At 35.7% G+C, this 60,948-nt stretch overlaps 2 protein-coding genes, 2 long non-coding RNA genes and 1 pseudogene across 4 annotated transcripts; 1 reads left to right on the top strand and 4 right to left on the bottom strand.

Moving 5' to 3' along the window:
- Positions 1-5,372: 5,372 nt before the first annotated feature.
- LOC132915059 (uncharacterized) lies at positions 5,373-8,796 on the bottom strand. The gene is made up of 3 exons (XR_009659770.1): positions 8,642-8,796; positions 7,505-7,784; positions 5,373-5,722 (listed from the first exon to the last, which is right to left on the bottom strand). It is a non-coding gene; the product is annotated as an uncharacterized LOC132915059 (long non-coding RNA).
- Positions 8,797-9,487: 691 nt separating this feature from the next.
- LOC132915189 (uncharacterized) lies at positions 9,488-10,291 on the bottom strand. Its single transcript, XM_060974918.1, has 2 exons — positions 10,096-10,291; positions 9,488-9,681 (listed from the first exon to the last, which is right to left on the bottom strand). The coding sequence occupies exons 1-2, from the start codon at positions 10,250-10,252 to the stop codon at positions 9,491-9,493; spliced, it is 348 nt and encodes a 115-aa protein (XP_060830901.1). The 5' UTR covers positions 10,253-10,291; the 3' UTR covers positions 9,488-9,490.
- A 21,925-nt stretch (positions 10,292-32,216) lies between these two features.
- Positions 32,217-35,520, top strand: LOC132915128 (uncharacterized). Its single transcript, XR_009659785.1, has 3 exons — positions 32,217-32,360; positions 33,218-33,497; positions 35,281-35,520. It is a non-coding gene; the product is annotated as an uncharacterized LOC132915128 (long non-coding RNA).
- A 10,172-nt stretch (positions 35,521-45,692) lies between these two features.
- On the bottom strand, positions 45,693-50,033 carry LOC132915366 (phospholipase B1, membrane-associated-like; annotated as a pseudogene).
- A 5,260-nt stretch (positions 50,034-55,293) lies between these two features.
- LOC132915181 (putative fatty acyl-CoA reductase CG5065) lies at positions 55,294-58,434 on the bottom strand. Its single transcript, XM_060974908.1, has 8 exons — positions 58,279-58,434; positions 57,480-57,761; positions 57,077-57,390; positions 56,730-56,977; positions 56,319-56,502; positions 55,859-56,044; positions 55,511-55,765; positions 55,294-55,439 (listed from the first exon to the last, which is right to left on the bottom strand). The coding sequence occupies exons 2-8, from the start codon at positions 57,720-57,722 to the stop codon at positions 55,361-55,363; spliced, it is 1,509 nt and encodes a 502-aa protein (XP_060830891.1). The 5' UTR covers positions 57,723-57,761; positions 58,279-58,434; the 3' UTR covers positions 55,294-55,360.
- Between the last annotated feature and the right edge of the window lie 2,514 nt (positions 58,435-60,948).

Genomic DNA, 60,948 nt, shown 5'->3' with positions numbered 1-60,948 from the left:
ATATCGACGAATATCCTGGAAATCGTTTATTAAATAAATGTAAAACTATTTTAATATAAATTCTAAGTGTAACCTTAGTGTTCCTTTACTTTTATTTCGGCAATTAAGATCCACAATTCTCAACAACACAGCAGCTGTAATATTTCGTTTCTCTTATTACCAAGATCGGCAAGATCGTTGCGTGAACGACACGTGAACACAGAGATTATTAAGATGCAATGATGCTCTCGACCGATCCCATGAAAATGTCATATCGAAATGGTGTAACTACCCCCGCTTTCATCCTTCATTTTCACTGTAGAGGAATCATCGACAGTGCCTTTTCAGTGTGAAACAGTATAAATTCGTCTCTGGCCATTACTAAATCAATATTTGTATCTATCCCGACTAGGAACGTGGCACCTACACCAAATATCTTGGAAAGACGTTACATCCTTCCATCAACATGTTGTGTAACGAAAATCGTTAATTTTGACAGTGAAACATTCCACATAATCTGCTACCGTGTAACAAAAATTATATTATGAAAAACTATGAATTTTTAGTTACTATGATAATCCAACTGATTACGAAGTATAATTGCGAAGGCAAAATGTGATATACTTATACTTAAAAACTGCAAAATCTTGCCAACGAATTTTACCTCTGTCTCAGCACGGTGCGAAACTTCGGCCCACGATCAGGTTATATCCCAGTGCGCGGTCTGTGTTGCGATTCTCAACTACTAGGTGGCAGTCAGTCAGGTTGCAACTGATCGGTTGATATTGCGGTCTGTAAACGCTATTGACGCTCAAGGTGGAAGTATTAAAGATGACGAGGAATGTTATGTGCACTTGATTTAATTGCTACTCACCAGATGTGTTTAAAATTACTTTGAACTTCCTTGCAAGGATAGTGTCACTTCGTCAACAAAATCAAAAACTTAAAAGAGCTATTCAACGGGATAAATATAATTTTTCATTCGTCATATATTACACATTAGTGCATAAAACGATACCTTAACTAATCCTTCGAGTATAAGTTTAAATAACTTTTTTGTTGCTTTTTTCGTGTTTCTTCATTTATTATTTCATGTATATGTATTTGAATATTATAATGTACAATGAACAGTAATTTGTATGGAAATCGTTTGTTATTTATATAAAACAACGTACAGCCACATTCAGTAGCAGCTCGAATATACTTAATACACGTGTAATTTTCCTCTGGACATTGCTATTTTCATTACGACTTTTTTATGAATAGTTCGCACACTCGCGGTACGTTTCCAACGGCAATTTTCCAACGTGTGTGAACTTTGTACAAACACTGTCTACATGTGCTTTTGTTTATTAATTATTTACCGAGACAAAGGATTAGAGGAAATACATATTATACGTTACAGATGAAAAACTTTACACGCGCCATTGAGAAATTAAAGATAATTCACCTAGGCTATCTCTTTGACGAGGAGTGTACATTTAACACCATCTCAATATGAATAGACATAACTGACGTAATCTCTTCAAGCAATTTCTTATTAATTGTAGTATATTTTCCCTATGTGTTAAAATTTTTATTAACAAACTTTTGTCTATTTTCAATTGTTTTCGTGATAGCCTTCTAGAGCTTGAACTTTAGAGGGTAGTTTTTCTTTATAAACTTCAGTTAGCGTAGATCAAAGACAGTATGTGTTTAACGTTTTGCGCAGTTCTTCAAACCTCCAAAGTTTTAACAAAATCGTAATCTGACTGCTACGTTTGATGATTCGCTACACAAACCAGGCCCAACACCGCGGGCAAGATGGCAGCCTGATGTCTACACAACCTTATTACATTACCCTCAATAGTCTTAAGGACCCACCATAAATCTTGGCATTTTCGTATTTAAGGTCCTTCAGACTAAATAAATAGCTTTTATTTCAAGTGTTCCTTAAATTTATTGTCCACTACGGGAAGATACGGGAAATTTGGTTTGTCTCGCGTTCGGTGCCTCCCGCTAGAAACTTTCTCTCGTGAGCGGCTAAAACCCTTCCTTGCCTACTAACTTTGTTCTTATCCAATCAGAAGCAATGACTATTGCCATCACTTTCCTAGTCAAAATTCCCATCAACAAATCCTATGGTCCCGTGCGCTAGACACACCCAACATCTGTGTACTAGTCGCCTAGTCGCTGAATCGCTGAACCCATCTCTCGCTTCAGATCTGATTTGCAATTTATACCTCTTGCAACACCGCAACTCACTACTTGCAAGTCACTCCTACTACGATTAACATCGTGGTCTTGCTAATAACTATTCGAGTCGAACAGTTCTAACCATTACGTAAACGACATTACAATTCGACCTCGTAAATTATATTTTTATTTATTTATATTCTCCGCGAGACAAGTTGTTGGAATAAAGTTTATATTATAACCTGTTAGCCCAGTGTTATACTAATTCAATCACCTCTATTATTCTAACCGAAATAGGAGATCGATCAGTTCGTGGCGTCGATTACATAATTGTAATGGGAATTTACGACTCCCGTTGACGCGCCTACTCCGCGATTACGTTTTCCGCGAACGGTCTAATACTGACTGTTCGCGGTATTTTCTTATTAGTGAAGTTTCCTTCTGATTCTATTAGGTTGTCCGAAAAGTTTCTTTCCTTTTACAAGGAAATAATAGGCGCACAATGTTTCTTGTTTTATATTAGTTAGTTGAATTGTGCACGAATATAATAATAGAAATAGAACTAAATGGACCACACCTAATTCAATAAAATAATATAAAACAGAAATTGTTGTTCATCTATTATCACCTTATGAAACGAAAGAAACTTTTCGGGCAATCTAATATTATTGCCTGAAACTCTCGTGGCGTTGAATGTAAAAAATTTATGATTATTCTACTTGATATATTTTTCCATTCTCCTAAAAAAGCCTTCTTTAAATAGTTTATTGGTGAAATATGGTGACTTGATATTTTTTGTTCCAAGTGGTCCTATATATTTTCAATGATGTTTATATTGCGGAGCTGTTTATGAGCGTTTCTAAACACGATATAAGATTATCGCACTTGGATTCCTATAGAGCGTTGTATATCGTGTATCATTAGGCTTTAGATAATTACCTTGCATCAGGATGAAATTGTCTTTAAACCCATTTCTTTTACGCTTTGATGCAGATTATTTTTTTAAATATTTATGTACATTTTATCCTATAAAGCGCTAACTCGACAAAAATATATTGCACATATATTTTTACCATTAGCCAGATATTTATTAATATCTTCATAACAGGTAGCGAATAATTTTTTTTAAATTATTTTGAGGGTTTACAGGAATATGTATATAATTTTCATTTGATAAAACTTTCATAATAAACGATGTTATACCATAGTTTTGTTAAGGTTATGTGCTATATGAAAACTTTTTACATTGGCTCTTAGCATTTTTCAACTTCACCACAATAAATCTTCCGTATTTGTCAGAAATGGAATTTGTAATGCAAATATTTCTCTCTTCATCTTGACGAATAAAAAGTTATACATCATGCAAATGTCATTAAAATGCAAGCGATGGAAGCAATCAGTCATAAAAAGTCAATTCCTGTCGACCTTCCACAATCAAAGACCACTCAAAGCTATTTCTTGTGTGGTTTTGGACATATATATATTAATAGAATCATTCATGCATAACATTATCCAGTTTCAATAGTAGGGTGAAGTTAGTAAAAGTAATAGTATGTTGAGGAGCGACATATCGAATATCCTTACAGTACAGTGAAAGAGACGTGTCGTTATCTACTATCGTGAAGTCGCATTTTTGTTCGACTTATAGTAAAGAATACGCAGTGGAAATAGCATCAGGTAACAAGCGATTCCTTGTTATTCTGTTTTCAATTATGTCTTCCATTAGCTGTTCATCATTACCAATGTCATATAGATCAAAAATATCATCAGGTTATTAATTACTACAATAGTTTAAATAAAGTTGTTGAATTATCAAATATTTATATTATATTTTATATTTTATGCAGTAAAACTGGTTCATAACTTTGATTTTGCAATAATTTACAACAAGTCAGTACAGGTAATCGGAACATTCGCCATCGTAATATACCTGCACGAGACCACTGTTATTTTTTAGCACCCGTTATTAAATAAACTGAAATATATGCAAATGAATTGAAGTATACATACGTAATATTGACTAAATATAAAAGAAATAATGAAATGATAGTGGAGTGATTATGCATTTACGCAATTATTTTATTAAATTTAAGTAAAATAATCTATATCGTGAAAAAATACATTTCCATTATTTTATTTACCACATTTTTTCGAAATATATTTGTTAATTATTTAGATGCTGCGTCAAAATATCTCTTTGAATAAGAAAATAAACATCGTTTCAATTCAAGAGTTAAAAAGTTCCTCCCTAATATCAGTCTCTGTTCTATTTGATAATAAATGTTTTTTCAAACCGTTATTCTCTACTTTGCTTTTTGTTATTTGTTGATCAAATACTTTTGTCTCGTTTATTGTCGATTGTTCTTCATTAATTTCAATCCTTAGATGTTTGTCTCTAGCAATTATCGAATGTTCCTGAACAAAATTGACGTTTACCTCATTTCTTATTAACTCCAATTTCCAATTAAAGTTATTCGCAGTCGCATTAGTACCGACAGAAATGATTTCTTTGCGTTTTACATTGTTGTTTTCATTTTCAGAAGCTTCACTCGTCAAATCCTTTTCATCGTGATATTTTCTATTATCTTTCACGTTATTTAAAGCAGTGCAGTTATTTGAAGCCCGCGCAAAACCGTTGTCCTCGTGTCACCCAACACAGAACAGCATTCCCCTTTCAACTTGATTAAACTCGACTCCGCTTCGCTGATGTCCGCGACTATTAGTTTTTCCCTGAACAAAGGGACTCGTCTTGCGAATCGTGCCCGATCGAAGCACCGGTCGAATCATTGGAATTACCACTATCGTTTGGAATTACCACTATTGTTACTTCTATCGACGTAATCTTCGAAAATAAAACGACTCGGTACGTCGAAATTCTCGACTAAACGATCGATAAACTTAGTGGTCCATGTGTCCAAATATTTCTCGAATGGAAGGTTCGTGGTGGTCACGCGGAAACACAAGTCACTCTCCTCGTCGTCTAACGATTTCGCGAAGAATTCGCGAAAGGAATTGCAAAGGGAGTTGCGAAAGGAATCGTGAAAGGAGCTGTCGAAATTCACAGAAGGCTCATCATTGAAATCGTCTTCACACAAAATTGTTGAAAATCGTGCAAAATGAAGAACAGCGGCGGGTACTTGTTGATTTCTTTCCTAGCGAAAATCTCGAATACAACGGACGGGCGACTTTGTCTCACTGCTTGAACCGCACCTGTCGTTTTCATCTTTACTGGCTTTCTCGATCCGTATCGAGTCAGCATCCTCGAGCTGCAAAGACCACGGCTGAGAAGTTTCCCCCGTCTCATTCGAACTTAGACTATTTAGCGTTTCTTCCGCATCGTCTACTGTATGCGAGTTCGACGTCCTTTCTTCTCCCTGATCTTTGGCGACGTGAGATTTGAACTTTCGGACTGCTCGCGGCGGAGGCAGTGGCGCCGAACGCTTTTTGTTTGGTTTTCTGAGACGAGTCGGTGACGTTCCTTTCGGAGATTTTGCAATCGCGGCGAGCTTCGCTTTGCGCTTCTTCCGTCTCGGTGGGACTGGCGGTGTACTGCTAATAGATTCTGTACCTGGAACAACGATTGATCGAACGTTGGTGTGCAAGACACTGGTAAATGTCAATGACGCTCGGCTCTATCGTTCATCACTGACGTGTATGTTCACTTCTGTCAGTCTGAAGCTTTGATTTCGTCGCAGAATTTGCCAAACTTATCAAAGTTAAGGTCAATTGTTCACTTGGTATATACTATAATACAGAGACGACGTGTCAGTTTGGGAACAAAAGACAGTTTATGGAAATGATTCGTGGGATTCGCATTTGCACGTGATAGAGATTGGTCGAAGCACAAACAAAATATAAAATATTTAGACAGAAATTTTGGAGTACGGAAACGCGTGACTAAATACGGCGTTAGACCGTCCGAGGGATACTAAAGGTGATTCCCTATAAATGACAGAGCATCCTCTACCCCTCCTCTCTCTCTACCGCGAAGTCAATAACAGTGATTCACTAATGCTGCCAAGTTTAAGTTTCCTATTGAATGAAAGAAGACCCTCACAAGACGACAGGCGAAATTCTAAAATCGATCTCAAACCCGGATGTGACAGAGCTAGCCAGATACTGCGTTCACTTTTAGGAAGAAAGCTTTTTCATCGTCGATATGTCAGTAGATTTATATATCTGTTAATTATTCTCATCCTTTTATAAAATACATTCTTCTTTTCGGCATTACATTTTAATTTTTGTTTGTACGTAGAAAACATCAAGTTTAAATGTATAGATCAGATGTAGATTCAAAATTAAATTTGTATGACATATATCTTCGTAAGATATTCTGCTTATCGAAACATTCTTTTTATTTAAAGCATTCAGAAATTTGAACGGATGAAATTGAACTTCATGTTGTAGATAATCTTCAAAAATTGAATTAAAATGTATTCGATGAGCCACGTGGAGTAAACTGAACAAAGTTGCAAATTATTACAATTTTATTGATAAAAGACTACTGCCTAATATGAACTTCGGGTTTCCTTTGATAACTAAAGGACAGAACTGACGTGATGGTTCGTATTAAAGGCGCAAATAGAAAAAAAGCAGCAAATAGTGCCGCCTCGAACTGTGGGCACGGCTTTCGTCCGTTAAATGGATAAAAACAATTCGATTAAGTTACGTGGTGGATGCAGCCACGTTCTACATAATGGACGTAATGGCCTTAATGGTGTTTGCTATACGATTTTGCAAGTATAAGCGCCCACTAGCTTGGTTTGAGAATCGAAATTTAAAGACCAAGCGAACGATTGAAGAAAATTACAAATTCCTTTTAAATTTTCAGTATGCAAGACTACGTAAAAGGAAATTAAATACTGTTTAGTATTTAATATTTCTTTTGGAAAATTTCAATCCCTCTATTTTAATTCGAATGGCATTTTTATGTTACATCGATGAAGTATTGATTACAGATATACATAATAAATAATGTTTTTTTCTTGTAGATAATAAATTATACATTTAAAATATATGTTTACGAATTTATGTAACAATATGTAAAAATAAATTGGTCTCGAAAGTATTTATTTATCCTCTATTTTACAATTCTTCATCTTTTATAATTTAGAAGGCAAGAGTTTCATAAGTTACATTTTACACTGTATTATGTAATATGTAATAATATATAATTTGTTATTTTAATAGTATTCTCAACTAAAACTATTGGCATAGCACGTATCTGAACAACGTACGAAAATCAATATGCATATAAATTGTTTCGTTGCGATTAAGTACCCATTAAGTGCACAGTAACAAAAGTAGCATACGTGTTAAATAAAAATGGGTTTATAGAGTAAGTACTAACTTGCTTTATCGACGATTAAATAAAAACTTTGCGAATCGTCCTGCTGACGTCGAAGTCCTCTATACTGAGCAGCATACCTGCGGGCTTAAGTGCACCATTATCGACAAGATCGGCCATGTATAGGCTGTTTGCATTGTGATTACCCATTGCACTCGATACGCCACTGCTGTACGCACTCGAGGTGTTTTGAACAGATGCAATGTCGGTGATCCTTTGAACGAGCCATTTGTTTGTCATGCTCGACGTATCTGCTTCCGAGGACACGTCGAATCTGATGTCACTGAAATCGATGAAAACGTACTTATAAAGTTTGCTTGGAAGATCAATAATCACACTTTTCAATCAGACACTGAAAGCCATTATATCGTATACATTGAGTTTCTCGCCATCTCCAACTTACTAATTTAATCAACTCTTATATCAATATATACCTATTAAAAGATAAATAATTGATTAATATTTGTCTTAATACATATTTTTCAAATATATACACATTTGCATCATTATTATGTATTTCATTATATGAATATAACGATAAATAAGTATACTTTGTAAAACTTTACCATTTTCAGTTTCTGTTTGTACAAAATAATACGTTTAATTTCTTTTTTAATTTTCCCGACTATCCTCGTTCATATTTTCCACAAAAGACAAAATGTTGTCGGTTGATAAATTCCAACGCGTACAGCATTACATTCTCTGTTATATCATATGCTGTAATAATTTTCCAGAGTTTGGAGCATGACATCTAGAGAATTTCAAATTTCAAGGATAACCTACATACCAAGTATAATCAACACTCCGTTTGTAATATCCCGTGTATGTTTAAAACTATTAAGTACAGACCCAAAATTTTGCTTCCATTCTCGTTAAAATTAAGTGCATAACGAAACAGAGTATTGGGATGTTTCACTTGATTACTTCACTTGATTCATTCACAATATACAGTTCTACATCACCCAGTCGCAATGAAAGAATCAACCTCTTTGACTGAAAGTTCTTCAGCGGAAACAAGAAAACTTATTTTCATTTCAGAAGCAATTGCTCGCTCACTTAGCTAATATTAAAGTTAAGTTTAATTAAAAAACAACTAGGAAAGATACTAGGATTCAAGGAAAGGAACATCTTTATACTCACTTCAAATAGTTATTTTCCGCAGGTTGTTCGAGATTCTTCCTGGAGGTCGCGTTTTTACGGGAAGTAGCTTGAGAGAGGACCAGCACTGCAGCATTTTCAAAGCATCTTCATACCGCAAATGCAATAAATTCTGCCCGTTTATCGCTACGATGCGATTGCCTGCGGCCAATAAATTTCTCCGAATTAATGCAGCCCCGGTAAAGAATGGCGCGTCAAGCTTACTTTTGTTCACGTTTCTGGCCATATCGGCCGATCCTCCTACCGACACCGCTTGGATATAGACGCCAGTGTTACGGATCGAGTTCTGGTTGCCACGTGTTATGCCAAACGCGATGGTCCTTGCGAGGTTCCTCACGGTCTGACCGCCAAGACCTACACATTGTTACACTGACCCGCAACAAACCTAAGGAAATACCATAAACCGAATCTGTTTAGTTTCATTTCCATTCACATAAGTATTTTCGGTTTACGGATGGTCCTTATGTTTTTTTGCACGCTCTTACCAATTACGGAGAAAGCGGATGCCTAGCGAAATAGCAGGCTTTTCGCATGAACAAGGATGTCCATGAGCCACATCTGGATTTCTTTGTTTTCATAGTTTCATTTATTAACCAATGGTCATCGCGGATCGTTACCCTCACTTTCCTATCGAAAAGTATGAACGACGAATTCGTGTTCTTAGTTTAAAAAGGCACACCCACACCGTGCTTTCCTCCTTGATGGTACGAGATGGGTCTGCGACAGTTCTTCTTGTGATCTTTTTGTAATAAAAACATAACTCTGACCAATAAAGGCAGTTTTCTACTGAATCTTTCGGTTATCACTTAAAATTACGCGACACCAGCATCGTTATCCTCTGTCACATGTAAACCCTATGCTGCCACCGTGTCCCCAATCCAACTTAATGACGATTAACTTGCTGACGAGCAGGATTCGTTCCTCGGCAAAAGATAACTCTTCAAGACGCGCTGCTAAGGAAGCGGACATCGACTCGTCCTCCGGCACACGGAACGTCTCGTCATCTGTACGGATGTCAGCGTCTGTTGGAAATAGAAATCATACAAAATTTAAATTTACAAATCATATGATCCTTGCATGATGATGATGAAATGCATCTTGTTCGAAGAGATATTTTTATATTGAAATTAATATGTTTGCAGAATTCCTTAATTTCTTGAGGTATAGGATTAAGAAGATAAAATATCTTATGTTGAATATGTTATCCGATTTAGTGAATTACATAGCGCGATTGATTTTAAGAAATGCAATTTCAAATGAGTTATATGGCATTTGTACTTTAAATATAAGAATAAAAACTAGTACGATGATGATACAACATGCATCGATAACATGGCGCTGTATTAAAAATTTGTTAATTGTATACGTTTAAATATATGTTCGAGTGATAATTGTTAGTATTTGCAAAATCTAGTGGAAGTAGAAATGTTACTAACTGAGCACGTATGCTTCCGGTAGAGGAGATTCCGTTGATCGTGCGGACAATGACTGAATCGAAGATTCCGTGTCTGATTTTAATGATAGCGACTCCATGTGGTCGGTAAGGGCGATGTCTTTCTGCACGAGGTTGCTGTAGATCGCTCGTGTTCCCATTTTTACCCCTAGACGACGTGGCAAACTCGGCCTCCGATAACATCCCGATTGTCTGGATGACTTGAAGTCTTCATCTAAAACAGACATAAAGACATTTCGATTCCAATTGATTGCTACATTGGTTAATTTTCATACAAAAAGCTAAGATATATTGCAAATACACGAAACAACATATATTGAACTTCTCTATCATTCTCGGAAGTAAATACCAGTTAAAATACGAACACTCCCATTAATGGTATTATATACACCAATATTAAAGCACCTACTACTGATTATATGAAACATAATAATTATCCCAGATTATAAGGTAAACAATTAATAGTCAAAATTTTATATTTATGGAAGAAGACGATCTAAACAAGTAGCGAAAATGATCAAAAACTATTTGTTAGAGTTAAAGAAAAAATTAATTGACTCTTGATAAATATTTGATTCAAAAAGGACGTTAAAAATTTTTTTGGTGAATTAAATAGTCCACAAATTTATCAAAAATGAATGTGATTCGTGAAATTATCTGAAATAGAATATGCATGGAATTAAATAGCAATAGATGGATAATCTAATAAAACAAATACCAAATTAACCAGAACAATGATTGAAAAACGTAGAGGAGAACGTAGACGAGAACAGTATTGAATTTTTTCGTACCGACTCGAAGATTTTTATTATAATGTCAAATTTGTTATTGTCGAAGCTTTAAAGTGAAACAATAAATTATAAAAATGTTATTAATTTGCTAATAATTTTCTAGATCTTCTTCATTTTCACAAGTTCGTTATTACTTATAAGAGAGTTTAATTGGGTATATTGCATATATTTTCAATATTTTATTATATATGTCGAGTTGAGGTTATGATTAAGGGTAGGGGCGTGTAATAAATCTTCAATGGATTTGGCCATCGTTGTTATACCATCGGGGTAATGTTGATTAGCACAAGTGTGAGTATTACAGAATCGACAACTAATCGCGGTGATTATACACTAATGACAGTGATCTTAGGTTCGATAACGAATCCGCGGTCAACGGGATAACAAATATACTTTCTTCCAAAGTCTAAGTCGGACTCGTGATTAAAAACGTGAAGTATCCACTGATCGTAAAAGGCGTTGTTTTTTCGCTAATGAGATCGCACGAGAGAATGCATTATCCGTCCCGTTGATGCTGCAGAGGAAACCTATGATGGGGTGTGTCTAAGGAGATCATCGGATTCGTCGAGGAAAGTCTCCATTCGGAAAGAGAGGGAAATGGACGTTGCTGTTAATTGGTTAATTTCTATTTTGGTGGTTAGAAAAGAATGCTAGCCGTCCTTGAGACAAAGTTACTAGCGGGAAGCGTCGTACGTGAGGAAAGCAGGTCTCCCGTATCTTCCCGTAGTAATCGACAGATTGACGGACTGTTAGGATAAAGACTGTTTGTCAATTTGAAGGACCTTAGTTAACTAAATCTTAAGATTTATAGCGGGTCCTCCGGCTAGCTGAACATACTGTGAATGATGCATCGACATCTGGCGATCATCTTATCCGAAGAATAGGGTCTGTGTGTGGCGAGCCACGGGGCAGAGACCGTCGGAATTTTTACCGTTAGGAGTCGGTACAACTATTTCATTTTAGAGACAGCTATGCAACTCTATACCTCTGTTAGGTAAAACGTTCATCCCGTGACCGCGGCTACGTTCGGCGACTGGTTATCGCCTCGAGACCAAGCTCATTATCGCAAATCTTGAACAATTATAATCGGGTTAACTTTTAAAGATTAAAGTATTGGGGATTTTCCAAAGAATTCTAGAGGGAAGGCCCGGTGTCTTTTCATCTCTGACATATACATATGTATATGTATATATAATTAAAATAACTCATGAAACTGTGCAGCAATACCAACAATTAAAAATTAATCATAGTGCTATGTCGTACTATTCCACACTGAATACTTAACCTTCTGATCACATTTCATATCACGCAAAATAGTTCGACCTCTAACAATAACAAAGAAACAACGACATAAACACCACGAACACAAACGCGACGTAATAAATCCAGGAAAACATTCAGAAAATATAAACAAAAGCTTTTTTCACTTACGAGTGATGACGACGCAAATTAAGTTTGTTCGACAACCTCGATGACCAGCTGATGCACTTAGTTGCACAGCAGCCGACTGTACTTGGCAGTTTCGCTGCGCTTGTGGCCCATTCCCTGAATTCTCCTGAATTCTGATCTCACACACGCACACGCAGCCACCGCCGGCTATCGCAATTTAACTTTGTCACAGTTCACTTCGGACAAAGAGATTCCTCGAGCCTCGAATAGCGAGAATCCGAAAAAGACAACGTGTCGAGAAAAACGATTAGATTTTCTTTTCTTCTCTCTCTTCATCATTCGTGAGAGACAAAACCGATTAGGAATTGTCCGAACGCGATTCAACTCGAAACACAATCGACTCTCGATTCGATTCGACTCGACTCGCGAGAGTACGGAAGTCACGCGCAAGTTAAGCCACTTATTAAGACCGAAAACGACGATGATGGATGCCACGCTCACCGGCATTAGTACGACAATCACCACCCAAATTTCAAACAGTCACGTGCTCTCGTGACAATTCCATTCTCGAATGGCCTTCATCGGCACGAGCAATCGAACTTCAATCGCTGCATCGATGATCCGCACACTGATCTCTGTCTCACAGAGAGAGAAAAAAGTGGAAAATCAATGAGTTAGTTGAATCGAAACGCGAGCGAGAGGGAGAGAGAGAGAAAGAGCGAGAGTTTCGACGATGCTCCACCATATATTATTTCGAATGTTACCGATCAAACGATTGCACCGATTCAAACCTTCCCTGATCGATGACACACTGCGACAACATTCGCATGAAAATCGTGTCTCATGATGCGTCACGCGGTAACACGCGACGTGTAGACGCAACTATCACTCATGTTGTAGAGTTTAGTACGACGGGCAATAAATTTTACTCGCGTTACGATGAGGTTAACGGTGGTCGAGGAAGACCACGACCAGTCGTGTCGCATCGTTGAGGCATGAAGTTGAACGAGACAGTTGCAAAGGGAGTGAAGTCAGGCGAAGCTGCGCGCGCATCTAATGAGTACAACACGGCTCGCGGATCGCGTGAAACTGCTAGCCGCGCGTTAACGCGATACACGACTGCCCCTTTCAAGCCACGGGTCTGACGTGGGTACCATCCCTTTCTTCCTCCCTCCGCACAGACACCCGGTGACTCTACACCCTCGCGACATTCGACCTTTTCTTACATTATCACGTCATCCCCTTTTCCAACTTATCCCGGATAATCCTCCCGGAGATCACGTACTAAATCTATGTATACGACGATGTCAATGTAAAATAAAAAAGGGGAATCATAGATGTAAATAATAGATAAAAATAAGAAATAAAAAAAGAGAATTTATTTCTTAACACATGTTTTTCGCTGGCTACAATTTACTTCTGAACTCTAAGCGTGACTTTTCAAAACTGAGGCTCTTACAACTTGACTTTCTGCTGAATCTGATTCTTTTTCTTTGTCATCCCTCAATATTCCCACTATCCACGCGTTTGTTAGGCGTTCTCGAACATTCGACGAAAGGACCGTAGGGATATTGAGGGTTCATTAGGCATTTCGCTTCGGCGACATACATTGTCGCCGAGTGCCGCCAGACCTTTATTTCCGTCATCACCCCATCGGTTGCGAAGCGCGGCCTGGTCTCTCATGTGGTTGGCGTCACATCAAAGCGCGAACGCATGAACGAAAGAAAAATCGACGATGTGTCTTGTATATTTCGAACTATTTCGAATTTCCTCAGTTGAAAATGTAACCTAACGAGCCGCCTTTCAAGAACGACAAAAAGCACGGTAGAACAACTATTCGCGAGACTGAGACCTTGTAATTCGCGTGTTTAATGAATGAATAGCATTAGAATGAACGCAATTATTGTAAACAAGGTACACGACGATATTAAACCACAAAGGTGGCTAATAATTAATCAAAATCGCGGCGTCTCGCTGGAAGATGGAAGGGACAAACGATCCAGCCAATTCCGCCTTATTATCGCAATTCATCTGTCGGCTATCTACACAAGATTTCCTCCTCTCTTTGCTCGTACCACGCGTTTATCCGCCTGTCTGCGAGTCCGATTTGCTCACAAAAGACCAGACCGTTTAACAATAAGGGCATCCTTCCACATTAAGATTTGTCTTCACGCCTGACGAATTTAAATTAGGCCTATCAGGCTCTGAGTCGTACAATCGAATTTCTTTGGAAATTGGAAATATCAACATATTTGATAATAGTCATTATTAGATTGTGGACTTCCATGCAAATTCATATGTTCTAAAATTAAAGCTAAAATTAGAAAAAATAGTTGTTTGTTTTGTCAGCAATCGCGAAAAGAAAACATCTGGCACAAGTTATTTTGACCAGTTTTCTATCACTTTAGAAGAAGGCTTAAGAACTAAATAACCGGAAGACACAGATTCTAAAGCGGTAAAGCAATTTTACGAAGATAAATACATAAATTTTGTTACTGTACATTGATTGATCAATTTTGTATCTAAATTACAGCCTATTAAAAGAAAAGATATTTAATCTATTGACGAAGCAATATTTACACTGAAGGAACTCTGATTGGTTTTGTGTTGATATTTGGTTTTTCAGTTGGCAGACCTTATTTCTAATCTGTTCTTGTACCAAAAATTTTTGAGAATTTAAAGCGTTAAAAAATTTGGTTCTGATAGAATATAGATATACCGGGATAAATATTGCTAGTGCGTATATAACGATATTTACAAAATAATGTTCATCTACTAAGTGATTAAGTGCAAAACTTTCCATCTCTATTTTCTTTTAAATGAAATTAATCTCACAACCATCTAAAACATGCAAACGTTGTATATAAAGGTATGTTATCACGTGACCATCAAACGTTCTACATAGCAGAAGTTTAGTTTTCACTGTGCATCAGTAAAATCTGTATTCCGAGAAGTAAAAAAAAAAAAAAAAAATTAGAGAACAAATCCATATATACTAAATCAATAATAATGCCATTTGCCAAAAGCAACGAAGATTGTGAGACATAGATGGAAAATAGTGAATTTCAAACTGTCAAAGAGGTCGCCACTTCTAAGAAAACTCTACATCTGGTCTTTAGTTTTCTCAAGCACTGAAGCCATTGACAGCGCATAGACAAAAGACTGCGTCGAAGGCAAACCACAAGCGTTACGCATGCAACGTTGGCTTCAGGGTTTTTCAGTTATAGGGTAACACTGTCAGCTTGCGGATCTGGGCCACCTCATATTCTATTCCAAACTCTGAACTTAATATTCAAAATAAATATATATTTTCTACCTTACCATTTATCCACGCGTTTGTTCGTATTCACATACATCCAATAACCTTAACACAAACGAATGACAATTGATCGAAAAGCGACAACGATGATTAAGAAGAACAAATTGGTTGACGCTTAAAGTACAAATCAGTTTTTCTGGTCAGGATAAAGACAAGAGTGCGGTATTCTACGCGGGTTAGCTTTTCCACCGGAAAACGGTTTTTCTAATGGAAAACGTGATCGACCCTTTGATAAATGGCTCGAGCCAGGTGTTACTAAACGGCGTTCTCCTATCGTGTTTCCCATAGAATATAAAAGGTTTCCGAACAGAGCCATTGGAAAATCCACTTCGTATTGGGTAATACATACACCACGCTTCGTCTAGCAGGGATTTACGAATATTTCGAGATGCATGGAAGCTTACAGGCTAGCGAGGAATGTTTCGCGAAAGTACATATTACTTTGAAGCAGAATCTGCGATATTCGATCAAAGAGCCTTCTGCGTTGGTGTTCATTTTCGCTCTAGAATCTATGTTCTATGTTCCTTGGAGTGAAAGAGTCTTGTATTGGTTCCTACGTTAATTACGTGTTTATGCACTTAGATTGCACAATTCTAAAACGAGCAAAATCTAAAACAATAATAGTCATAATAATCGAAATCTTTAAAAGATCTGTTAATCGAGTAATACTAGAGCAAGAAAATACTACTATCTTTGGTTTAAATCCAGTGAATTGATCACAACTTGGTGGAAAATTAACATGAGCAGCGACAGATACTTTCTGATTAAAGCTTTAATAAATAAATGAAATTCGTACTTATTAGAAATAATTTTGTACGATTAAATACCGCGAGGTTACAAATTGCTGTTGCGATAAAAGACAAAGAATGACGTACATATTTGACTTTAAAAAATGATATGTTCGGTTTAGAATAAATATCCATCTAGATTTATACACCAAACCACCTGAATTGGATATTTTTTTCAATTCTGTAAACATTACGTCAATTATTATTATTATTATTCTCCCAAACTCCTTTTTTTTCGTTTTACCACTCAATCGATAGACCAATTTCGAGAATTCTCATATGTTCAACGTTTCAAATAACATTGTACCATTTCTCTCGATTAAAACGAAAGAAAGGGACTATGTAGGATCTAAAGTGGCGTAAAACTCATTAACCGTTCGGGGTTGAAACGTTCCCCATTAAATTAAATTGTCGAAAATAACATTTCCATTATCACCATAAATTCGTCAGAGATATTTCGATAGTGCTTTATCCTCCAGTCGACAGGAATATTCATGTTATCGCGAAACTTCTGAGTTCCATCCGAATTAACAAAGTGAAGCACACAGGTTAGCAGGTAAGTTCCTGCAAACTGTATTTGTGCAATACTTAGACTAAAACTGGTAGGTATATTCGGAAAGAATGACTCTAGTTCTATCAGAAGTCATGACAGGCGAACTTCTGATTATCAAGTTTCCTGTCTCAACCCCTTTATCTGCTATCCCCTGCTCGTATAATCCCTTACTGCTAAGTAAGTATCAGCTTTAACAGGAATACCGAGCAAAACCTTATTCCTCGAGTTCACCTTGTCTGTGAATCCAACTTACACAAAATAAACAATGATTGTAGCCTGTAGTTTCATCATCAATGTTGCTTATACATGAGGTAATATCAAATTCCTTAATTTAGATATTGGTATATCAAGACGAGAAAGATCGAATATCTTCCCGTTCCTTTAATTAAAAATAACTTACATGTAAAAATTACTTTTAAACAGAATGTCCTAAGGGGAGAAATTACAGTTATGTCATTTTAACATTGAATAAAAATTAAGATAATTTCAATAAGATTTTTTTCATTTTTTTATATAGGAATCTCATTGAAAGATTTTATACGAATTTCATAAGAATTAAATAAAATACATTCAATATAATTTAACGTCACCGTATTAAAATGTATTATATGAATTAAAATTTAAAAGAATTGGTTAGAAAATCAAACGTTTGAACAAGTGTTCCACATTATATTCTTCTTTGTTTTAAATTGTAAATCAAAATATCCTTATCAGTCAATATAGATACTAGATAATAATCATTTCAAATGCGTATAACGAGATAATCAAAATAAAACATACCTAACCCCAAACTACACATTTCAGACGACAAAAGATATACAACGGCAGACTTCCACCACTTTGTCAACATACACGACACATACATATCGTATAATATGCTGCTTGTAAACTTATCGTTGCAAATATAATGAAATTCAATGTTATTTTTCATGACTGTGTTTTATAGCTCCATAAGTTTTTAATTTGGTATTGTTTCTTGTCATTGATTTATTCTAATTTTTAAATGTATTTTAATGGAATTAATTATCACGTAATCGCAATATTTTATTTGTTATTAATAAAGTTTAAATTTTAAAGTATAGTTTAATAGCTTAATATTGTATTCCAAGTAAGTGTCAACTCGTTTATTTAATCGCTTTTATCTAACTCTTTGACGTTCACTTTGCCAAAAGAACAAATTTTACGACCTCCTTCAAATCTTCTTGAATAGAAATACGAAGGTTCTTTAACATATTTTACATGTGAAACTTTTTAAGTCTACGGAGCTGTGACTTCAAAATATTCAACGATACTTCGCGTAATTTTATTCAAATTTATCGACCTTAAGTTCTCGTGAATAACGAGAAAAGGAAATTTTTGTAATATCAGAAATGGTTCCTGCATACACATACCTATATAATGGCTGCAAGAATGAAACAAAAACCTCATTTCTTTCACGTTTCTCACAGGCTACTCCTTTTTTAGGCTTTAGTCTTTAATTATTTTAACTGGTCATTACACAATATGATCTTAGTTTAATATTAGTCACTTATGTATTTTTATTAGTTACTTTTCTTATTATATTGCATCTACTATATATTACATTGAATATGCTTTAAAAAGGAGTCACATTAACTTTGTTATTTTTATTCGCTAGGACTAAGGAAAAGAATATTTATATGTTAAAAAGTGTTGCTTATACTTGCATTAAACAATATTGAAATAAAATTAAATTGGACAATGTTCTAGCAATTAGGCATGACTCTCTTTCATGTTTAGTTGGTACTACCAGAATACCTGGTATGAAAGGATGTAACAGGAAAGAGAAGAACTGGGAGTTACTGTTGAAACGAATAAACAGTACAAGCTAAATTAAAGATTTCAAATAAAGGAAGGCATGCTAAGAACAACGTAATATCCTTTGTTGTATTTGCATCGTGAAATAACGGTATCAACTGAAATACAAAATACTGATCGGAATATTCTGCCATAAATTAAGCGTAATAAAGTATAACAAAGTTAAAATAGAATAAAATTAAAGTGTAATATACAAGAAAAGTTCTAGTAATTGCGGTCTATCAAAAACTTCTTAATTTACTTTTTCAATTTTACTTTGTTCGAAAATGCTCCTTTCTCTACTATCCTTTAGTATCCCATGGAATCGTAGATTTTCATTCGCATTAACGACAGAACCATCGGTCTCCAATGAATAATTAATGAGAGATTATTACTGGAGATTCACGTCTGTAATACTTAAAGACAGCGATCTAACGTCAGAGAAGAAGTGGAACGTCCTGGTTTTCCTAAGACTGATTATTTTATTAACCAATCTGACATGTTACAAAATTATACTAGCTGGCATATATCTGGTAAGAATGCATCGCGTAAATAACGATTGCTAATTAATTCTGCACGTTAAAGTTTTGCTGAAGATTTGTATCTTATCAGGAATTTTAATTCGCAGTTCTTTGTACGTTATCATTAATCATTGCAATTATTTTCACACGCAATCAGAATGAAGCTGGATTAGTTATTCGGAATATTTATTCTCGACATAAATATATAATTACATATATAAGCAATGTACGTATTGTAACGTAAAAACTTTGTCTTACTTTTTTGAAAAAGATCGTGTGGTATAATTACTCTGGCTATTTAAATTATAAAAGGATGAATAATATACATTGAAATATTATATGCATAGTATGAAATATAAATACGTATATATTCATTATACTATTTTATTTTCGTGGTACATGTTTCATTTTGTTATATTTTATAAAAACATTTTGAATTTATGTAATTTTTTATATTCTACAAAGTAATATCATAATTAGCAAGAATAGCTGTTCTTCTCAAATAAAATAAGATTGAAAACATTAAAAAAACAGATATCTACAGATATATGTGCATTATTATTATTATATACTTATTATATATATAATAAATATAAATATGTAAATACATAAAATATAGATTTCATTTCTAAACATAACATTTCTAAAGTTTCTATATTTTTTATTTCTACTTTAACCCTTTGGTGAAGATGCATAAGCGATTATTTAAAGTATTTCTTGCAAATCTACCCGTGCAATAAACACAGCGAACATTTTCTCAAAGCATTGAGATTCTTGAATTACTCTTTACTTTTTAATTTTAACAAGGCGGTTGATTCATGCATTTCTAATAAAATTACATGAGTCGATATGGTGCGCGGTATGATGTAATTAAGCCGTACATCGACTGTGTAGCGAGGGCAATTGTATCGTCTATCGCCTTTTATAGTCTTCGTTGAATCATTTCACTTCGTTACGTAATTTTTCGTTTCATTTATAACTTTCAACAAATACATCGTTGTGCAATAATATTTCAGTAAAATAACCAGTATTGAATATACGATACACGAATTCTCCACGATCATTTTATGAAACCGAGAGAGATAAAGAAATTCACGGATTTACGACATAAAGCAAATTAGAATACACATTCTACACTTTAAAATATATTATATTAAAATTCCTTTTTTAAAATCTGTATCGATGTTTAATATTTGCAAGCAATAGATGTCATTTGCTCTAATTATACCGAATAATCAGAATTCTATCATTTCGGGAAACATCAAATTTCCTCTTTTTGCAGTTTATACTTTTGTATAAAGCTTTATCGAAATAAATTGTCCTATATCTCTCTACTACTACTCGAACATATATATCCATATATATCCATTTTATGTAACTATGAATCTTCAACGTTTTCTATAATAAAAAAGCAAGGGCAAATTAGTCATCGTGTTATAGTTCAGGCTATCTTGTTCTTCTTCCAGGAAATCTGAAAATCAGCGTGGACGTATACAAAACAGGATGTAAATCTTACTACTGGTAGAGCTTTAGATATCTCAAAATTCACGAAATTGTTATAAATCTGTTTCAGAGGCATAGAATGCACGTTGTCTATCAAAACGTGCATGTTACAAGTTGGAAAGTTTGTAAAGTGGTAAACGTGCACAGCACGTGTCTGATATCACAGAGTTACACTAGATGATGGAGTTCAAATAGATGTGACACACAGTTTAGACACACGATGAAATTTAATGCTGCAGGAATACACAGAATATGCATAGTTTTCATATGAAAAGTCTTTTTCACAGTACCATCAGAAACTTTATTTTACATAATCGATTTTTTACAATTACATATTTCTGTTGAATCAAAAAACATTTAAAACGTAAGAAACATCTGAAACGGAGGTCTACGACTTGCCGATCGTAACAGCTTCCATCAACATGTCGTTCATCCAATACTTTTTCAATAATTGTTGGATCGTGCTTCTGTATAATTTACGTGTAGAGGTCTAACGCGAGCAATTGAACGCGCAAATACAGGTCCTATGGCATCCAGTACGTAATTCCTGTTATTTGTCACCGAGATTCAACAGTTCGGTTCATGACAATGCTGCGTGCGTAAACAATATGGAAAAAGAAAGAAAACATCGAGCCAGAAACATTACCGTGCGTATTTCTTTCTTTTGTTTTTTTCTTTGAAACACATCGCGTTAACGATATGTATACAGGAATTTTATAACGTCCGATATTCTGTTTCATACTCTTCTAATTCTGTCTATATCAAATTCTCTATTATGACTAGACCGTGGATGTTTATATAAATTAGTAACTTTATTTAACACTATTACAGAAATACAATTAAGGAAATTGAACTTAAATAGAAATTTCTTTCATTCAATAAAATTAAGTGTCATAACTCATTTATTACGTTAATCCTAGTAGAAACTTTACTTTCAATATTTTCGATATCTTTGCACATTATTCTATGCAATCTGTGTATTTCTACACTTTTAAATTTCTCATAAATGTACAATCTATTTATAACTCATCGTAATGGTTCAGTTTAAATTACGTTTGTAGAATATGTATTACACTTGTCACTAGAGGGCCATCGACATCAACATAGGGCCACCGAAGTTAATGCTTTCTCACTAGTGGTCACATTGATTGTTCGTTTCAATAAATATAACTTCCAACACAACCTTTCCTATCCCAGTGTCTAAGGTATAGGTCTGCTAGGTAAGCCTTACTGATGAGTCCTACTAGCAGATCTCGGACGAAACACTTTACTCCCTCTCCTTTCCTTCTTTGTCACTCCTACACCCCCCTGCTTGATCAAGTTGTTGTGTTTAGTATTTACGACTCAACAGCTGTGGACGATACATATGGCAGGCAAAAATGGGTTCACGCAGAAAGACAGCAGCGGGGGTGATTTACGCGCCGGAATGTGTATTGTGTCGCAACGAACTGGTTTTGGTTTGTAAATATTACATTCTCTAGTTTCTTGAACGGCCTTTGGGAGAATTACAGTATATATATGGCTGTGACTGTAACAAGTAGTGCTTTAAGTTAGTTATAGTTATCTATATACGGCTTCCTTCAGCCCACATTAAGGGCAAAAATTATCCCAAGCTAATGCTTGTAGTTTAGTTTAAGGCTAATGATGAGATCATGTCATCTCATCTGGCGACATCTTTCCGCCGATAGTATTGTAAAATGGCGAATTCCTGTAGGTCCCTGATCTACGCGCCATTTTACTGAAACCATCGATCTCATATCTGCCAAAGTAAGATGAGCTTTTAAAGACTAATAGAATAACTAAGTACTAACATAGCCTCTAAGTTACACTAACACCACTAACCCCAATAGTATCCCTCCGTATCTGTGAAAGCGACTAGATCATACGGAGTAGGCCGTTCCAATAGAAAACGCGCAAGAGAGGGTAGAAGTGCCGAGCTTTAGATACAGTTCAAGTCCTGCCGTGAAGAGGGAGACACCCCGGATTTCTGTATGTCCTCCCTCCCTCTTCTCCTTTCACTATGTGTCTAAGGCATGAACCTGCTAGGTAAACCTTACTGATGAGTCCGCTAGCAGGCTCTGGACGAAACACTTTTTTTTCATCTTCTTTCTTCTTCTTTCTTCCTCTTTCTTCCTTCATATATATAATTTTATTTCTTCCATATTATATTTTAGGCATAGAGAGTGTTTGTTCGACAACAACTTGAAGTGTGCTTTTTGAACGAAGAACGCGGATTCGTTGTTCACACTTCTTGTTAGGAAAGTGAGGGTAACGATTATATAATTATATATATAAATTCATTCTTTTCCTGAATTAAAATTCTAACTGAAATACTGAATAAATGTTCAAAATTTCAATGACAATATCACAATTCAATCAAATAAAATTTTCGATCACAATATAAAATGTATGAAATTTAAATTAAATTGTAGTGTCGAGCGTATAATTTTCATACTGGTAAAAAGATATGTATACATTGGAAAACGGAATGTAGGTACGTGAAAATAAATTTCCATTATATTTTAACAAATTGTCATTTTTTGAAAATATGACACTTTGTTATAAAAAGTTTAATGCCTGTTCTTTGTAGCTTATAACCTTTTAAACAATACCGTGTCATAAATGAATGCTTTGATTCTGGAATAGTAGGTAAAACTTGCTTGGTGTAACTGCAAAAGATGAGTCAATCGAATGGAAGTTAGCAGCACAAAAGATCATTTGTATTAATTATCACGCAAGACTGTTACCATTTGTACTCCATTGTACTGCAGTACAGTACTTTTTGTAATACAGTAATTTCTCAGATAAAGATACCTGAAAATTGTGCATTTTAAAAGATCTTTTCCAAGTAAAATATTAAATAAAATACATTTTCGTATTTATTAAAACATATAAAATCTTTTTAGAAAACGAAATCTTTTATAAGAAAAAATTCTTCTATAAGTAAATTCATACATTGTTAATACCATAAATTGTAAACTCAGAACTTCTTCTATATAGGATGAATTAATATAAAATAAAATATTAATAACATTTGAAAATGGATAGGATTCATTTGTAAAAGAGGTTGCTCCTTTGTACATATTTGAATTAAATACTTATTACTGTTACATAGCATGCTGCTTAACAAATATTTTCAAAAATCATACTTCTTAACTACCTTACGAAAAATAGTTATTTACATTTAAATCATTAAGAACTAAACAGTGGAATAATGAGTAAAGTTTGTATAAATGCAACATTGTTGTAAAAGGTACATAAAGTAACTTGCATATTATTTCATCAAGAAACAAAAATTGTACAGTCGATATTTGATCGCCTGTTCCTCATAAGAGACCGGTCGTCACCCCCACAACTAGGGCCAAATTCCTTTCAATGGGTCCTAGTATTCCCTTTGATACACCATGAAGTTCGACGGCTGAGTAGAGTGACTGAAACCGAATTCAATTGTCCATGAAACAATACTAATTATTTATGAAACAATAACGAAACTTTTTTATTTCTGATTCTTTTTAAATAAAACTTTCACTGAGGTGTTTGTCAGATTTTCCCCATTAAAATGAGACCAAACACCATATAGTTTAAATCTCATTTCCATATACCGTGTTTGTTTCTGTTTTAATCAGAAATGCTTCGCTATTACCCTGATAATAGATTCGTTCTACGAGAAATGGAAAAAGAAAAAACTGCGTTGTTGCATTAACATTATCCAACCGAGATGTTTCTTTTCGTCAAGCCCACTTTCGGATCTCTCTCTCTCTCTCTTTCACACACACACACACACACACACACACACACACACACACACACACACACACACACACACACACGCACGCACGCACGCACGCACGCACGCACACACACACACACACACGGACTGTCTCTTATATCCGGAAAAATGGCGAATCACATCTATCATATACATACAATCAAGTGATCTACGCTATACGCGACAATTCATCGTCAGGGAATTTCATTGCGTATAGTATAGAGACAATACTGTATTACATCAAAAGATATTTTGCAGACATCCAAGAAAAATTTCCATGATTTAAAAATGTCAATGTTTACTATAAATAGATATCCTAACTTCCTCAAAATAATATTTTAGTAAAGTTGATTTAATAAGGTTTTATATACATCAAAATAAAAGTATTAATAATAATAATAAAAAGAAAAATATTCACGAAAAATATATTACGTGTATTTTAAAAATTATCTCCTGTAACTACAATGTTAAAAAATTCAAGGAGAATTCAATAGTGATAAAAGTAACTGAAATATAAATAACTGAAAAAAAATTATAAATGAAACATTGTTATGATAACGGAACGTTACATCTTAATAAACTGAATATACACATTTAGTATCATATCACTCTTCCTATTCATCCAAGACGCCAAAGCCTACTCACTTAATATGGTGAGGATAGTCGATACGCTCCGTGTTGAATTTTCCTTTGACTGGATATTTTCGTTTCTATTCGTCAATCATTACATTCTATTACAATCACTGAGAAAGCAGAATTTTACAAGAGATGAAACGTTTTTTTTTTTTTTTAGTTTATTTTGGTTTTTACAATTTGTCCTAAAGGACATTTGGTAAAGTATTATAACTTAGTTATTAGAAAAAAAAAAAAAAAAAAAATAAAAATATAGCATGTGTGTGACTAGCCCCAGCGGGGTGCCATCTTCGTGTTTGCTAGGTTATATCTTATATGAGGTCTATTGAGTGTTTCCCTTTTAGTCTTCTTGCGATGTTTGTTGTGTTGTTCGTTTCCGCTGCCAGCTGGTTCGGGTGTGTTTCTATTCAATTATTGTTCCCAATAATTGCGTTGCTGGTTCCGGTGGCTTTATATCGTCTTATTTATTCATTAATCACGCGAATTACAAGGTTTCAGTCTCGCTAATAGTTGTTCTACCGTGCTTCTTGTCGTTCTTGAAAGGTAGCTCTTTAGGTTACATTTTCAAATGAGGAAATTGATGGAGTTATATATTAAAATATCAATTACACGCCAATAATCTCTATAAAAAGATGTGAATAAAACGTAGAAGATTTATAATTGAGCGGATCGTATAAGTTCGAAATAAACAAGACGCTTCGTCGATTTTTCTTTCGTACATGGAGCCTTGATATCTTCATATGCATAGATTTAGTACGTAATCTCCGCGATTTAGCAAACTACCGTTCTAATTTTAGAAGCGAATTTGATCCATTATTGTTGTTCTTCGAACTTCATCATAACAAGTAGGCACTGTATAATCACAGTTTTCTGTGGAAAAAAGATAAATACAAATCTTCTTCTCATCAGGATAGATAAAAGATTGGCAAGAGAATTTTAGATCTTACCAAGTCGTAAAATGTCCTATATACACCTTGTTGTAATTTTTATAGAAATTAATCTACTGATTTTGAAGCGTACCTAGTCTTATTTCGCTATTTACTTTAATTAGTGTCAAAAAATTGCATTAATTATCAATTTCATTAATTTACAACAATTAAAATGAAATATCGTTTGTTTATGTCTACTTTATATGAGCAATAATATTCCAAGAACGAATGAAAATCAACAGATACGCTTTCTTCTATTTTTATGAAAGTATCTTTTCCCAATAATGTAGAATATAATTCAATCTACAATTATGTGCAAGAAATTACTTCGTTATTTGAATTTATACTTCACTTGCACGTTAAAAACTTTCTGGATGACAACCAAGTATTTCAAACTGTAGTCTTAGATTAAATTATTTTTATAGCAAATAAAATACGGTTTATGGGAAATGAATACATACTAATTAAATAAATATTGAACGTCGTTCATTTTCTATTCATTTTTGTGCATGTACATTATTGCCCATATCTTTTCTCTTTTTATTCACAACCGTCAGTGAATCGAAACGTAAATTACTTTTACGTGCAGCGAACCTTAATTCCTGTGAATGTTTGGAAAATCTTTTCATTCTCTATTATCAGATATTATCTCTATTATCTATTATCAGATTCTTTTAAAATTAATGTACCAAAATCGATCAGAAACAGAGAAGCTACAGAAATAAATAAGTTATATCAAACATTTATTAATGAATAATGTACGTACGTCTTTTATGTTAGTTAAACTATAGTTTTATTTTGTATTTTAATTAAAGCGATATAAGTATTTTTATTAATGCTTGGTAATTAAATTAAAATCTCTGAAATTCTTAGACTGATCTAAAATAATCTTTATAACATCATTCTTGTCAATAGTGCATATTGTCAATATGCATTATATATATACGCGCATATTATTTGTCTCTCTATTTTTTATGTTTACTAGTTACACTATTTGAAATACTTTGTTATTAATCATTCAATTATAATAGCCCTTATGCAATATAATCTTCAAACGGTTCCATGGTTCCCATTTCTTATCAGCAGATAATAAACAAATCCCTATCTCACCCTTCGACGACTCTCCAGAAACAAGAAACAAAAACAGATAACAACTCATTAAATGAAAATTTATTAAAGTCATCGATGTAAGTGAAAGAAAGTAAGGACAATTAGTGAAATGTGAATGAGCAGTTTGATAAAACAGACAGACCGATAAGTGAGCTAACAATGGAAGAGTCGCAGGTGAAATAAGGGGTATGGGCTTTCGATTGGCCCGATCCAGGTCCAGGATAAGTTGGAAAAGGGGATGACGTGATAATGTAAGAAAAGGTCGAATGTCGCGAGGGTGTAGAGTCACCGGGTGTCTGTGCGGAGGGAGGAAGAAAGGGATGGTACCCACGTCAGACCCGTGGCTTGAAAGGGGCAGTCGTGTATCGCGTTAACGCGCGGCTAGCAGTTTCACGCGATCCGCGAGCCGTGTTGTACTCATTAGATGCGCGCGCAGCTTCGCCTGACTTCACTCCCTTTGCAACTGTCTCGTTCAACTTCATGCCTCAACGATGCGACACGACTGGTCGTGGTCTTCCTCGACCACCGTTAACCTCATCGTAACGCGAGTAAAATTTACTGCCCGTCGTACTAAACTCTACAACATGAGTGATAGTTGCGTCTACACGTCGCGTGTTACCGCGTGACGCATCATGAGACACGATTTTCATGCGAATGTTGTCGCAGTGTGTCATCGATCAGGGAAGGTTTGAATCGGTGCAATCGTTTGATCGGTAACATTCGAAATAATATATGGTGGAGCATCGTCGAAACTCTCGCTCTTTCTCTCTCTCTCCCTCTCGCTCGCGTTTCGATTCAACTAACTCATTGATTTTCCACTTTTTTCTCTCTCTGTGAGACAGAGATCAGTGTGCGGATCATCGATGCAGCGATTGAAGTTCGATTGCTCGTGCCGATGAAGGCCATTCGAGAATGGAATTGTCACGAGAGCACGTGACTGTTTGAAATTTGGGTGGTGATTGTCGTACTAATGCCGGTGAGCGTGGCATCCATCATCGTCGTTTTCGGTCTTAATAAGTGGCTTAACTTGCGCGTGACTTCCGTACTCTCGCGAGTCGAGTCGAATCGAATCGAGAGTCGATTGTGTTTCGAGTTGAATCGCGTTCGGACAATTCCTAATCGGTTTTGTCTCTCACGAATGATGAAGAGAGAGAAGAAAAGAAAATCTAATCGTTTTTCTCGACACGTTGTCTTTTTCGGATTCTCGCTATTCGAGGCTCGAGGAATCTCTTTGTCCGAAGTGAACTGTGACAAAGTTAAATTGCGATAGCCGGCGGTGGCTGCGTGTGCGTGTGTGAGATCAGAATTCAGGAGAATTCAGGGAATGGGCCACAAGCGCAGCGAAACTGCCAAGTACAGTCGGCTGCTGTGCAACTAAGTGCATCAGCTGGTCATCGAGGTTGTCGAACAAACTTAATTTGCGTCGTCATCACTCGTAAGTGAAAAAAGCTTTTGTTTATATTTTCTGAATGTTTTCCTGGATTTATTACGTCGCGTTTGTGTTCGTGGTGTTTATGTCGTTGTTTCTTTGTTATTGTTAGAGGTCGAACTATTTTGCGTGATATGAAATGTGATCAGAAGGTTAAGTATTCAGTGTGGAATAGTACGACATAGCACTATGATTAATTTTTAATTGTTGGTATTGCTGCACAGTTTCATGAGTTATTTTAATTATATATACATATACATATGTATATGTCAGAGATGAAAAGACACCGGGCCTTCCCTCTAGAATTCTTTGGAAAATCCCCAATACTTTAATCTTTAAAAGTTAACCCGATTATAATTGTTCGAGATTTGCGATAATGAGCTTGGTCTCGAGGCGATAACCAGTCGCCGAACGTAGCCGCGGTCACGGGATGAACGTTTTACCTAACAGAGGTATAGAGTTGCATAGCTGTCTCTAAAATGAAATAGTTGTACCGACTCCTAACGGTAAAAATTCCGACGGTCTCTGCCCCGTGGCTCGCCACACACAGACCCTATTCTTCGGATAAGATGATCGCCAGATGTCGATGCATCATTCACAGTATGTTCAGCTAGCCGGAGGACCCGCTATAAATCTTAAGATTTAGTTAACTAAGGTCCTTCAAATTGACAAACAGTCTTTATCCTAACAGTCCGTCAATCTGTCGATTACTACGGGAAGATACGGGAGACCTGCTTTCCTCACGTACGACGCTTCCCGCTAGTAACTTTGTCTCAAGGACGGCTAGCATTCTTTTCTAACCACCAAAATAGAAATTAACCAATTAACAGCAACGTCCATTTCCCTCTCTTTCCGAATGGAGACTTTCCTCGACGAATCCGATGATCTCCTTAGACACACCCCATCATAGGTTTCCTCTGCAGCATCAACGGGACGGATAATGCATTCTCTCGTGCGATCTCATTAGCGAAAAAACAACGCCTTTTACGATCAGTGGATACTTCACGTTTTTAATCACGAGTCCGACTTAGACTTTGGAAGAAAGTATATTTGTTATCCCGTTGACCGCGGATTCGTTATCGAACCTAAGATCACTGTCATTAGTGTATAATCACCGCGATTAGTTGTCGATTCTGTAATACTCACACTTGTGCTAATCAACATTACCCCGATGGTATAACAACGATGGCCAAATCCATTGAAGATTTATTACACGCCCCTACCCTTAATCATAACCTCAACTCGACATATATAATAAAATATTGAAAATATATGCAATATACCCAATTAAACTCTCTTATAAGTAATAACGAACTTGTGAAAATGAAGAAGATCTAGAAAATTATTAGCAAATTAATAACATTTTTATAATTTATTGTTTCACTTTAAAGCTTCGACAATAACAAATTTGACATTATAATAAAAATCTTCGAGTCGGTACGAAAAAATTCAATACTGTTCTCGTCTACGTTCTCCTCTACGTTTTTCAATCATTGTTCTGGTTAATTTGGTATTTGTTTTATTAGATTATCCATCTATTGCTATTTAATTCCATGCATATTCTATTTCAGATAATTTCACGAATCACATTCATTTTTGATAAATTTGTGGACTATTTAATTCACCAAAAAAATTTTTAACGTCCTTTTTGAATCAAATATTTATCAAGAGTCAATTAATTTTTTCTTTAACTCTAACAAATAGTTTTTGATCATTTTCGCTACTTGTTTAGATCGTCTTCTTCCATAAATATAAAATTTTGACTATTAATTGTTTACCTTATAATCTGGGATAATTATTATGTTTCATATAATCAGTAGTAGGTGCTTTAATATTGGTGTATATAATACCATTAATGGGAGTGTTCGTATTTTAACTGGTATTTACTTCCGAGAATGATAGAGAAGTTCAATATATGTTGTTTCGTGTATTTGCAATATATCTTAGCTTTTTGTATGAAAATTAACCAATGTAGCAATCAATTGGAATCGAAATGTCTTTATGTCTGTTTTAGATGAAGACTTCAAGTCATCCAGACAATCGGGATGTTATCGGAGGCCGAGTTTGCCACGTCGTCTAGGGGTAAAAATGGGAACACGAGCGATCTACAGCAACCTCGTGCAGAAAGACATCGCCCTTACCGACCACATGGAGTCGCTATCATTAAAATCAGACACGGAATCTTCGATTCAGTCATTGTCCGCACGATCAACGGAATCTCCTCTACCGGAAGCATACGTGCTCAGTTAGTAACATTTCTACTTCCACTAGATTTTGCAAATACTAACAATTATCACTCGAACATATATTTAAACGTATACAATTAACAAATTTTTAATACAGCGCCATGTTATCGATGCATGTTGTATCATCATCGTACTAGTTTTTATTCTTATATTTAAAGTACAAATGCCATATAACTCATTTGAAATTGCATTTCTTAAAATCAATCGCGCTATGTAATTCACTAAATCGGATAACATATTCAACATAAGATATTTTATCTTCTTAATCCTATACCTCAAGAAATTAAGGAATTCTGCAAACATATTAATTTCAATATAAAAATATCTCTTCGAACAAGATGCATTTCATCATCATCATGCAAGGATCATATGATTTGTAAATTTAAATTTTGTATGATTTCTATTTCCAACAGACGCTGACATCCGTACAGATGACGAGACGTTCCGTGTGCCGGAGGACGAGTCGATGTCCGCTTCCTTAGCAGCGCGTCTTGAAGAGTTATCTTTTGCCGAGGAACGAATCCTGCTCGTCAGCAAGTTAATCGTCATTAAGTTGGATTGGGGACACGGTGGCAGCATAGGGTTTACATGTGACAGAGGATAACGATGCTGGTGTCGCGTAATTTTAAGTGATAACCGAAAGATTCAGTAGAAAACTGCCTTTATTGGTCAGAGTTATGTTTTTATTACAAAAAGATCACAAGAAGAACTGTCGCAGACCCATCTCGTACCATCAAGGAGGAAAGCACGGTGTGGGTGTGCCTTTTTAAACTAAGAACACGAATTCGTCGTTCATACTTTTCGATAGGAAAGTGAGGGTAACGATCCGCGATGACCATTGGTTAATAAATGAAACTATGAAAACAAAGAAATCCAGATGTGGCTCATGGACATCCTTGTTCATGCGAAAAGCCTGCTATTTCGCTAGGCATCCGCTTTCTCCGTAATTGGTAAGAGCGTGCAAAAAAACATAAGGACCATCCGTAAACCGAAAATACTTATGTGAATGGAAATGAAACTAAACAGATTCGGTTTATGGTATTTCCTTAGGTTTGTTGCGGGTCAGTGTAACAATGTGTAGGTCTTGGCGGTCAGACCGTGAGGAACCTCGCAAGGACCATCGCGTTTGGCATAACACGTGGCAACCAGAACTCGATCCGTAACACTGGCGTCTATATCCAAGCGGTGTCGGTAGGAGGATCGGCCGATATGGCCAGAAACGTGAACAAAAGTAAGCTTGACGCGCCATTCTTCACCGGGGCTGCATTAATTCGGAGAAATTTATTGGCCGCAGGCAATCGCATCGTAGCGATAAACGGGCAGAATTTATTGCATTTGCGGTATGAAGATGCTTTGAAAATGCTGCAGTGCTGGTCCTCTCTCAAGCTACTTCCCGTAAAAACGCGACCTCCAGGAAGAATCTCGAACAACCTGCGGAAAATAACTATTTGAAGTGAGTATAAAGATGTTCCTTTCCTTGAATCCTAGTATCTTTCCTAGTTGTTTTTTAATTAAACTTAACTTTAATATTAGCTAAGTGAGCGAGCAATTGCTTCTGAAATGAAAATAAGTTTTCTTGTTTCCGCTGAAGAACTTTCAGTCAAAGAGGTTGATTCTTTCATTGCGACTGGGTGATGTAGAACTGTATATTGTGAATGAATCAAGTGAAGTAATCAAGTGAAACATCCCAATACTCTGTTTCGTTATGCACTTAATTTTAACGAGAATGGAAGCAAAATTTTGGGTCTGTACTTAATAGTTTTAAACATACACGGGATATTACAAACGGAGTGTTGATTATACTTGGTATGTAGGTTATCCTTGAAATTTGAAATTCTCTAGATGTCATGCTCCAAACTCTGGAAAATTATTACAGCATATGATATAACAGAGAATGTAATGCTGTACGCGTTGGAATTTATCAACCGACAACATTTTGTCTTTTGTGGAAAATATGAACGAGGATAGTCGGGAAAATTAAAAAAGAAATTAAACGTATTATTTTGTACAAACAGAAACTGAAAATGGTAAAGTTTTACAAAGTATACTTATTTATCGTTATATTCATATAATGAAATACATAATAATGATGCAAATGTGTATATATTTGAAAAATATGTATTAAGACAAATATTAATCAATTATTTATCTTTTAATAGGTATATATTGATATAAGAGTTGATTAAATTAGTAAGTTGGAGATGGCGAGAAACTCAATGTATACGATATAATGGCTTTCAGTGTCTGATTGAAAAGTGTGATTATTGATCTTCCAAGCAAACTTTATAAGTACGTTTTCATCGATTTCAGTGACATCAGATTCGACGTGTCCTCGGAAGCAGATACGTCGAGCATGACAAACAAATGGCTCGTTCAAAGGATCACCGACATTGCATCTGTTCAAAACACCTCGAGTGCGTACAGCAGTGGCGTATCGAGTGCAATGGGTAATCACAATGCAAACAGCCTATACATGGCCGATCTTGTCGATAATGGTGCACTTAAGCCCGCAGGTATGCTGCTCAGTATAGAGGACTTCGACGTCAGCAGGACGATTCGCAAAGTTTTTATTTAATCGTCGATAAAGCAAGTTAGTACTTACTCTATAAACCCATTTTTATTTAACACGTATGCTACTTTTGTTACTGTGCACTTAATGGGTACTTAATCGCAACGAAACAATTTATATGCATATTGATTTTCGTACGTTGTTCAGATACGTGCTATGCCAATAGTTTTAGTTGAGAATACTATTAAAATAACAAATTATATATTATTACATATTACATAATACAGTGTAAAATGTAACTTATGAAACTCTTGCCTTCTAAATTATAAAAGATGAAGAATTGTAAAATAGAGGATAAATAAATACTTTCGAGACCAATTTATTTTTACATATTGTTACATAAATTCGTAAACATATATTTTAAATGTATAATTTATTATCTACAAGAAAAAAACATTATTTATTATGTATATCTGTAATCAATACTTCATCGATGTAACATAAAAATGCCATTCGAATTAAAATAGAGGGATTGAAATTTTCCAAAAGAAATATTAAATACTAAACAGTATTTAATTTCCTTTTACGTAGTCTTGCATACTGAAAATTTAAAAGGAATTTGTAATTTTCTTCAATCGTTCGCTTGGTCTTTAAATTTCGATTCTCAAACCAAGCTAGTGGGCGCTTATACTTGCAAAATCGTATAGCAAACACCATTAAGGCCATTACGTCCATTATGTAGAACGTGGCTGCATCCACCACGTAACTTAATCGAATTGTTTTTATCCATTTAACGGACGAAAGCCGTGCCCACAGTTCGAGGCGGCACTATTTGCTGCTTTTTTTTCTATTTGCGCCTTTAATACGAACCATCACGTCAGTTCTGTCCTTTAGTTATCAAAGGAAACCCGAAGTTCATATTAGGCAGTAGTCTTTTATCAATAAAATTGTAATAATTTGCAACTTTGTTCAGTTTACTCCACGTGGCTCATCGAATACATTTTAATTCAATTTTTGAAGATTATCTACAACATGAAGTTCAATTTCATCCGTTCAAATTTCTGAATGCTTTAAATAAAAAGAATGTTTCGATAAGCAGAATATCTTACGAAGATATATGTCATACAAATTTAATTTTGAATCTACATCTGATCTATACATTTAAACTTGATGTTTTCTACGTACAAACAAAAATTAAAATGTAATGCCGAAAAGAAGAATGTATTTTATAAAAGGATGAGAATAATTAACAGATATATAAATCTACTGACATATCGACGATGAAAAAGCTTTCTTCCTAAAAGTGAACGCAGTATCTGGCTAGCTCTGTCACATCCGGGTTTGAGATCGATTTTAGAATTTCGCCTGTCGTCTTGTGAGGGTCTTCTTTCATTCAATAGGAAACTTAAACTTGGCAGCATTAGTGAATCACTGTTATTGACTTCGCGGTAGAGAGAGAGGAGGGGTAGAGGATGCTCTGTCATTTATAGGGAATCACCTTTAGTATCCCTCGGACGGTCTAACGCCGTATTTAGTCACGCGTTTCCGTACTCCAAAATTTCTGTCTAAATATTTTATATTTTGTTTGTGCTTCGACCAATCTCTATCACGTGCAAATGCGAATCCCACGAATCATTTCCATAAACTGTCTTTTGTTCCCAAACTGACACGTCGTCTCTGTATTATAGTATATACCAAGTGAACAATTGACCTTAACTTTGATAAGTTTGGCAAATTCTGCGACGAAATCAAAGCTTCAGACTGACAGAAGTGAACATACACGTCAGTGATGAACGATAGAGCCGAGCGTCATTGACATTTACCAGTGTCTTGCACACCAACGTTCGATCAATCGTTGTTCCAGGTACAGAATCTATTAGCAGTACACCGCCAGTCCCACCGAGACGGAAGAAGCGCAAAGCGAAGCTCGCCGCGATTGCAAAATCTCCGAAAGGAACGTCACCGACTCGTCTCAGAAAACCAAACAAAAAGCGTTCGGCGCCACTGCCTCCGCCGCGAGCAGTCCGAAAGTTCAAATCTCACGTCGCCAAAGATCAGGGAGAAGAAAGGACGTCGAACTCGCATACAGTAGGCGATGCGGAAGAAACGCTATTGAAACAAAACAGAAACAAAATGCTCAGTTTTACTTCTTGACACTACTCAAAGACTGGATTAAAAACAATTCTCTGTTTCGCAGATTGCTGTTCTTCTGAACTTGATATTAACTTTCGACTAATTCTTTACTCGACTTCATTGATTCCTACTGACTGAATAACTGACCTCTTAACAAATTTTTAACCGACTGACTCTTACTGAACTCTGCAACTGAAAGGAATAACTGAATTCTTAACATCTTATCTGACAAATTTTTTACTGATTAACTACTGTCTCTAAATGGCTACGCTCATTTGTACTAAAATTAAGGGCTAATTGTCACGTGACGGATTATTCAATGACAGCGCGGAGTGTTGGTACATGATTGTTTCTACGGACGCTGCAATCTTCGGTTCTGCTGGTGCCCTAGCTGAATTCTTAGGGTTCCAGCTGATGTTGGTTTCGTGGAAGTGTTATTCACGTTTCACATTTTTTGATTAGTCCTCCCTGCTATATTCCTCTTGCAGTATTAATTTATGCTAATGATAAGTCGTACTCTGCTGAACACGCGTTTACCTTTGTCTCTGCCGATATCTGATCCTTTGGTGCGTGCTAGTTGTTTGTCGCTATTGATGTTGTATGAGAAGGTCATAGCATCTTATCTTCCATTATCTGCTAATTGTACTGCGTATTGTGGTGGTGAGAACGCGTGCAAGGCTCTCTGTTACTGACGGTGTCAGTGGACGTCTCATTGTTAATTTCTATTTCGATATTTTTAGATATTACATTTGTTCAATAATAATGTTTTGTATTGCTTCATTGATTTATTGCTATTGTATTTGTGTTCGCTTTGAGACGCGTCAACGGGAGTCGTAAATTCCCGTTACGATGCACGAATCGACACCGCGAGCAGGGCGATCCCCTGATTTCAGTTACGAGAATAGGGGTGGTTGTGTTTGAATAACTGTAGTCTACAGTTACCTAATATATGTTTATTTAACACCATTAACAAAACGTGGGACTTACAGAAATTATTTATCGATCTGACCCGAGGGTTTAGACGTTAGCGCGTTATAGCCCGAGAACCTGACGTAACTCAAATTAATAAACGTGACTACTCGCGAAGTAGAAGAACAGTGTACTTGACTGTCTGCGTAGTGGAAGAACAGTGAGTGACCCATCTCGTCTTATTTAGGAGGAAAGCTCGGTGTGGGTGTACCCTTGCTGAACTAAGGACGCGGATTCGTTGTTCACACTTTTCGGTAGAATAGTGAGGGTAACGATCCGCGATGCCCATTGGTTTTGGCCAATATTAATACACACAATAAGAGGAGAAAGTCTCCTGCACATTTGGCTCATGGGTGTCCTTGTTCTTGGGGAAAACCCAGCCGTTTCGCAGGGCACATCTGCTTTCTTCGCAATTAGCGAGGATGTGCAATAAACTAACGGACTTTTGGGACCTTCCATAAACCGGCGCTGTTTATATGACTGTAACTTAATGGTTAACAGATGCGGTTTATGGGGGTTCCTTGGGCCTAAGACGGGTCACTGTGACGATGGGTAGGCCTAGGCGGCCTGACCAGGAGGGATATCGCGCGGACCATCTCACGCGACGTAACAGCTATATTAATGTATTTATACGCATAGTGTCTTTTGTTTTCTTTAAGTTTCCTATTTTTTTAATTCCATTCGCTTAGAGTTGTGACTCGTGCTATTCATGAATTATGATGTGTCCCTTTCACAGCTTACGTTACGGTTCGTGTGGAGCTCGGAACATGGCATCAGTATTTAACTGGCTCGACCGACCTAGACACGGAATTAGCACTTTGTACTGGTGAGCGTGAAGAGTGTAATGTCGCACCAGCACCTTTGAGGACCAAATGTTAATAAAGACTCAGATGATTAATAAGGTCCATATTTTATGCATTCTTTCTTTCTTATTTTTGGATATTTGAATTTGTTATGACCAAAGATCAAACTTATTTTCACTCTTGACTTTCTGTTTTGTTTACTGCTTGCCACTCAATTTGCCTTTATATAGTTAGTTATATTGTTTTTGAAGAGATTAATGTTTAGTTTTAACATAAAATCGGAGAGGAAATTTCCTCCCACTTAGTACTTATAAAAACAAGCAAACGGGTTTTAGTAAGTTCAAATACCATTAGTTTCAGAGTTACAAGACCTTTAGTGTATAAAAGGGTATAGCGTATAGAAAACCAATTATTTAGTTTAATCAGTTGATGCAACGAATCGAAAACTGCTGCTAGAAGGTTAGAAAAATGTCAGAGATCTTTGATGATGCGCTTTTATAAGAGTGAGTGTCAATATGAACTGGAAACATATTGAACATATGCTGTGAAGCTAATGTATTATTGCCAACTGAAAAGGTAATAGTTTTTCAACTTCTGTTTATTAAGACCTTTTTGTTCGTTATTTCAAAGAGATTTCAAAAGTATGTGCCCAGCTCTTTTCTATGTGTAGCGGCACTCGACACTGAATAGTGTCGGACAACGGCAGTGTAACATCAACCACATCTCAATCCACATCAGAGATCAGGCGCGCTTCGGAGCCGATGGACTGACGACAGAAATAAAGATGTGGCGGTACTCAGCGACAATGTATATCGCCGAAACGAGGTGCCTAATGAACCATCAATATCCCAACGATCCTTTCGCCGAATGTCCAAGAAAAAGGCGTGCGTGGCAAAAGTCGCGGATGCTTTACAAACACGTAGATAGTGGGGATATGGAAGGGTGACAAAGAAAAAGAATCGAATCCCACCGAGAGTCAAGTTGTAAGGGTAACAGTCCTGGAAAGTCACGGCTGGAGTACGGAAATAGATTGCAATCAGTGTAAACAAAGTGTTAAGAAATATGTTCTCTCTTTTTTTTTATTATTATATTTCATCTTCGATTTCCTTCTTTTTTATTTTACGTGACAGTAGCGCAGTAGTTAGTGCCTTAGGTTACGAACGTTCGGGACTCGGATTCAAATGCCGGCGAACGTAGTCCGATTTTTCTTCCACGATACAGAAATGAGAAGGAAAGCAGCAGCAGCCCAGCAGCGATATCTACACCAGCAGTAGCAGTATCATCCCAACTAACCATTACATATCTACACCTCATACGCCTTATATATTCATAATGGTGCACATTGTATTAAAATTAAATGTTGGTTATTATATGAAAATTGCCCAACTCGTCAATGTTTCATACGCATTAACGGACTGGACAACTGCGAGTGTGCTGTGGGTAAAAGTCAGGCATACCTTTTCATTAGTAAAGAGGCATCATAAAGCTTAATGTATTTGCCATTAGAGGACCTTGCACTCGATGACGTAGGTAGCGGTCCGTAAGAGGTTAATTTGTCCATGATCTACGGGGTTTCATGACGGAATAATATCTGGTATTTTGTCTATACTAATTGAATTCAACAATAAAATATGATTCAATTTCTTGCATCCCATGACGTCGATACAACGCTAAAGAAGTGGTTCGAAAGTTGCTGTATTTAATGATATAATAAATAGAAAAAAAGGCAGCCGCTCTGTCGCAATACAATTTATTGGCGAGATATTGTCTTGTCTCGTGACTACTTTTGATCTCCTGCCTCGGGTGGAATACGATGTCTTCAAAAGGTTTGACGGCGTAATATTTAAAAAATTAGCAGCTCCTGAAACATTTTAAATTAAAATATTCCTTTACCTCGTGTGCTTGTTTACGTCCACCGCTGTACACAAGATATAAAGTGTGGCGGATGTGATATGGAGATTTGGGTATATTGATTACAGAAATAATCAGGATGCTTGCTGTTGCAACCGTCCAATGTATTCGCAATCAATTTCTTAAAGAACTGATAACGTCGATAGACGTCCTTACAGGAGATTTTAACCTGCTGAAGTAAATCGCTTGTAGATACTCGCCAAAACTCTTAAATGCTTTCGTGTCGTGATAATCGCCTACCAAATGATTACTCGTATTATTCGTAACTAACTAACTAGCGCTCGCGCTCGTGTCCGCTTATTTATACTGGTCGGGGAAGAGTCAGAAAATTCGAATTCATGTTTCATCGACGGTTGCACGTAGCGGCGACATTGTTTTGCCCGGAGTTTGTTTATCATTGCGTTTCATGCATCAAGGCGGTGTTAATGTCCCGAGGCAAAACAAAGACATGAGTTGCTCTCACTTCGCTTCATCACCAATAAAAGTACAGTACGTAATGAACAACAACCACAACAATATCAACACCACTGGCAGTCGAAGCTACGCGCAAGCAACCAAGGAAGTAACACCAGTAGCCAACCAAAACCACAACAATAACACCAACGACGCTATAGAAATAAAAGAACTACTAAAACAATCCATCAAAAGCACCGACATGTTAACAAGAACGATGAGCGAACTAAACGAAGCATTCAAACAGCAATCATTACAAATCACAGCTATGATACAACTGATAACAACCATGCTAAGCAAAAAGTAAAAAAGGACATACTAAAAATAGCTGCCTGGAACTCTAACGGCCTACAACAAAGGGGTATTGAAACCAAAGCATTCCTGTACCACAACTACATAGACATACTACTCGTATCAGAGACGCATTTCACAACAAAAAGCTACACAAAAATACCACACTATACCATATACGATACCAAGCACCCCTCAGGAAAAGCACACGGAGGAACCGCAGTGATAATAAGAAACGACATTAAACACCACCTACACAGCCAAGTTAGTAAAGAACACATACAAGCAACTACCGTTACCGTACAAACTAGCAGCAACCGTCTACAGCTGTCAGCAGTATATGCACCACCGCGACACAAAATTACAGCACAAATGTGGGAAGAATACTTCCAACAACTAGGCGACAAGTTTATCGCAGCAGGAGACTACAACTCAAAGCACACAACATGGGGATTGTTTGTTCGTCCAGTCGCGGGGAGACGAGTCTCCGTTAGGAGCGTCAACGGGAGTCGTAAATTCCCGTTACGATCGAATGATCGACACCGCGAGCAGGCCGATCCCCTGATTTCAGTTACGACAATAGGGGTGGTTAATTGAAATAACTGTAGTCTCCAGTTATCTATTTATATTTATTTTGCCACTTTTCACAACACTTGGAACGTATATATAAATATGTTGAGATGGATATCGGTTAACGCGATGAATCACGATATCGTGTGAAATTATTAGACTCGCTTGCCGAATGAATGCAAGAACCGTCCGAAGTATGTTGACGCGAAGAATCGAATATCTCGTTCGCGTGAATTGAAGTACTGCCTCGGTGGCTATAATTGTACTTGAATGACTTGCCGATTGATGAGCAGAGACTTGACTGTCTGCTTGAATGATGAGCAGTAACTTGACTGACTGCTTTGTATAAGAGCAGAGACTTACTTGACTGTCTGCTTGAATGATGAGCAGTAACTTGACTGACTGCTCAATGGAAGAGCAGAAACTTGACTGTCTGCTTGAATGATGAGCAGTGACTTGACTGACTGCTTGACTGTCTTCTTGATAGAAGAGCACCGAGTGACTGATTGCCGAACAGTCTACTTGCTTGTTTGAGGAGTAGAAGAGCACCGAGTAACTGATTGCAGAACAGTGAACTTGACTGTTTGAGGAGTAGAAAAGCCCCGAGTGACTGAGTGTAGAACAGTGACTGACCCATCTCGTCTTGTTTAGGAGGAAAGCTCGGTGTGGGTGTATCCTTGCTGAACTAAGGACGCGGATTCGTTGTTCACACCTTTAGGTAGAATAGTGAGGGTAACGATCCGCGATGCCCATTGGTTTTTAGCCAATATTAAGACACATAATGTGAGGAGAAAGTCTCCTGCATATTTGGCTCATGGGTGTCCTTGTTCTTTGGGAAAAACCCGCCATTTAACGGGACACATCTGCTTTCCCCGTAATTAACAAGAGAGTGCAATAAACCTAATGACTGTTCGAATGACCATCCATAAACCGAATAATATTTGTATGAATCGAAAGTAAGTTGAAAAGATTCGGTTTATGGTGGTTCCTTAGGTTACTGCAGGTCAGTTTGATGAGAGATAGGCGTCGGCGGTCAGACCGAAAGGTACGTCGCACTGGCCGTCTAGCGCGCCGTAACAGGGATCAAGAATCACTACACCTCGAGGCAGAACCCTGGAAAAACACATCAGGAAAAACAATCTCAATATATTATCCACAGGAAGACTGACATACTGGCCGACAGACCTGAGCAAAATCCCTGACCTACTCGACTTTGCAGTCACAAAGGGATTAAACGGAAATAAAATAAATATAGCATCCAGCCTCGAGCTTAGCTCCGACCATACACCCATAATAATAACATACAGAAACAAGCCAATACTTTACAACAACTCAGAGACACTATGCAATAAATCCACCAAATGGCAAACATTCAAATAAATAATTGAAAGCAAAATCAACTGCAACATCCCACTGAAAACGCCCCAACACATCGAACAAGCTGTAACAACACTTACAGAAACTATACAAGAGGCAGCACGGGCAACCACTAAACCCGAATCTCCCACTAGACAAACAAAACCAATCCCATCAGACATCCTCGAAAAATTAGAGAAAAAAGAAAAGCGAAAGCAAAATGTCAAAAACATAGAACAAAAGAAAACAAAAAACACCTAAACAAACTTGCAAAGGAAATAGAAAACAAAATAAAAGAACACAACAAGGACGAATCACAAAGTTCATTTAGTCACTATCTGCACACGAGAACTACAACTACTCACTATGGAAAGCCACAAAAAAAATAAAGAAGGCAATAAAACCAGCCCCAGCAATCAGAAAAGCAGACAACACATGGGCAAGAAGCAACGACGAGCAAGCCGAAGAATTTTCCAACCACCTATGCAACACATTTACACCACACTACATTAATAACAGCAACCACAATAGCCATACGGACGACGATGCGCTAACCACTAGCACCGCAATTGACAAGCAATACACCATACCTAAAATAACAGCACAAGAAATTAGAAACATAATCGAAAAAACAAAAAACAACAAAGCACCAGGAATTGATCTAATCAATGGAAAAATCTTGAAAAACCTCCCTCCAAAAGCGATACGACTAATCACTATAATATTCAATGCAATACTAAGAATCCAAAACTATCATAAATTATGGAAACAGGCACTGTTACGACCGTTCGCGGAGAGACGCGATCTTGAAGGAACGCGTCAGCGAGAGGCGTAAATTCTCGCTACGATTAGGCTAATCGACGCCGCGAACTGATCGCTCCCCGTGTTTCGTTTAGGATAACAGGGGTGATTCAATGAATGCACTTTATTCCACAGTTGTAGAATATATATATATATATAGATATATTTGTATCTCAATAACACTATAACAACTTATACAGAACTTATAACAATAACTTATACAGAAAGTATTGATTCTAATCGTGGTTGAGGTTACGGATAATAGGTTTTAGCGAGATCGTGTGAAATACGAATGACTTGTATGAATGATGCGAAATGCTACTGATGCGACTGATGCGTTTGATTGTTCGAATGCTACTCAAGAGTTTTACTGTTCTGGGGCGATTTCTTTGTCTTTCAAGGAGACAACCCCCACCACCCCAGGATCACGCCACCGCACGCGCCAACGAACACGTAAAATCAAACCGATCCGAATCGAAGTCTCTGGTACTCGCGGCCAGACGGCAACAGTACGCTCGTCGATGCATTGTGTTGATATACGACATCGGATCACCTACCGCGGGCCGCCGGCGACGGTTAAAAACACGATATCAAAGGCGCGCCGCGACAATGTATAGACTTCTGCTTGCCAGTCTGCCCGCGACACGCGATCCGGTGGAGGAGAGTGCTACTCGACGTAACAGGCACAGATTATAATGTTACCCAAACCAGGCAAAGACCCACACGAAACAACATCTTACAGACCAATATCACTACTTCCCGTGCTCTCCAAAATACTAGAAAAAGTAATATATGCCCAACATAAACCAATAATAGAGAAGGAAAAATTAATAGCAGACCATCAATTTGGATTCATAAACAAACACTCCACCATAGAAGAAATGCACAGGCTCGTCAACGAAATAATACACAGAATAGAAAAGAAACAATATTGCACAGCCCTATTGATGGACATAGAGAAAGCATTCGACAAAATAAACCACAAAAGCCTAATACAAACAATCAAGAAACAATTCCCGGAACAAATATACCAAATAATAAAATCATACATAAGTAACAGGACCTTCACAATTAAAAATCAATGACGCACACTCCGAAGTCAAAAACATCAAAGCAGGGGTTCCGCAAGGAAGCGTCCTAGGACCCATATTATACACACTATACACGGCCAACATACCAACAACTACCAATAGTAAAATACTGACATTCGCGGACGACACAGCCGTGCTAGTCAGGCACACTAACCCTGTAACAGCAGCCACAATACTACAAGAGCACATCACAAAAATAGAAAAGTGGCTACAAGACTAACAAATTAAAGCTAACCCTAACAAATGCAACCACATCACATTCACACTGAGAAAACAGATAACACCAAACATCTTCCTGAACGGCACGCAAGTAACACAAACAAGGCAAGTCAAATACCTTGGACTTCACATAGATACACATTTCACATGGAAACAACATATCAAATCAATAATAGACAAAATACTGACAGCAAGAAGACAAATGCAGTGACTAACAAGCCGAAAATCCAAACTAAGCACAGAAAACAAACTAAAAATATACAAAATAATCATAAAACCAATCTGGACATACGCAATTCCACTATGGGGAACAGCAGCAATGAAACTATATAACCAAAATCGAAACAATGCAAGCCATAATCCTTAAAACGATAGTAAACGCCCCATGGTACGTTAGAAACGAGGACATACGGAAAGACCTAGGAATACCACTGGTGAAGGAGGAGATTACCAGACTCGCAAAAAGTCACAGAGAAAGAATAGAAACACACCCGAACCAGCTAGCAACGGAAACGAGCAACACAACATCACAAGAAGACTAAAACGGAAACACCCAATAGACCTCATAAAAGATATAACTTAGAAAAAAAAACGAAGCTGGCACCCCGCTGGGGGTAGCCGCCCACATGCTATATTTATTTTTTATTTATATTTTTTTTTCTTCACCAACAAGATATAACACTTTACCAAATGTCCGCAAGGACAAATTGTAAAATAACCAAAATAAAATAAAATAAAAAAAAAATACAGCGTTTACAATTCCTTTCTCTAATCATTTATTAGGTAAATAAATCATATGTCGGAAATCTATTGCAACAAATTCGTGACCTAAATTCCGCAATTACATAGTAAACTAAAAGTAGAAAGGATTCTATTCCTAAGCCAATGACCATGAAGCGTTAAACGTGACAAACGTAGAAAAGAATAATGCGAGTGAAAGAGGATGAGGAAGAGGGACTGAGAGTTGGCAAGTGTTTGACAAAATATAAAATATGAAACTTCGCAATAAACTGAGACCTTCTTCAGCTGAAAAATCAAATTTTCTTACTTTTAATTTGTAATGAATAGAACATTCGTCACCTGTTTGTTAGATGTTTCCAATTAAAATGGCAAAAAGCACGATACAATTCGTAGCATATTTGATTATGATAAATGTTATTAAATGCACATTGGTAAGTAAATGTAATTCAAATTACACCGTGTTTGGTCCCATTTTAATCAAAAAGATTTTGCAAATACGCTGGTAAAAGCTTAATTTAGAAGAAATTTAAAAGAAAACATACGTTATCTCGATAATGTCTGACATTCGGTCATGTTACATGAGTTAGAAAAATTTACCGTATGTCCAACTGGACAAATTGTAAAGTACAAAATAAATAATAATAAAAAAGAATAGTTACTCTATTGGACCCCTGTGGTGGAAATGACGATTATGCGAATATGAAAAGTAGATTCTTTACTGGAGATATCCTTTCTTTCATTTCTGGATTCATGCACGACTCACGTTCAGAACATACCAATGATATGCTATATATGTATATACTTTAAACAAAAGCAAAAGGAGAAATAAGCAACTAACTAACTAAGGCGAAAAAATAGGAAAAGCGAAACATCTTCGAAAAAGCTGAATTTTATGTCATTTTGAAAGTCCGACGAGGACTGGGAAAAAGTTTCATTGGTCAAAGTATTACCAATTTTCTTTATTACTTTTAATGCCAAAGAACTTAAATTACAAGAACAATATGATAATGACTGAAATACCACAGTAAAAATGAAATATTACTAAGGATCCAACATTGGATCTTATTTTAGAACATTTGCTGATTATAATTTTCGTCGTTTTTAAATAGGCAAGTACGAAGATTATAATACATCTTACACTTACAGAAATTGTTTGTAATTTCTCTAACCGTCCTTAAGTTTCGTTGTTCTGTGAATTTTTATACGTAATCAAGAACGGTCTTTCCGAAGTAGGACACAGAAATTTTTTAAATAACGAAATCAAAGTACTACTCTTGTTACCAACTGGTTGCAACAAATTGTTCCACAGATAATTCGCATCTTAGGAAACACAAAACATTTCTGATTATCAATGTAACACTCATTAAATAATTGTATAGTTTCATTTGTTATACTCACATAGTGCATGTAGTTTTTGACTCCAATGAAAGCAATCAGCATTAAGATAGGAGAGATCGATGAATCCATCCTCGGCAAGAGGTACTTTGGCATCTTTCAAAGTCGATAAAATTTTTACGGTGAAGTCATTTCTATGAAATTCTGGATAATTAGCGACTTCTTCGTCAATCTCTTGCCATCTAAAAAAATGAAACAAACTGGAATTGGTCAATAGCCTCTTTGCGTCTCGATAATTTCTGCGTTCACGTGTCGTTCAAGTAAGAGTCGGTCAGATCTTCGTGATAAGAGAAACAAAATGTTAGAGTTCCTGCGTAACACCAAGTTTCTGGTTGATCAGTGAGGGGACCTTGTCGTGTTTATTGCCACGGGTAAACTCGATCTGCAATCTCGCACGGGTCGCGAGATTTCAGTAGGCGCGTCCTTCGCGTGTCTCACTTACCCCACCATCGAACCGTTCCGCACGATTTCCTCTCGAAATGTCGGAATTGCGGAGTTATGTTGCGATGTTAGCGGTCGAGACGACAACATTTAGCATCGCGAGTACGGAACGATCGCGGTGCATGTATCAAATTTGTATACACATTGTTTATATGCGTTATTATGTATTAAATACTTATGGTGGCAAAGGATTGGAAGAAACATTGATCACCTCTACTCGAAAATTTAATGGAACGACTTTCGAGTTGCTATTATGGATTTTAATGAGGAAGCAGACTCAATATCTAACATTTTTAATGATTTAATGATTTTCTTACAAGGATGGTTTACGTTTTCGATACCGAATCTTCTTCTCTACGACTTGTACAAGGTAAGCTGTAGAAAACAAAGCGCAATTCTTTTGTTCTCAATTTTTATCTTATTTTAGCTTTAAGAATCTGTATCGAAACTTACCTGCGGTATCAGACGAATATTGATACGTTTGTGGTGTTTCAAGTACAGTATTTGTTGGTATCGGTTAGAAAAGAATCAATATCGATAACTGATAACTGTGCCTTTGATATTAATCGATAACAGATTGAAAATCGTAGATCGGTGTCGATAACATCGACATATATTCACGATATACGTTTATAAATATATTAAATATTTATCAGAGTTCTTTCATCCAAAGTTGAGCCCGAGTCATCAATAAGATCTTAATGTGAATTGAATTCAAACGTGATCAATCTATATCGATCTCTAATAACTTTTTTCAATAATGTTATTCACCAATATATAACAAGAATGAAATACGCTTAAATATAAAATAAAAATTAAGGTAATTAGGCAGAAAAGCGGCTGTACCTCCGATTTTGATGAAATTTAACTATGATGTATAAATCATCATTCAGAATAACATTATACTATAAACATTATACCATTACTCGACTTTAGTTTCCGAAATATTTGCAAGAATCTGCTGGTAATACTACATTAAATCTAACCTATACATGCACGTCCATAGCAACGTATGCGTCAGCGTGCTGCGATCGCTTATCCACTGTTTCTATAAACACATCATAGCTGCCAGGAAACGATCTGTATAACTGATGAGCTCGTGGAACAGCGAAAAAGATTGACAAAGTACGGAACGACGGCAATGCTACTCAATGTCGACGGCAAATAGCCTCACGCATTTTGTGGTTCCATTATACTGAGCGACAGGTGAGACAATCGCCAACATTTGAGTACCATTGCCGTCGCCGCGTATTTTGTCAAACTTTTTCCCATTTACATTGAAAACAGAACATGATTTTCAAGCTTTATTGATGCTTTCCTTAGCAAAAATGTCTGTTCTATCGCTTGCTGGTGTTATACTTTCTTGTAGACCTTTAATTTTTTAAATAAGTTGGAAAATCTAAGCAAAAAACGGACACGTTCTAAGCGTTCATTTCTCTTTAATCATTATCTACACATATTTAAATGTTTATAATAGTACATATCATTTTATTCAGGGAGGCTCATAATATTTTTTGTTCAAAACGCAATTCGATAGCTGCTAGCGTAAAAAAACAAAAATTTGCGAAGTAGCGAATTTGAATTTTTCTTGCGTTTTTTCTCAAAATTGAATTTTTCAAAAGCTGTGCATTCTAGCTAAAAAATGGTTGGCAAATTCGTATTTAGGTCAAAAGTGTGTACATGAATCACCTGATAAAGGTTGCAAAGCTAAATGCGCGTTCAGTGTAATCCGTATTGAATGTAGATTAGCTTTTTCAATTAGGCCGTCGTTAAAGTCTGATGGTAGTCAGCCTCCTCACGGTGCGACGACTGGATTGCTCAATATTACTAATTTTCTAGAATAGGGTTCGGCTTTGTATAGTTTTTGACAACCGCCAATACATGTAAGACTTGTGCGTTCAAAAGATTTTTTTATGTTTTCGCGGTAGTTTCGGGTTAGTAAAAAAAAAAAAAAAAAAGGTAAGCATTAAACAGTTTGCCCGTTATAGAGATTATTTGCAGGTCGCAGCGATATATTTATAGGTACACAACAACAGTAAATCAGTGGTCACACCATGCTGACGCATACGTTGCCTTATAAGTCAGATTCAACATAGTAGTAGCAGCAGATTTCTCTAAATATTTCGGAAACTAAATGAGTTTACCCCCTATAGGAAAAAAGTTGAGTTTCACAACATGCTTAAATTTCATTAAAATGAGATTTGTAGCTCCGTCTATGTATAATTACTAAGATTAAATATAAGGTATGACATAACAAAATTCTTGTAAGTGTTTAATCCTCAAGAACAAAATATTTAAAAAGTTTCTTAAATTCGGAAAATTAAACAAGCAGTGAATTTAAGTGAACAAAAAGACAACAAACATTGCCAAATGGTAAAGCTCCAAAATGCAACAGCAAATACCACCAATCAAAATAACGAACAAAAGTGAAATGTATTACATAAATAATGCTACAAATACGTTAAGCTTACGAACCTCTCAATTATTTTATAATATTCCTGTCTTTAATCCCTAAATTGTAAAGCAAACATACATGAATCATGGATGACAAATAGCACGGCAATGACTCTCTTCCTTGGTATGCAGCAACGAGATTCTTTAAGCGAGGTGGTGGTATAAGAGCAACGAAAGTTCTTGGTAAATTGTCTCTTAATATTCCAGGACTATTAATTAAATCTATTTTGTGATCATTTAACATAGACCATGGAGATGTTACACACGTATTAATACAAAAATCATTACTTCCAATCATCAACGAAATCAACTGAAAAACATAAAAATGTAGATACTACTGCGTAAACGGTTAAACAATAAATGAAATTATAAATTTCATTAAAAAAAGAAAGAAATTGCCCAATTTCATACTTGCATCTAATCCTTTTAAATTGTAATTATAATTTTCAATGATATTGCAACTGTATGTCTAGTAAATAAAGGGTAATGTAATTAATTCTTGAAAATAGTTCTAATTACAATGCCAATAATTTCATTATAACCTTTCTTTCTTAGTAATGAATATATAAAGGCCTTGGAGAATTTTTATTTTAATATTTAAATATAAATGGTAAACGTAGCATTGCAAATAATAGTAGACTATATATAGTAACGCAAGCAATAATGTTGCTAATAATTTAGATTTTATGTAAATTTATATTCTATTAATCGGCTGTTAATTTCAATGATCATATGCATATTAAAACACCATTTCCCATATAATAACTACGTATTGTATATAATTACTTTATCTACAAACATACGAACCTTTCAATGTTTATTGATATCTATCCTCGGGTCATCTTTTATTTTATTGATCAGATATATCGCCATGAGTGTTATATCTTTAGACATAGTTCCACATTCGGCGACGTCTAACTGCGCAGCTAGATCAGTATTTATATCGTCCCAAGTGAATAACCTGCTAATTTAGAATTGAATTCTTGCATATAGGGAAATCCGACTATAAAAGATTTCAGTATTCGTATTTATAGCGATACCCCAAATCACATGATTAAATAATGCAGATGTAAGAAATGAACAAACTTTAAGAATATTAGGGAGAGTCAGGTACTGTCGCTAAGTTCCTCGACCGCCAACACTGCCAACTATATCTCTATTTTCAATATTCACTTCGAACGTATAAATCGAAGTAGCTCCAACGCCAATTGTCAAAGAATCACCCATTGCGGCAATGACATCTATGTCTCCTGGGTTTGAATGATGAACCGACTCGGGAACTTTCGAAGACTTGTCGGCTACACAAATTAAAGTAAAGACATTAGAATACATATGAACTTCAAAAGATAAGCATCAATTTTAGTATTCTTAAACTACAGTTGGGTGGGAAGCTTGTAAATTACATATCTATGTTCAAAAGTGATATTAATAGAACAAAAATATGAATGAACTGGAAAGCGCATTGGAATTCTTGTCGTAACTACAAATTATGAATTTTACCGATTGTTCTTGGGATGAATTGCAAAAATTATTGGTAATAAAAGAAATCTACGATTTAAATTGAATAATGATTTTAAAGAACAAATACGACGATATAATATTTACGAGTAATATCATAAAGTAATTGATAACAATAAACATAAATTTGATTAATTACCTGTTACGTTGGAAGGAAACGGGCTTTCCCTTGAAATTTCATCTTGAAATTTATTTTTATTCCATGCTTCTTCATTTTTTGTGTTTACAAAGTATCTTTCTTAGAACATTTTATAATAACACATCATCTGTAATATAACGTTGCACGTGTCATGCCAAAATCATGATCAAATACTGCGTAAAATATATCAAAACCCATCGTATGCAACTGCTCGTATGACAGACACTTCCGCCAGAGCAGCCAAGCTAGACAGATGTGAGAAACTGTGCTTCGGTGAAAGTGCGACAAGCAGTGAATTTAAGTGAACAAAAAGACAACAAACATTGCCAAATGGTAAAGCTCCAAAATGCAACAGCAAATACCACCAATCAAAATAACGAACAAAAGTGAAATGTATTACATAAATAATGCTACAAATACGTTAAGTAAAAAACAACCAATAAACGAAGAACAAGAAAGCTCATCTACGAGAGTAATGGAAACGTTGCAAAACCAAAAAGTAAACAACTACATTGACAAACTATCATATCAAGATGAACACTGGAAAATAGCAACAGCGCACAAAAAGCGTAAAATAATATCAGGCATAAGCGCCATGAAAATTTCAGATACAGAAAAGCAACAATGGCTACAAGACATTCCCTTCCGAAATTCATTGGGTTTACTTATAGAAGAAATAAATGCGGACCCAAAAGAAAAGGTCACAACTCATATCGTTAAATCATCACCGATTTATGTGATGCCTAAACAATAGATCCACTAATCGAATTACTGAACAACTCTGATAGAAAAGAAAACTTCAGTATAAAGCAATTAAAACTAGAACAAGTAAAGGTACAAACAAAAACTCCAGAAATCTTCAGAAAAGTGACGCAAGCATTAAAGGAGGAAAACGCTGGGTATTACAAATACCAGCTCAAAACAGAAAAGACCTACAAAATAGTAATTAGAAGACTACACCTAAGGGCAAACACAAAAAATATATGTGAGGAATTAGCAAACATCACACACCAAGCAAAAAAAACAGCCATTGCCAGTGTTTCCAATATAATTTGAACCCAAAGCTAATGGCGAAGAAATCCTTGACATTACAAAAATCCCAAACACAATAGTAACAATTGAGCAACCTCGTTATAAGTAGGGCATACCATCGTTGACATCATCGCAATGCATACGGCATCAACAATACGGACACACAAAGAACTATTGCAACAGAAACCCGGCGTGTATCAAATATGGAGAAAACCACCTAATAAAAAACTGCCCATACACAGGAAAGATAAACGAAGTAAAATGCTATAACTATAATGGAAAGTAAGCTATAATGGTTACGAAGAAAGCCAGAAAACAACTACAACGAAAACTGTTTCCATCGCTTCGAAGCAGAACATACGGCAACTATCCCTTCCAACAAGAAATTGCAGAACCAGAGCCAACACCAAATGTACAAAACGTACCAAACACTAACCATAGAAACATGAACTTCTTTGCTAGCCGAAGTTATGCGTCATAAGTAACTAATCAATCACCGCCCTTAAACAACCAAAACAAAATGACAAGTATAGCGATGCTATAGAAATAATCGAAATAGAATAAGATTGCCTATCGTAATAACAGAAGAAGGATTATCATCTACTAAAAATAAGCCTGCTATCGCGAATGAGATTCGTTGCGTGATTAGAAATGTAACAAGCTGTGTGCAGATATAATCAACGATAAATTTGTAAAGAAGGCGATAACAAAATAAATGTTGGAGAATTCAGTAACTTCGTTTAAACTACTGTAGTAATTAATGGTCCGATGATATTTTTGATATATATTGTATTGATAATGATAATTGACAATCAATAGAATACTCAATTGAATATACAATGGCAAGGAATCTACGATCGCGTGTTGCTTGTTGCTATTCCCACTCTGTGTTCCTTACCAAACATCGAACAACAATGCGACTTTGCGATAGTAGATACCGACACGTCTGTCACAGGGCTGTAATGATTTTCGGTGTGGAACATCTCTAGATACTCATACTTTTAGTAACACCACCTTCTTAGTGAAGCTGGATAATGTCACGCATTAATAATCCGATTAACATTTTTATCTCCAACACCAAAGAAGAAATAGCTTTGAATCATCTTAAAGCATGAAGGATCGAGAGCAGTTGACTTTTTATCGTTGATTGTTTCTACACTTACATTTGTAGCGGCACTTGAGTCATAGGACGATTCGAATCGAGAGTGACTTGTGTTGTTGTTTTGTCTCGGAGTATTAACACCGCTATGGTAAACGAAATGTAATAATAAACAAACTCCGAACAGAACAATGTAGCCGCTACGTATAACCGTCAACCGAAGTTGAACTTAAACTTTCTGGTACTCCCGCGACCAGTATAAATAAATGAACACGATCATTAAGACAATTAGTTAGTCAGTTATCAGTCCGTTAGTATCATGCATTCTTATGATCAATCAATCAGTTAGTTAGTATCGAGCAATCTTATAGCGATTAATATCGAGCGAATGTACACCTTACCTTGTATGCACATATCGAGCAACACTGAGCGAACGACGACAAATTTCGTATCACAAAGAATTTTAAATACATTTGACTATACAAAGCATTAGCTCGTCTCGTCAATATATACACCAATACGTTTAATCGTCCTCCACAGACCGAAATTAACCTCGCCAACCATCAACGGAACAAGCACTTTCATTGATGATTTGATATTAGTAGTGGCCGCCGATGCTATCGTTCCACAATATTTATTAGAACTAGCAAGGATTACGACGATTTTATACATTTATACTTTTACTAATCTGATTACTACAAACCATACCGTTATATATGCATATTTTTATATATCGCATTTTTAATCTTATTACGTGTGAAGTCCAATGTTGTGGAACATGAAGAACGAGGTGGTCCATGTGGCGCGGGTCTGCATTCTGCCCGCCATAATACAAATGTTTAACTAAAAACTTGGCGAACTAGTCAACTATGAGGTGGGCCGTAAGCAATCATATATGCAATAGATTGAGTTTGCGCCTGTGCATTAACTTTAACACAATTTGCTATGGACGTAACATCATGAACGTAAAAATCGCAAACATAATGCACTTGTTATCGATACAGGCACATAATTCCATTCTTGATTAAAAATGGAATCCTTCAAATTATCGCATGCAGTCTTTCGCGAACCCTAATCCTGATATTTATTGATTGAGGATGTTATTGCATTGATTACATGGTACAAAAGCGTAGTTGCAACTCGAGTAGCATTCGATGGCAAAATTTTAGTTGATATATTTGGCCACAGCTATTTGGAGTGTTTGAACTCGACAAATTTTTTAAAATTATAAGTTTTGTCTGGTATTCGCCGATGATCGATTTAAAATATTTTATATAAACACTTTAGCGAGTATGCATGAGTAAAGGCGATAATTAATCCGTTATTCTTTAGGACCACGTGGCCGATTTAATTTTTGATATGGACTAAAATACCGTAATAGTAAGTTCTGGATCGCCAAGTTTTTCACTTAGTTGCTGAAAAAAACATTGTGAATAAAGCCAATTTAAGAATTATTGAAACAAACATTTTTGTCTCAAAGAAGGATTAATTTGTGAGCCATGGTTCTTTTGAGACTTGTTTCCTCGTTGAGAAAAGTCGTTCGAAATATCTCTGTGCTTGGCTTGATCTCCTTACATGAACGAAAATATGTCAGCTTGAGCAACATAGTACAGAACGATTCCAAATGAGCGATGCATGGTTAGTAGCTTACAAGTTGTAAAGAAGAAAATTATGGGATTCGCAGACGGAAATCATCCTGCGAGACGTTTTCTAAGAAAAATCATAGATTGAACATAAAATCTACATACTCATTAAAATCCGTATCGTCATATCGTAAATTGCTCCAAGGTGTTTTCGAATAAAGAGGATTAATATTTCCTCTGAACCTTCGCCTTCATAAATAATTAATAAGCAAATGTACATATAAACAATTTTTTTGCAAGTTTACACATCGTAGGAAAATTACACACGTACTACGGTGGCCGGACTGGTGCCAGATAAATCGTAACAAAAATAGCAATATCCACAGAAAAACCGCGTACGCATTACGAATTTATATTTTATCCATCTCTGAATGTCGAGTCTCTATTTCATCGACAGTGTCATATATTTTAAAGCCGACTTGGTCAAAAAACTACAAGGTTTATGAGCAAACAACTTGAGAATCAAAGTGAGCATTTAGAGCAAATGAAGGATTCATAGAAAAGTTTTATTTTTTAACTATCTTATTTTACAATATATTTATTTTCTACCATCATTGTTTATTGCTTATTGTTAACGAATAATTATCTCGTAACTTTTGTTTGGTGGAGGATAATAGAGAATTTTGTCATTATAATGTTGCCCTTATAATGGAAAAATGTTCATATTCAGTGAGCAGATAAATTGCTTACAACTCTGAAATCATGTGTGTATAAATACCTGCATTCTTTTTAAACTATTATAGAAAAAATAAAAAATGTCATAAATGGATTTATTTAGAAAGGAGACGAATGAAAAGACAAAATGAAAAGATGATGAATCCCTTCTTCATAAAATTGTATTTATATTGTCTTTGGTTCAAAGATAAAAAACTAACGTTCAAATAGTCAGTATACAAAACATAATATTATCCATAATAAAATTACTATACCGGATATTTTGGTGATCTGATGTATCCAGTACAACCTAAAATAATAAAAAATATATGTATTAATATTAGTTCCTATTTTTTTATACGAAGTTACTTCTATACGCACCTTGATAATCGTTCTTGGGCTGCTGATTGAAACTCTTGTTTTAGAATAAATTTCCTAATTCCCATCAGGTAAATTGCGACATACTTCTTCCAGTCCATATCCTCCAAATCTAGTTTGACCATATCGCTGTCGTGTAACATTTTCACCTTCCTCGCCAAGTCGGAACAGTTATCCCTTTGAAAGGTCCATTCATTTGTAGTAAAATATGACAACGCTGTGAACAGCTTGTTGCTCTTTTTTAGAAGTTTTATCATTCTGAAATATCATTTTTAATTATTATTGTAGATGAACACAAAGATTGTTCGAGAAAGATTGTCCTCGTTGTTCGAGGATCGATAGAATACTCACATTGGTTTACTACCTCGCAGTCTTAAAAATGTATCTATGACGAACGCAGGTAAAACATACGGAATTACACTCAGAACGTTGAAAATATATTTATTAGCTATCATTGGACAACCCGGGTACCATAGTGTATCGTTCATTGGCATTTCTCTGCTATACTTCAACACCAGCTGTTGCAAGTGACCCCACCTTGTCAATTGGAACGTTTACATTATTGCAATCATTGCAATTATACTTAAAGCACAGTTTACTCTCATCCGGGTATCTCGGGAAATATTATGGAATTTAGATAAAATATTATGTTATATCACTACTTTTCTAAATTGAAGTATTGAAAGCAAAAGCGAACTTTTTTTATTTATTTTATTTGCGAATTGGTCACATTACTTAAATAAATTGAGTTTCTTGGAATACTGTAACAATCAAAGTACACAAGTTGAAAAAGATTCATAGTAAATTTTACCTAAAAGGATTAGCGTTACTCGTGCAGTTGTAAACTTTAACTTCGTGCTCAGGATGTAGCGTGACATGCCATGCAGTACATATTATCGTATCGATTACGAAATCGACGGGCACTAAATCCACTCTTGCATCTTTCCTACCCCGTATTGCTGTTGCACATCCTCTACTGATTAGCAGAAGAATACCTGGTAACATTAAATTGGTTTAGAAACTATTTTCGATTAGCAGAAATGTAGCACTAAATAGATTCGAAACAATTCTCGTAATTTTGAACAACAACAAACTTGAACTATAATAATGACGATCTAGCAGAAAGCCTCACATTTAGCCTATCACAATCTAAGCGACTAACTTCACTTTTGTGAAATGTAAATAGTATTGAATTATTATTGAATAATATCTATTAAAATACTTGTAAATCCAGAAATATTCTGTATCCAACCAGGACATGGATCTTCCAAAGAGGCACCAATTATGCTTGGCCGCACTATCGCAACTGGCAGATCTTTGCAATTGTTTGCTACAATCTGCTCTGCTAAATTCTTACTGAATGTGTATGTGTTTGGATAAGTTTTTAAAATCTCTTTTTCTATTTGATTGATCGACGTTTTGTTGAATTTGTTACACACATCGATCATTTCTGAAGGTTTCAAGCTCGTGCTGCAAAGTCAATAATAAGTGAACATATTCTTCACGATATAATTATAAATGTAATATTTCTAAACCACGAAACAGCGTCCTCATATAACTAATCCTTACGTATAAACTTTTTCCTCGATCTCATGTAGATGCGCATTACTGTAAGCTGTGCTAACGTGGACGAAGCTAATTGGATTCTTTAGTTCGTTCCAAAGTTCGATGACACGCGCAGTACCTTTCGTATTGACATTAACAGCCACGTGTAACGGCTCGTTGAATCTCACAGTGGCCGCAGCGTGAAACACTATGTTTACTTTCTCTAACAACAGACTTCTATCTTGTTGCGAAAGACCTAAATCCGGCAAACTCACGTCACCTTTCACGGGATAAACTCTGCTGAAAAGTGAGGGGTTCTTTGCTTTAATGCCATAAATCTGAAAACGAAAATTCCAGAAGTGAGAGTTAATCAATTTGGCCCCTGACAGGATTTAACATTGAAAGAAATAAGAATATATTTACGAACGGGATCATCTATGAGCTTCTTAAATCGTTGTTCTATCGTTTCGTCCGTTTTTGATCGAATTAGTATAAAGATGGCAGCGATGCGAGGAAACTCGCGGATTAGTTTTTCTAAGAGGCCTTTTCCAAGGAAACCGGTTACTCCAGTCACAAGAATCCCACTACCGGCATAGAATTCTTCGAGAGTATTCGTCTTATTCAATCCTTTATTCGCACTTTCATTGCTTTTTTTATCGATTGTATCCATGTTTCAGGATCTTCACACTTACAGTCCCTATATTTGCCACTGAATTATCAAATAGTAAGTTGGAAAGTCCCTTTGGAATTCTTGGGAAAATCTCCAATACTTTACTTTTCATAATTTAACCCGATTATAATTGTCCGAGATTTGTGATAATGAGCTTGGGCTCGAAGTGACAACTAGTTGCTAAACGTAGCCGCGGTCACGGGATAAACGTTTTTACCTAATAGAGGTATAGAGTAATTGTATAGCTCTCCATAAAAAGAAATAGTTGTAGCGGCACTCGACAGTAAACATTCCAATGATTTCTGTCCCGGTCAACTTATGAAAAACTTATGAAAAACCGTTCTTAAACTCAACTGTTGCTAAAACATAGCCGGAGTTTCACGCAACTATCACATGAAGGCGAAAGTTCCGATTACCTCTACTGACTGGTTGTAAATTATTGAATAACCACAGTAAATTATCTGATAATAATTTTGATATATATGATATTGGTAATGATGAGCACAGTTAATAGAAGATACAATTGAATACAGAATATCAAGGAATCATCTGTTACCTGTTGCTATTTCCACTACGTATTCCTTATCAAAGATCGAACAATAATACGTCTTCACGATAGTAGATCCCGACACGTCTCTCACAGTAATGATCACGATGTAATACTCCTTTGGATACTCGTACTTTTAATAACACCACCCTACTACTGAAACTGTATAGCGTCATACATGAATAGTTCGGTTAACGTTTTTATCTCCAGAACCAAGCAAAACATAGATTTAAACATTTGAATTTTAATGACATTTTTATTGTATACAATATTTTATCAGTTAAGATGACGGCGAAAGTATTTGAATTGCAAATTCCATTTCATACTACGAACTACCTATTCTGCTGGGATTAAATAACACACAGTCAATGTGAAATGTATTCATGGAATGCTTTAACAAAAAGTAAAATTATGGTACAACTTCGTTTAGTAAGAAATTCGAAGGAAATGAAAAATACATAAATATTCTTACAAGTCTACAAAATAATTTTCAAAAAAAAAAGAAAAGGATTTAATACCTATTTCTATGGTGAAAATATTAATAATTATCTAGCTAATGCTAAATATATATGCGTAATATATATTCGAACAGATACCATTCATAGGATGCGATGTCTCTATCGTAATATAATACAGTATAATCATTTAAAGAAGATTTCCTTAAAAAAAAATGGGAAAAGTTTTTAGTAGTGTACTCATCAATTTGATGAATTCAATGCCACGATATTTGCAAAACATAATGGAAACAAAAATGTCGCGAATGGGCAGACTCTGATTTTAATAAACCGTGAGACTTGAAGAACAGCACGAAATATTAAACACGTATTCTTTTTCAGTTGCGGTAAATCAAGTTTATGAGGGGTAATAACCCTCTATAGTTCAAGCCCTAAGAGATTACCACGAAACAATTAAAAGTGACAAAAATTTTTTAATAAAGATGTTAACGTATAGGAAAAGTACTACAGTTAATAAGAAATTTTCAAAATTCTTTGAAGAAGTAACTCAGTAATGTCTATTTGAAAAATTACGGCATCAATAAATATGACAAAAAAAATTTGCATTTTGTGTTGTTGAGGAAATATTAAGTTGGTATGATCACTAGTTCTTACATACTAAGTTTGTACGACTTGTAACGACGTTCCTTTGTCTTGGGCATTGGCAACGTGTTAATTATTTAAGTGTATCCGGTGTTTATATGGCTGTACATGGTGGTGAAATACAGAACGTAAAAACTAAATCTGAGTGAATCAATAAATATCTAACTCCAAAACATATTTCTTAGCATTTGTCTCGAATGCTACTATGTATTATGCATATATATATATATATATATATATATATATATATATATATATATATATATATGGTTTCCTCATTAGTTAATGTAAATATCCTATTTATATTCTGTCATTATATTTTCTTTTATTACGACGACCGACATTAATGCGCCTTAACGAACGCTATCGTTCGAGAATTTATTGAAACTAACAAGCATTATGATTTTTTTATGTTTTATGAATGACATGCACTTATCATTTCATTGCGAGCAAAGTTCAGTGGATTCGAATATGGAGAACGGGGTGCTTCATAAGGAGCTAGTCAGCATTCTGTTCGCAATAATACATGCATTTCATTAAAAAATTGACCAACTGGTCTACTATGAATCGTAAGCAATCGTGTATGAAATAGATAGATTTTACGCATGTGCTTTAACTTTGTACTGCTTTAAATTTGCTATGAAGTCGTAAACGTAAAAATTACATGTGGTTTTTCGCGAGTCCAAATGCTGGCATTTGTTGATTGAGGTGTTACGGTATTGATCATATAGTCCAAAAGCGTAGTTGCAACCTAAGTAGCATCCAATGATAAAATGGTAAGTTTTGTCATGTATTCGCTGATTGATTGAACAACGTATTACATATAAACACATTGATAAATATGCATGGGCGAAAGCGACAATTAATCTGTTCTTCTTTAGGAATGCACAGCCGATGTGACCTTTGATACGGATTTAAACGTCGCAATATTAAGTTCTTGCTCACCAAGTTCACTTAGTCACTGTAAATCGTATCGTTGGTTAACTTTTCCTCTACATGTAAAAGTCTTCCGTTATCCCTGTATTCTGATATACCTACAATTTTATGTTGCTTCATCGATAGTGGGATATTTTTCTTAGTAAAAGTAAATGTCAATATGAACTTTAACATTTGTTCCTCGTGACGACTACTCTACAGTACATAGCAATAAAAAGTTAAACCTCGAATTTCATGGTCAAGATTGTTTTTGAGCAAATTATTTTTTACAAATCTTCACCGATCCGAAAGAATAAAATTACAATATGATAGATTTTCTTTACACTTACTCTCTACACATCCTGTACAATATACATATGTATTAAATATTACGCGATGTTTTGTACTGTGTCGCAATTTTTTAATAAAATTTATGAATAGCAAATCTTTGAGCACATCATTGAATGTGCTGCTAGAACACGGAAACAGAAAAAAATAACAGGAAAAAACGTCAACATACTCACGAATCATATTAATATGCAAATGCATTCGCTGGAAGTTAGTTCCTACTTGTGCAAGATCACCTACCTTACGATGCGGTGGACAGAAAATGAAGCATAGTCCCATTCCTATTTAATAATCACAAACTTAATTGCAGATACACGCT

This window comes from Bombus pascuorum, chromosome 16 (genome assembly GCF_905332965.1).
Source record: "Bombus pascuorum chromosome 16, iyBomPasc1.1, whole genome shotgun sequence".
NCBI classification, from domain to species: domain Eukaryota; kingdom Metazoa; phylum Arthropoda; class Insecta; order Hymenoptera; family Apidae; genus Bombus; species Bombus pascuorum.
The sequence above is the reverse complement of the archived record's forward strand: the minus strand, read 5'-3'. Positions and strand labels throughout refer to the sequence as shown.

What these genes read in the sequence shown, in the direction of transcription:
- LOC132915189 (XM_060974918.1), bottom strand. Translation starts at nt 10,252, where the DNA reads ATGGGAACACGAGCGATCTACAGCAACCTCGTGCAGAAAGACATCGCC. An exon ending in ACCGGAAGCATACGTGCTCA is followed by an intron (nt 9,682 to 10,095) that starts GTTAGTAACATT and finishes TATTTCCAACAG; the next exon opens with ACGCTGACATCCGTACAGAT.
- LOC132915181 (XM_060974908.1), bottom strand. Translation starts at nt 57,722, where the DNA reads ATGGATACAATCGATAAAAAAAGCAATGAAAGTGCGAATAAAGGATTG. An exon ending in ATCGAGGAAAAAGTTTATAC is followed by an intron (nt 56,978 to 57,076) that starts GTAAGGATTAGT and finishes TTGACTTTGCAG; the next exon opens with CACGAGCTTGAAACCTTCAG. An exon ending in GCCCAAGAACGATTATCAAG is followed by an intron (nt 55,440 to 55,510) that starts GTGCGTATAGAA and finishes TTATTATTTTAG; the next exon opens with GTTGTACTGGATACATCAGA.